This window comes from Spodoptera frugiperda, chromosome 28 (assembly GCF_023101765.2).
Source record: "Spodoptera frugiperda isolate SF20-4 chromosome 28, AGI-APGP_CSIRO_Sfru_2.0, whole genome shotgun sequence".
NCBI classification, from domain to species: domain Eukaryota; kingdom Metazoa; phylum Arthropoda; class Insecta; order Lepidoptera; family Noctuidae; genus Spodoptera; species Spodoptera frugiperda.
Genome location: NC_064239.1, coordinates 1 through 70,635, shown reverse-complemented (window position 1 = coordinate 70,635; position 70,635 = coordinate 1). Strand labels below are relative to the sequence as shown.

The window sequence follows — 70,635 nt, the reverse complement described above, 5'->3', positions numbered from 1 at the left end:
AGGTTCGTATACAATGCAAAGGTTAGGTTGCCGAAAAAGTGGTTACAGAGAGTTTTCTTAAATGTAGACACGCTGGAGTTAAAAAGATCGACATCAACTTCCTGGCAAATTGGCTTGTACACACGGCTTACCCTAACTGGTGTCCACTTCGTGCGACGTGCAACCAAGTGTATGCTGACAAAAGTGACGGCTCGGTTCGATAGTTCAACTGTATTTGAGCTTTTAAGAAATTGACTGGACATTTTGAGTACAATACCTATCTCCCTACTACCTACTTATTTTTTCTTGTGTTGTGAATGCATTTACGAATTACAAGCACACATAGACCACCAGATACACACACCCACCACCACACCCAGATAGGTAGTGTAGGGGTAGTAGGTTATCAACAATAAATAATGTTTGTTATTTGAATCATAGACAGAGTTACACAGCAGCCAGTAGCTAACTCAGTCGCTGCGCCTGGGATTGAAACTGACAATAAAAAAGGTATTAATAAAAATATAGATACTTTATTTTAGAAATGTTAATCTACACAAAACTAAAAATAGATATAATTAGTATATGATATTGTATGAGCGTGGCTCGGCGCTACAAGTACATGCCATTGACGAGGTAATCCGCGTCATGCGCGAACGGAGACTTCCCGCGCCCGCGGCGGCGGCGCATCGCGGCGCGCGCCCGGCACGTCAACATGCCCAGGATCGCCGTCAGCATGAACAGGCCTGCACACACACACACACCCGTCAGTGGCGGCGACACACCGCGCCGGCGCCCAGCGGTCGGGCACGGGGCCAGCCAGCACTCACCTAGTACGAGCAGCATCATGGCGGCGGGGGGGTGCTCGCTGAGCCCGTCGTGCTCGTCGTGCTCGCCGTGCTCGTCGGCCGGGTAGTGCACGTGCGCCGCCACAGACGACTCCTTCTTGTCGGAGTTCTCGGTGGACTTGTTCGCCTGCACCGGCTACACACAACACAGACAATGACGTATTTAGGTGCCTGTCGAATCCGCCGGGGGCGTCCACCCTCCACACTTGTTAAGGGCAGGTGGGCCCTAGTACACACTAGTGTATGCTGTTGCTGGCCCACTTCAGGCGATCACCATTGTGTACAGGGGTTATTGGTATGTAGTGGTATGTAGTACAATTGTTAGTCGTGGCGCGAAAGCGGAATGTTGTCGGTTTTTGGTGAACGGTGAACGTGACCGTGGCCTACAGCTGTGCATTGTAAAGCATGGCTCATCACAGGCCATAATGTACTGGGGCTTTTACACTTTTTTTTATCAATTATAGCGGAACCCTGGTGTTCCCCGGAGACGTGCCGGTCGCCATGAATCTACGGCGACGGTGAAAGTATTGCTACCTTGGGCGCGGGTGGCGGCGCGGGGCGGGGCGCGGGCGGTGGCTCCGTGCTCTCCTTGCTCACCAGCTCGAAGCCTTTCTTGGGGCTGTCGCGCAGCGTCTGTTGCTGACTCGAGTACACCACCGGAATCTCAGGCATCGTCTTCGGAGGAATGTACACCGGGATCTCCTGGAACCATGTTTATTATACGTGATTAGTGATATACTGATATGATTACCACTGAGTGTCGAATACAAATGTCGTTCAGTGACGTACTGACCTGGTCTGCGCGCGGCACGGGCCAGGCGCGGCGCGGGTCGGGCTCGGGCCAGTACGCGCCGCCCCACGCGCCCTCTGCGCCTGCAACACCACGCGCTCCTGATCATCGTGCATCGGTAATCAAGTTAAACTTTACAATTCCATCAACGTACTTAGATTGTTCGCACGGCATTCGAACTCACGACACTACATGTTGTACTGCATCGACTGGCACTATGCTATGTGATGGTGTGGTGAATGGTGATCGATGGTAGTGTGAGGAGTTTAGTGTAGTAGGGTATGGCTTACCGTTGGGCTGCGGCGGTGCGGGTGGCCAAGCGCGACGCGGCCAGGGTGGCTCGAACGCCGGGAACTGAGCGCCGCCCTCCGGCTCCTGCAGCAGCCCGCCCTTGTGGCTGAAGATGTGCGAGCTCGCCCCCGCCTCTACACAACCATTAGTAGGTACTATTGCTAGCGCCTTACTCGCATGCATGACGCAACCGATGCAATATGGAGACCTACGTCCTCTATGGAGATCTACGATACACTACAAAGTTTATACTTGAAGACACCTATTGCCCACGCTCATTGACTGTATTATTTACTCGATTCGCTGGGTTTTTTCAGCTCATAGTAAGCAGTCCGTATTGTGCCCAATAAGTAGATATGAGGCAAAAGAATCACTCCCAATTGGTGAACAATATAGCATTGTATAATTTGTGAACCAAAATCTACTTCACTATGAATTGTGCCGCATCCGAAGATTGGCGTATAAGAGGCTACACTTTTACTAAGTGGCGCATTGGCACTATGCTATGTGAATTTGACATACCGCTATAGCGGCGCGGCGGCTGCGCCTGCGCCAGACGATGTGGCCAACGCTCGGGCAGCGCGCCGCCCCCGGCCGGCATGCCCTCCCCGGCGGGCACTCCCTCCCCGGCCAGCACGCCCTCCCCGGCCAGTGCACTTTCCCCGGCCGCCGCGTTCTCCCCCGCCAGCGCCGATTCTGCTGCCAACCGCTCCTGCAACACCCGTGCCGTCAGCAGTCAGCTCTCACACAGCACTCACGGTGATCTCTCCAGCACTACGTACCTGGTGCAGCGGCTTGTGTGTGGTTGAAGGCGGGGCGCGGGGCGCGGGAGGCGGACAGCCGAGCTCGGGCGCTTCGTCAGAGCCGTCCGCGCACTGCGGCACGCCGTCGCACGCGTTGTACACGGCGATACACTCGCCGCCGCGCCGACACGCGAACTGGTACCGACTGCACCGCGACGCTGGAACCACGTCTCACGACAGATCAGTTCCATGAAACGGGGAGACCAGGAATCAAGATGTGATAGAGATAGAAGAGGAGTGAATCGGTATTTGTAAAAGATACCCACGTATGACACTGGACGGAGGCTCTGCTTCATGAGGCGGCGTGGGGCGTGGCGCAGAGGGCACAGGGCGCGGCGGCGGGGGCGCGGGGGCGGGGGGCGCCGTGCTGCCCGGTGTCGTGCGAGCCGTGCTGCTGCTGCCACCGCTCCTGCAGGCACACACCGTGCACACATGACACCTCTGTGACAGTTGGTGGTTTCATTTATATATAGGCATTCTAACATATTTAAGCTAAAATTATTCTCAATTTATCTGCATTCGAGATGACGGTTTACGTATCATTTTATAACAAGACACAGTTATATTATTGGTAAAATTACGTCCCATATGAAATATTCTTTTGGCATTGTTTCGCCACAAAAATTCGTTCCTATCTATACTCGCTCGACTGGAGTGATGGCTGCCGCGGCTAGATACTACGTTTATGTTGTGGTTCGTCGTGTGAGGACATTTGCAGAAAGTCCAATCCCATCCCCCGCCCAATGTCCCAATGTAACTCCTGTGAAGGGGTTTTTTTATGGGACAAGCCCGCCACAACCTCCCACACCGCTGCAACTCCTGTAAGCCAGGCTCCACAGTAGATACAACCATGAAAACACCGGAACATTGAAGCCCGGCGCGTCCCAGGGAAATAAATAACTGTCTTGAATCCCGCAACGAAATAAATCAGAAGATATTATTAGAGGAGAACAAAAGAAAAGGGTTTCCAGAAAAAACAACGAATAGTTGCAATGTACTTCTAAAACCCAACCTAAGGATATCTCTGAGGCCTTCCTATCCTATAGCATTCCGGAGTGAGTAGGTGCAGTAGTGCAGAGACCTGAGGTTGGCGAGCTCCTGCTCGTGGTGCGCGAGGCGCTCCTGGTCCTGCAGCTCGGCCAGCCGCCGGCTGATGGCCAGCACGCCGCTGCTGAAGTTGCTGTGCGCCGTGAACTTGCAGCGGAAGTCCTCGGGCGGCCCGCAGTTGAACAGGTAGCAGCTGCCGGGGCCCTGCGCACATTCGCTTACGTTTCATATTCGAGTCGCTGCAACGCTGCAAGTGTCACTGGTGAACAAACGGCAAGGAAGCTCAACATCTCAAGTTGATCAAAATATATTATTTAGGTAACTACTAGCTTCTGCTAGACTGCTAGCAGCTTTGCCCGCGTTGCCGTGGGCTAAAAACATATTATACGGATCATAATCTACCCCTGTTCCAAATTTACAAACAGACAAACTTTCGCGTTTACATTATTAGTTGGTTAGTAAGATCCCGTTGCTGCGTCCCGCCAGTCCCGCGCCATGCGTGTATCGCGGGCGCTTCAAGCTAACTTCGACCATCGGCCCTTCTGTTACAGCGTATGGTCGACTGCGGGTAACCCAACATTCGACAAGTTTATATTTGCGTTTAGTATAGTAATCTTGTCTTGGTATCGAGCCGCACAATTAATTATTTATTTATTTATTTATTAGGACAACCAGTCATATATTACATAATAATAAATTTAAATGCACAACATTGTTTTAGTGTATAGATATACTTTTTCGGGATAAAAAGTACGCAGTGTGATAACACAGCGTAGCAGCGTATTCAAGTACCTACCTATAAATTATAACAAGTTTCATTGTAATCGGACTAACAGACAAATATTTTTTCAATCACATTTTTGGGTTCGGTGTTTATCTAGTAGTACCTACTACTATTTTTTTTCAATGTATAAAATAATATACAATTCGTTATTTAATGTTGGTTAAAAGATTAGGGAATACCCTCAGTCATGCTTCTATTTAGTTGCTAGGTAGTGGGAAGTGAAGATTTTACACATTTACAAGTACTAAAAAGGTTGCCCTATGTTCAACTCTCGTCATCTGTTTCTGACTTCCACTGAAGTAGCAATTCCTAATACAGAAGTAGATGGAAAAACGCTGATGATTGAAACCAAACACAAAGTTTTTGGTTGGAAGCAGGGGGGGGGGATGTCTGGCGCACAGTTTTATATCTAAATCTGAACAAAACGCTTCTCACAAAATTACAATGGACAAAATAGAAAGTTATCCTTTTTGTAACATGATATTTACATCCAAAACTATAAAATGTAAAAACTGACAAAGAAATTATACTTAATGAAAGAAAACTAAAAATAACTAAGTAAATGGCTGCCGTCCCATTTCAAAGTCAAGGCATTTATTTCAATTAATCCTAAATAAGGCACATTTGAAACGTCAAATTGAATTGTCCGGCAGTCTGTCTGTCAGTAAAGCTAGGCGCTCGTTCCAAAGTTTAGGCCGCGGCTCCTCGTACGCGTTCCAAAGGTCCGGGACCCGGTGGTCCCGTGAATGGAAGCGAACACATGTAATAAAATAATAATAAGGATACAAAATAATCGCATCGCCGTCAACAGGGAAAGTACGAAAGTACCCAGCAGGAGGCTGGCAGAATGGCAGCATTGCCTTTGCCACGTAGTACCTATGCTTGTGTGGCTAATGTGGCAAAGCTCAACCTCTGCCCGAGGAATAACCCTCTGGTCACGAGATACGTCGACCAGGGGCTAAAGCTGTTAGAGGCTAAAGCTGTTTTAAAATTTGAGATTTGACTCTGTTATTACATTTTGAATAAATATTGTAATTTGGCTAGATAGATACATAGAGAATACAATCCCGGGATCCCGAATCTCGGGATCCCGGGATCCCGGCCGTTTTCTTGTCCCGAAAATCCCGGGACTGTACTTGGCTAATCTCGGGATTTTTAGGATTGACATTAAAGGAAAAGTTACAGCTGGAAATTGATAAGAGTATGAATTCCCCAGATCCTAAAGTACAAATACAAAATGAATCAGGGTTGGCAAATAGTATTAGACGTGAAATGAGCCTGTTCGAAAATGGAGGAACTCGTGGATATCACTTAGAAATAGCAAATAAATATCTAATGTCTATTCCTCCAACCAGCGTAGAACCTGAGCGAGCGTTTTCAGCTGCTGCTTATATTGGCAATAAACTACGAAGCAGGTTTGGAAGTGAAACGTTGGATGCTTTGATATTCCTGCGATTGTATATTCGAAATTCTAATTAGTTTTGTTGTGTTGTCTTTTAAATTTCTTGCAAAAGTATTTTGATTGTTTTGTCAATTTTCGTTTCGTACTGTATTGTGTTGTGATGTGATTTATATTGTGCAACGATATTAAAATCATTTTTTTTAAACAACTCAAGTTCTGTTTTCATTTGAGCCCAATTAGAAACCACAAAGTCTAATCCCGGGATAGCCCCGGGATCCCGGGATTCATATTTAAAATCCCGTAATCCCGGGATTGAAAAACATGCTCGGGATTGTATTCTCTATAGATACACCATGACTTACGACTGCTTAGTCGAAAACTGCCCGATTATTTCAGAAATGTCTGTGACTACCTAGTAAGTTTTTGTGAAGTAAGAGACGAAATCACCAAGGCACGTGATCACGTCCCTTACTTCACAAAGACTTACTAGGTGTTACTAGGTAGGAGTCACGTCCCGGGACTTGGTACTTATTTGGTATGGTAGGCACAAGTTGATTTGTTTTTAAAGAACATGAATATTATGTAGGTAATAAAAGTGGGAACTGGTAATGCAGAATACCTTTTCCTCATAGACGAATACGTCGCAAGCGTCGGTCTCGCAGCAGAGCCGCAAGCACTCGGAGCGCGCGCCCACGTCGAGCTCGGAGAGGTAGCGCGCGCCCATGTCGCGCGACTCCTCCGTGCGGATGATCTTGTCGCGCTGCACGTCGAAGCGCGACGCGCAGGCGGCCGGGTCCAGCTCGCGCGCCCGCACCGCGCCCAGCACCAGCGCCGCCCACCACGACCACAGTCGCAGCCGCATGCCGCACTCCACACTCCTCACTCTCTGTCGTGGAAACACTCGCGGATCTTCACTTTACGTATTCTTAGATCAAGTGTACGGGTGGCCGTGTCCCCGCCGTCCATCTATGTGGATTGTGGCTGTCCTAAGCCGGCGGTGACACCTCGCTACGTATCCGCGGCGCTGATTGCTAAATATTGTACAATTATACACGGCGGGTCCAGCCGCGGAAGTCAAAGTGAACTCACATGGAGCGCCTCCGTCGGCCTCCCGGTCGATACGTTCGCGCCTGCGCACTGCGCACAATCTTGAACCTCGCGTATGATTACGGTGAACATGTCGCGGTGTTCCGGTGTAATCCGTTATTTATTTATCTTAACCTTAAATACATCTATCTTTACAGGCACACCTAATACGATAAATGCAGTACTTATAAATTTAAAAATAAAAACCAAATATCTGTATGAACATAAAACATAACTAACATAACATAACATAACTTATTTGATTGAATGACTAAAGGATAACTCGACAAGTCGTTGAATGAAATGTTCAACGAAAGTTTAGCACGACCGTAGTAAAGTCGCTATCAGGGTGTATGGCGCACCGACCGACACCATGTTTGCAGGGAATTTACAGGTCATTAACTAGCTTTACCCATAAACCATTCGTCCTAAATGTCCCGGCAGGTGACAATGATTGTTCTTATTCAAAATTAAAAATATACCCAAAAACGTTTCCTTCAACCCAAAATAACTTTTTTGTTTGTGGGTGTAATGTTCCAAAATTGTGTTGTATTGTAGTGTGTGTGCTCTGAGTATATTCTGGTCTTTTAAATGTAAATATACATCTTTGTTTGGTTTCAAACATTTCTTGCAAGTTTGAACTGTTGTAACTTGTAACTTATAAATTGAATGAAGGGTCTATCTGTAATAAGCTAGCTAATGACCTCCCAGATCGTTGAAATGATTATGTCGGTCCAAGCGCCAAACACCCTGTATTTATGTCTGCAATCGACCTCGAACAATCATTAGTCTTCTAATCATCATTCAATGTCCCGATCTCATCTTCCAGACCTTCGCTGGTTGACATACCCTGGCCTCGTGCCGGGCGAAACCACTTCCAGTACTCGCACCACACGACCAGCACTCCACTTCACGTTAGCATATCGGACATGAGCAATATGGCAGCGGAATAGCTAGTCTTCTGCAAAGTGTTGGATCAGCTGCACATAATGTTTTTGACGCGATATGCATGGATTGAATATGGTCCGTCCAGTCCGCGTACCGTGCACCAATAGCAGTTTCAGCGTATTCACAAGTCACAACACGACACACAATAGTACCGTATGTAATTAGTTTAGTAAATACATTGGTACTCTATAAGGAGGGTACTACGAATACTAGAAAATTAATTTCGCATTTTAAGTTTTTTCTTATTACTAGGTATTGGAGAGTGACAGTGATAATGTTTTGTCTCGTAAATAAAGTGAAGGCGTGAAGGGTACAGTTATACCTAAGTAGGTATAGGCTAGGAGTTAGGAGCAGTCCCTATATATATGCACTAAGTACCTATATGTAGAGACGCGGCGGCGCGGCGGCGCGGCGCGCGGCAGTGTCGGCGCGACCCGGCCGCAGCGCGACGCTCCGCCTTCATGTCGCTGTTCTTCAAGTTCAGGAGCGGCGTGAGTACCTCTACCGTGCCACCGCGGAGCGCCCCAGAACGCCCGCTCCAGGCAGTGATTCTATCCCTCAGAAAGTGATATATTTATTGTGTAGTCGGCAGTCCCCTTGACTGCAGGAATATGTCGCCTTCGTAATATAATTAACGTGCTTAAACACATCTCATATAGTGCCTACTTACCTGTTTAATTCTGATGCGATTTACGCGCATCTAGAGGCCCATTCATTATAGCAAATAGATAAATAAGAATAAGTAGGTGTACTTAGCCAATAAACTTGATTCGTTTCATTAAAGCTAAGTTCAGCCACATGCAGCTGCATACCTGGACTGTTTCTGTTTGAAGGTGTTCTGATTAAAGTGATCGTGAAGAGCAGTAATGTGGATACAATAAATAATGCGTAAAGCTGTCGGCGCGCTGGGTGGGGTTGGGCAGTGCGGGCACGGCCGGGGCTCGGGTCCAGCTCGCGCACCTCTGCCACCTCTGCCTCGGCTGCCCACGGCACAGTTAGCGACGATGTTACAAAAATATTCATAGACATATTCTGAACTTCTACTTTGTGCACCCTTGGAATATCACGCCTGTTAGATAATATAATTGAACATTGACAAAGGGCAACTGGGCAATCCACACCTTGTTCCACTAGATTCCTGTCGAAATTTAACAATGCTACACATTAGCACAAGTTTCAGTGGTGATGTCGAAATAGTGTTGATCGTGGCAGAGTTTTCTTATACCGTGAGTGTACCGCGCGTAGCGAGTAGCGTGGGCCCGCCGCCACACCGCCGCGCCGCGCTATTCATGCCATGCAAGAGAGTTCGATCCTGGCAAGTACCTATGTGACATTTTCCGAGCAGCACATGCTTGCTATTTCTAAGATTATTTTACATATACTTTATTAGACAACACTCACTGATAATAATATTTATTGTAAGTAGATGGTGAAGGCAACCATCGCAAAACCTTGTTTATATTATAGACTAGCTTCCGCCCGCGACTCCGTCCGCGCGGATGTCGGTCTTCGCGTGGAAGTTTTATTTCTCCATTTTGAGTAACACTGACAATGACATCTTATAAATATCTATTGGACCCAAATACGGCGAGGCCCATAATAATTAAGGAGATCCCTCTATTGAGCTACTGCTGCTCGCGTTCTGTAGAATAAAACTGAAAAATACTTTTATTTACGTATTTTTCCATGATAAGAAGTATCCTATTTTATGACCAGAATAATAAGGTATAATTATACCATATACCAAGTATCATCGAAATCAAACTGTTAGTTTTCACGTGATGCCTGAACGTACAGACAGACAGACAGACAAAACAATTTTTAATCACATATTTGGGTTTGGTATCGATCTAGTAACACCCCCTGCTATTTATTCTTTCAATATTTTCAATGTACAGAATTGACCCTTCAACAGATTTCTTATAACATGAATGAATGAATGACTGAGAGTGTTCTATCGGGAGTTATACGTGTTATTGTGAGTCAACCATAAAAGATAGACATTTGCTGTCGTGGAATATTTTTTAAACAATTTTAAGGAGAACATTTCCGTCATACATGATTTCTGTGTAGCTTTAACCATTAAGGCTGCACACGCGACAGAAGCTTAAAAAATGGAGTAAGTTCTCCTGTTTTCCCAACATTTCCCTTCACTGCTCTGCTCCTATTTATCGTACCGTGATGAAAAGTATACTATAACCTGCCCAGGAGTATGAAGAACAATTGTACCAAGTTTCGTTGAAATCTGTCGAGTGGTTTTTGTTTCTATAAAGAACATACAGACATACAGACAGACAGACAAAAAACTTTTTGATTGCATTTTTAGCGTCATTATCGATCACCCCCTGATAGTTATTTTGGAAATATATTTCATGTACAGAATTGACCTCTCTACAGATTTATTATAAGTATATTTTGGAAATATATTTCATGTACAGAATTGACCTCTCTACAGATTTATTATAAGTATAGATATAGATATAGATTAGAAATCGCCAATCCACCTTGCTTGGTGGTTGGTCATCATTACTTCTCCATGTGAGACGTGCCTTTCCTCAGAAGCGGGACTATTACGGGCTGATAATACACGCAGTGTGCAGTCTTAACACCGCCGCCTGGCAGGTCCTACACTGTATGTATGTATGTAACATATAGGGGACAGGTGACGGACGGGGCCGTAATATTATATTACTCTTTGATTGTTTACAATGTTAATGTAATTGTAAATCAGTATTTAATAAGTATTATTAGTAGAACCCGGATTATTTTGTAGATATATTAGCAAGCAAAGGCAATGTTATCTGTTATTTGAACGTATTTTTTTTGCCGCGGGAAGGCCTACTTTTACATTTTAGTTTCGGATGGGAAACCAAAACTCAGATTCCATTCGTGGCCCTAGAATTGTCCAGAATATCATCAGTGTGGATCTGACAACCCAAGCCAAAACCCGAGTTTGATTTGTTATCAAACCGTCCCCTGCACGTGCACAGAACACTAAAGTTGTGCGTTTCTCCAGGAATGTGCCAAACACTTCAGTTTTGCTCTTGGAAATCATGTTATGCAATGTATGTATATTACATGTATCTCTAGGGAGCGCATACACATATGTTGACTGCGAGATTGTTTGATATTTCAGGCTTTTATTGCTTGGGGTATTCAACCCATTCATATATTTTAGCACCCAGCTCGGATTCGAAAAACAGGAGTAGGAATTTAATCAGTAAGTCTGACACTCCCTCTCGTTTCGCCCAAGGTAGAAAACGTCAATAATTACTTAATAATTATTTGTTTTTACATATATCTGTTGTAGTACAATAATTAAGTAACCACCAAGTATTGACGTGCCCTGACTCTCCCGCTCTCGCCAGCATACTGCCTCACCCAAGGCGGGAGATATCAGGATGATTTTCGCTTGCCCTAAAAGTATAAAGAATATGTAATTATGTAGGTACTTACCCATATTAACACAATTTCAAACTGTCCACAGAAGAGTACCTAGTACCTACATACCCAGGCAGTATCCTTAGGGCTAGGGCCTGTTTCACATTCACGATGTCTGGATAACCACTTTGGGCGAGACAAAGCATAAAGAACGTTGTATGAACTATCTGCCTGCCATTAAAGCTCTTAGACTACAAACAATGAAAAAAAGTTTGTTTTCATATAATAGGCGTGTGTATGCTAGTTTCCTAGTTAGATACCTGCATACCACGATGCGGAGAGCCATTGGCCATGAGTGCCAGATTAGGTATTTGCTGACTGACTGGTGTTACACTTTGGTATCGTCGACGACGACGATTCTTCGTACCTTTTCAAACACCTTTGTTTATAATATGGAGGCAGGCGAGCCATACGTAGTATCAGCTGTGCGCGGCGCGGTCGGCGGGCTCGCGCCGCGCGACCTCGCCTCGCGCCGCGCCCCGCGGGCCGCCACGCCGCCGGCCGCCGCGCGGCGCCCCGCTCGCCGTCACCTCCGCCGCTACCCGCTACCTCGCCTGTTCTCACTAGTGCCTAACGGGTGAACTCGTCTCGCTACACGCGCACGCAGTTGAGTCTAGCGCGCCACTTGAAGCTATTGTGTTTACTGTTCAGGCATTTCTATGAAATTGTCAGTTGTCCGTGAGATTGCACTGCACGTATTGCGCGGGCAGTGTGAAGTGTGTGGTGATTTCAATATTTTGTGTGCAAGTATTCGTGGGTGTGAGGTGTAGGTGGCCTGAGATCACCGTGCAAGGAACTGCGATCAACAGTGCCCGGGAGCCAGCGAGGGCAGTGACCGCGGTCGCGATCTCGGTAGGTACGGGAAGAACTAAGATCATTGTGAGCAATAGTCTTGTGCCTGCTCGGTCACTTTAAAGATCGCTCCGTACTAGTTCAGTTCGGTCAGTGAACTAGTTCACTTGTATTAGTTCTATTAGCTGTGATTCGGTCAGTACATTGCTGAACGAATAATCTACCAATTAGTTACTCTTTTGAAAGACATCATAGTTCGGTGTTTTACCTCAGAAAGAGCACAATTTTTAATAGCTGTGTGGTAGTATTATTTGCGATTGAAAATGGCGCGAAACTGAATGTCAATCGCCAGTGTCATACATATAATTCAAACTTCACCGCGACACTCACAAGTCTAGGTGATTTTATAGAGAATAAGGTAAAATAGGCCTTATGGCATTGGCATAACATTCATTACAATAACGAATTCGTCGGTCGGTAACATTATCATTCACGAACGGCTTACTCCCTAACAGATTCCTATTCCCTCTCTTGAAATGCTTTCAGTTATAAAATAGTACCCTTTGTCTCTTTCTTTCGGGTCGTTCGTATGCGTACGGAGCGGAACGCTACGCGAACTAATAGACCGACTGACCGATTAGCAATCCGTGGTCGGACACATTTCTTTTCGTACAGTTAGAAGATACGTTTCCTAATCATTCATCGTTCGCGAACTACATAAGACTAGTGAGCAACACACTCGCGCGTAACATACCTACTACTAGGTACACGAATAAATCAGAATACTACTTAACGGTGTTTTCGTACAACAAATTAAGGTTAGGCACTTGTAGCTTCGAAACAATGTGTATGTGATGTGATGCGATTTGAGTACCTATGCTGGTACTTAAGTACGTACCTATTAACCCTTTTCAATAGAACCGATACCACTAAGTCCTGGTGTTTAATAATAGGCACAGAATTACGTACTACCACATACCTACTCTATTTGTCATGACTTCATGAGTGCCGAGTGCCTAGGCTGAAGTCATTCGCCCATTATTTCTGAAAAATTAGAGTTGCTAGGTTAGTAAGTACCAACATAAGATCGCGAAGTTCGCGTCGATCTGTGAATCGCTTAAAATTAAGGAATGATGACCTCGTGATCACATCCGTGACGTCTTTCGCGTAGCTCGACGACGAGCGACGTCTGAAGCCATTTCCTAAAGTTATTATTGAATGGAATATGAAATGCGTCATTGTAACTAAATACCTACTATTAACGTATTTATTTACGGGATCAACATCAGTCACGCACTGTCCAGTAAACCAATTGAATGATCTGTCCGGAATAAACGCTGCTTAGAACCTCGGAACTGTTTACATTTCTGTGAATACCGTCAGACGAGGCGAGGGGACGGACGTCAGCTGCGGCCGCCAAGTAGATAACACATCGTATTGTAGTGATACATGTGTGGCATATCATACGTATCAGTCAGAGCTGGTGCAGCTAGTGTCGGTTTATGAAAATAGTAGGTATTTTAGCTAGGTAGGTGATAACTAAGTGGTCACAGGTCAACGATCAGTTCCCCATTTTTGGACCTTATTTAGTGACGCTTAGATACTTTCCTTGCTGAAATAACAACATCATCATGAAATAGTATAAGTGATTGTAAGGTGAGGCGGGTAGGTACCACTGTTTTAGGGTTCCGTACCTAAAGGGTAATGGAGCCATATTATTACCAAGACTTCTGTCCATCTGTGTGACACCAGGCTGCATTCTGCATATCATGAACCGTGTAGTGTGTAAAGCGATCACAGTTCGAGCTCAGGAGTCGCTGCAAGACTGGACACTTACGGGCCAAAATGAAATATTAATAGATAATAATGTGGATGCGATAACATGAGCAGATAATGATTTCTGTTGCTGCTATAAAACCAAAATACCTAAAATGAATATATGCGGTGTGTTCCTGTATAACGAACGTGGATTTAATGCCGTTTGGTTATTGCTCGAACGAATAGAATAACTAATGGCACAGAATACTTCGTCCAACTTAAATCAATTCAGTAGTACAGTTCCGGTCCGGGACTAATACAACTAAGTACACGCTAATCTCCGGAGGTTTCGGCGATTATCGTGTTCAACAAATAAACATACAAACAAACTCTTCAGCTTTATACATTATGTACTAAGTTACATGGGTATAAAGATATAGATAGATATAGTCCAAACACAAGTTTCTGTAAATCGTTGAGGTATTCTCTCAGCTAACTGTTAGCTCAATATCAGGGAGTCGATAAACATTATGCGTCCGAAATGGTTCGTGTAATATAACCCACGGCCGGTGTGTCGGTTTTTTTGCTCGAACTTGGCGGACACACTGCCGTGTGTCTAGATAATAGGGTACACCCTTTTGTTGTTGGCTGTAGCCAACTGTACAAAATGTACATTTTGTGGAATCTGTATTTAAGTTTTTTACGGTTAACCATAAAATGGGATTTGGAATTGTGGCTGGCGATGCCGGCCTCATCGCTCAAGTTGGCTCCTCGCGGACTAAATGTCGGAGCGCGCGTATCAACCACTTAGTTACTTGGCCTAATTTGATCTGATAATCCAATTAAACACGACGTATGCCTTACCAGCAGCTATACCCACGTGTAACAACACGTAACTACTAGTATCTACCAACAGTATATGATATATATGTATCTATGGTAGAAATTAAGTGCATTACAAAACTCTTACACTGGAAAAGGCATCACGGTTTGATCCAGGAACCTTAAGAATATTAAGAGAGTCATCGTGCGCGGTAACGGAGACTTAGATCTACTGACTGTATAGCAAATAACTGATGCTTTCTGTGCGCCAGATACGAAGGAACTCATTATTCTGTTCAGGAGTATAGATTCTTCCGCGAGTCATTTTGTAATAATCTTAAATTGTTATTTAAGATTTGTTGCATTTCCCGAATAACTTTTAAAGAGTTTATACCCAGAAGAAAAAAGACTATTTGCATTTGCTAGGAGCAACTCGTATGTGGATTCATGAGGATTCCATATCATATAGTAGTAATAAAGTAACACGGGATTTTATTGTAACTTTCGTGAGACATACTAAATTAATTATTATGTTGGCGGCTTACTCACGTATTTGTTTGACGCAGCATTCCGCGACAATCACCGCGCCGTGAGTCGCGGAATGCTGCTCATGAATATGAGCCTCTAGCATGCCTTGAAACTAGTCGAGTTCCTCGTCAAACAAATACGTGAGTAAGCCGATAACATAATAATTAATTAACTCGGGATTCTCGTCTACTAAGTACAAGCGTGTAGTTCATAATAAATTAATAGTTAATAGAATAATTTCATAATATGCCGGCTGTGAAAGTCCGGGGAGTTCCGGAGAACAGACCCTGGCGCACAGAAAGTCTTTAAATTGTTTAGTAAGTGTGCATCTTCCTAATGGTGAAATACTTTTTGAAATCGGTTCGTTACACAGAAATTCAGTACAAACAACAAACATTCGTACAAAAGAGCAAATGTTTAGCTACTGTATCAAATATTAGTATCGATTGATTTCCTGTAAAAATGTGAAATAATTATATACACTTTTGCAACTATTTTAATAGCAGATTAAGGGCAATCTGTGTTGAGCGTTGAGCTACAGCGGGCCCGGAGGCCGGGCGCGCGGCGCGGCGCTCGACGTACTTGCCATATCTGTTAGTGATTAATAATGATAACGTTGCGGGTATTATCATTATCACTGAATATCTTGTACATAAGAATGTGACGCGGCGGCCTGAGCTAGGCAGGCAGTGAGCCAAACATACGACGTTCTAATTATTTAGTCACAGCCTACTGTCTGATCTGACCGCAGATTCTCCAGTTGCCGTGCCTGCTACCAGAGAGTAGGTAGGTACGGCAGCGTGCGTCCAGTGTCGGGTCACAACTAGTGACCACAAGGACTGACACTGCGATATTTTTATTTGGCAGGAGTTTCTCTCGAGCTGGTGTAGTGCTCGTGGTACTACACCATCTCAACACTGTGTACCAGTGTGTTAGTGTACACCCTACACATGAACCTAAGCATTATATTGTTCAGTTCAGGCCGCCGGCCCACAGACGATGTAATTGCACTTATTAAACGAACATGTAATAAATACGTTTAAAAAATATAAGTTTAAAAACCGACTTCAAAAAAACTAAAAACAAACAAAATGTAAAAAAATAAAAAATAACCATTATTAGTAGTTACTAGTTTAAGTTTTACCCACCCACCGATAGGTTATTAGTAAAACAAAATTATTCATAGTTTAATATATACCTAAAATTGAGTTGTTTACAATTTTGTGACCATTCAGTTTTATTATTTGATATGAGCTTATGGCACCGATTTCTGACCTGTAAGTGGGTGGGTAACCCATCAGCACTATAAGTCGGCACAATCTAGAGGTCAACTCTGACGTTTGCCAGTCTATGTACCGCTACAACTATTTATGAACATCTTATGACTTAATTTAAACCAAATATTTGTTATGTTGTTGGCTGACAATATACGATAAATGAGCAAAATAGGCTGCAGCAGCATTAAGCCAAAAAGTGCATTATTCTCTTTGAGCTAATTTAAATACTCTTAACAAATACGGCATTATAACAGCCGCGCCGCATGTCTGTAACATTCCTAGACAACCTACAACGTTAGGTACAGCTCATCTGTGGTCAAGGAACATAAAACTGATCCCATCGAATTTAATACTGGATTAATTTCATTATTATTATCTTTTTCAAAATAATAAGACTTACTTTTTTAATTTTTTATTTTCGTTGAAATATTTATATTTAACCATCAGGTGACTCGTTTGCTCGTTTGCCACCTATTCTATAAAAGAATATCATAATCGTGTAATATATATTTTTGTTTTATTCAATAGGTATATTTGATATTGTGTATAATGGTGTGGATCTTTCACAAACCGTTTAGTCTTGGTGTCATTGGATCGTTGAAGCTCTACGCAGTCTCACGCTGTTTCGGAGGTTCTTGAGAGATTATTATATTTTCTAGCTCTCATTATTTAAGGTTACCTACTCGATATGACTCGGTATCGGCCATAATTACGACCGATCTAATTTACCTGCCCCTGCACGGCAACTGCCAGAACTGACTACTTAGATTGTGCGGACTATAAAAATAGTTACTTTTTATTTTTTACTTTTAACTTTCTGTTTGATTTTAATTTTTGGTCTTTGGGTTATTTAAACGTAGTTTTTTTTCTTTTTAGTATCGACCTATATGGATCCGTTTTACCACTTATAATTTAGATCGGTACAAAGTTGTAATCAATACAAATGATACCTACAAGCTCAAACATAGGGTAGTTACTGCAAACCGTTGAGAAGTTCTCTCGACAATCTGTTGGCTCCATCATCAGGTCGACTTCAGACCGTAAAAAGAGCACATTCGTGGACTACACGGCGGCGACCTGCTCCTTGATGTAAGTGTAGAAGGAGCTGGGGTTCACGGTCAGGATTATGTATTTCGGCAACATTTTCAAGTTTAAATTGATAATGTTCTATCAATTTAAAATACCGAGTCAATATGACATATGCAAGTGGCATAGTTACTGTTTCATCTAAAAACGATATTGTGCGTACGGCAGCTGCAGGCGCCCGGCAGCCTTTCAAGAAATGGGTAAATGAACGATGTGGCCGCGACATATAGAGCGCAACGCCCGTTGTATGACAGGTCCCCTGTTTCCTCCGCGGCGCGGCACTCCGGCAGACGTCTGCGGACGGAGGTCATCGCCCGTCTGTAGAGGACCTGTAGTACGTGTAATTGTTGGCTGAAACCCTTTCAACTCTCGGGCCACTACAGGTATCGATCGAGCTGCCGATGTCGCCTCCCTCCGGCGCGCGGCGGCCGCGGCTCGGTCGCGCTCGGTGCGCGCCGCCGTCCGCGAATGCACGAGTGCACGTGTGTTAGTGTTGGCTTTCCTAAACTGTTTCATGGGGTTGAGACTGTTGACACATCGAAATAGTTTAAAGCATCATTTTTTTTAAACCGTAGTAGGCAGACAGTAGTTTCGCGTACCCATACGTTTTACGTCCGTAGGTTTTTTTTTTTTTTTTTTTATTAAAACGTTGCCCCACACTAGGATTTTCTCCTGTGTCGTGGGTGCGTTTACAAACATACAAGTTCACATACACATGACACCCAGACCCGAAACAACAATTTGTGGATCACACAAAGAGTTGCTCCGTGCGGGAATCGAACCCGCTACCCGTTGCGCGGCAGCCAGTTGCCCAGCCACCGCACCAACCGTGCAGTCAAAGCAGGTTTGTATCCAATGTAAGACGTTCACAGAAGTTTAGTCGGAGTAGATGTTATCCTTATTATATCCTCTTTCCGCTCGCTCGACTCGTTAGTTCAGTTTACGTCTCATGTGGGCGTTTCTAAATTGATGAAATTTTACGTTTTTTGCAGTTCGATATTCGGTGGTATGATGATAAAACGTATACCTACTTTATATTATATATTATTTCATTGAGTAAAACTTGACGTTTTGGCTACACATTGTCTAATACACAACTTGACATATACATACACCGAATAGTTGTTCCATGCGGGGAACAAACCCACGACACTTTGTGCGACAGCCGGTTGCCCAATCACACCGTGCAGTGAAAACTAAATATGTTGATGGTTATTTTAAAAAGGAACAAGTTTTAACAAATGGTAAAAGTCAAGTTTTATCATCATACTATAATTATGTTAACCAGTCGTAAACTAAGAAACACAAAAAACATACTAAAACGATTTATTTTTCGGTTTTTTTAATAGCTGGATAAAATTTGGCATGCACTACAATTCGTAGCGCGTAGTACGTAGCTCGTGACACGTGAAAAACACGCGTGCTACGAGCTACGTGCTACGCGCTACCAGCTACGAGCTACGAACTAACTACTCGCTGTCTATGAACTACGAGCTACGCGCTACGAGCTACCTAGGGTTATAGTATTTTGTCGCTACACAAGTAAAAAATGTAGACTAATGAAGGTAGGGTTAAGGGGTAGGAGGGTAGGGTGACTCGAGTAGTGTAGCGAGTAGCCAGCGCGACTGTGGCCGCGTCGTGTCACGGAATGCTGCTCATAAATATGAGCCTCTAGCATGGCTTGAAACTTGTCGAGTGCCTCGTCAAACAGTTACGCGAGTAAGCCGAAAACTAAAATAATTAATTTAGTATTTCCCATGAAAGTTATAATATATGCATACTAACTTAACTGCACGGCGGCCGGGGAGTGGGGCAAAGTTTTATTTTTAAAGACATAATCCTTACTATGAGAGAATTTGTGATATACTAATCTATGTACTATTAAGCTTGCCATACGCAGAAGGAATGACGATCAGCATTAATCATCTCGCTTGTTCAAGGTAGAAGCAAGTTATACGGCCAGGTTTCCTCGAGATGTTTTCCTTCGCCTATTTTTATATCAGTGACGTCTAAATAATCTTACAACGTACATAATAATATAACTCGTACTTGGTACTTGCCAGGTTTCGAACCCGCACCCTCGTGCTTGAAAAACGTTGATTCTTGACCTATGGGCCGCCATGACAATTTTACTAGGTACCGTACTTAAATTACTTAATAATTAACATTTCATACTTATGACAAAAAAGGAAATTTGTTGATTTAATATTCATAGTCTGCCGCGGGCACTCCGGGGCTCCGGCACTCCGGGACTCCTTCACACAATATGTTTGCATTGGTAACATCGTGAACCTGTTGTCGACAGATGTATGTCTTTGCCGGACTTCAATGTTCCGGTGTTTTCATGGTTGTATCTACTGTAGATCCTGGCTTACAGGAGTTGCAGCGGTGTGGGAGGTTGTGGCGGGCTTGTCCCATTAAAAAAAAAAAAAAGATGTATGTCTTTCCCGCCGTAACAACCAAACGCTTTTAAAGAGTTTCCGATACAAGACATTTTTTTAATTTTGTTTAAACTCGAATGAATAACTGAACCAATGGGACGGAACCATTCCACCACCTAATCCGACGAGCACTTGGCCGGTGTTTACTTATTTCCAAGAGGCAGTAGTTTTGTGTCACGGCGCCGGCGCGCGTATCACAACACTACTGATTTTTTTTTTTTAAGTTTTCAATACAAAAATTATAGAATTCTCTTGTCTCTTAATTTAAATAAGTTTAATGTTATAGCTAAATAAGTTTAATGTTTAATGTTAAATAAGTTTAATGTTACATTAATTGTACGACAGTTCGTAACACGCATGGGAGAGGAAATATTGTGAACAACCCAGTGGCGTAGCGTAGTGGGGGCAGGGGCGGCCCGCCCGGGCGGCACTTTTTAGGGGGCGGCAAATTTTAAACAATAAATATATTTTTTTTTATAAATATTTCAACCATTTTATATTTTTTTCGCAACTAGAGATCGGAGAAAGTAGTGATAGTGGGGATGGAACCTTAAACGAGTGGTCCTGCCCCGAGAACTTCTAGACAGAGTCGAGCCTTGGTTCCTAAAAAGGCGATCGAACAAATCCGATAGCCATAACTTCCCTCTTCTCGAAAATAATGGAGTCCACTATCAACTGCCAGCTCTTGCGGTACCTAGAGGATCACCAGCTACTCAGTGACCAACAACACGGTTTTCGTAAAGGTCGGTGGGCTGGGGACCTTCTGGTTTACCTGACACACCGTTGGGCACAGGCGATCGAATCTAAGGGGGAAGCATTGGCAGTGAGCTTGGACGTGGCGAAAGCCTTCGCCCGGGTTTGGCATAAAGCGTTTCTTTCGAAGCTTTCTTCCTATGGGCTTACCGAGAAATTGTGCGAATGGGTCTACTGCTTCCTTGCAAACAGAAGCATTTAGGTCGTTGTCGACGGGGACTGCTCCGACTCTCTGTCTGTAAACGCTATCACCTACCCTGTTCCTCATCCATATCAATTATATGTTGCAAATTTGCGGCATTCATTGTAATGCGGATGACAGTACAGGTGATGCCTATTATACCGGCGCCGCGCTAACATTTCTTGAGAAAAAGTCAACGAGAACCGAAACAGACTTGTGTCTGAAATCGAGACTTCTTTGCGGAGAATCTCAGATTGAGGTGAACTTAATTTGTTCCAGTTTAACCCTACTAAGAGTGAGTTTACCGTTAAGACTGCCGTTAAACTGCCGTTGGTCGTCTCGCGTCAGTTTCAAAGTACCCCCTGACTGCCTCAGCCGGTATTGGAAATCTTCCTAAGACTTTTCTCGCCTTTGGCGAGGCGAGAGGAGTGTCAGACTCTTACCTACTGACTAAAAACCACCCCGTTTCTACTCCTGCTTTTCGAGCCGGATATTTGGGATACTTGGCATCAACATTTAGAGCGACGTCCAGTTCCGTGGCCATCTAGCGGATAAGGTTAAATTAGCCTCGAAAAAGCTTGGTGTGCTCAACAGATCAAGGCAGTATTTCACTCCAGCCCATCGCCTGCTTCTATATAAGGCGCAGGTTCGGCCCCATATGGAATACTACTCATCTGTGGGCGGGGGCACCCCAGTACCAGGTTCATCTTCTGGACCGCGTTCAGCGGCGTGCGAATCGGATTGTTGAGTGTCAGGAAATTTAAAACCGACTTAACACTTTGGCAATGCGTAGATATGTAGCTTCGTTGTGCATTTTCTATCACCTATACCACGGGGAGTGCTCTGATTTATGACTGTTCTTGCCGAAAAGGTCTCTATTATGAATCCGTATCCGACTCCAGGAAGAGACTACGGGGCCAATCCAGTTGCGGAAGGGCGTGAGACAGGGAGACGTGATATCTCCGAAACTGTTCACGAACGCACTGGAGGACGTTTTTAAGCTCTTGAACTGGAGCGGACACGGCATCAACATTAATGGCGAATACATCACTCATCTCCGTTTCGCCGATGAGATAGTCGTAATGGCAGAGTCGCTGGAAGACCTGAACACCATGCTCAGCGACCTCAATACCGTTTCCCAACAGGTGGGCCTTAAAAGGAACATGGACAAGACAAAAACCATGTCAAATGTCCATGATGCACCTGTACCGGTTATCGTTGGGAACGATATACTCGAAGTTGTAGACCACTACACATACCTGGGTCAGATCATCCAGCTAGGTAGGTCCAACTTCGAGAAAGAGGTCGCCCGAAGAATCCAACTCGCATGGGCAGCGTTTGGGAAGTTACATGAAGTCTTCTCATCAAAAATCCCGCAGTGTCTGAAGACCAGGATGTACAACCAGTGTGTGTTGCCAGTGATGACGTACGGTACCGAGACATGGTCCCTAACTGCTGGCCTTTTAGAAAGGCTCAGAGTCGCCCAGCGCGCGATGGAGAGAGCTATGCTCGGAGTATCTTTGCGCAAAATCCGAAACATGGAAATTCGCCAAAGAACAAGAGTTTCAGACATAGCTCTCAAAATATGCAGGCTGAAGTGGCAATGGGCAGGCCACGTCGTTCAGAGGACTGATGGCCGCTGGGCCAGGAAGGTGACTGAGTGGCGACCGCGGACCGGAAGACGCAGCGTGGGCAGACCTCCCACTAAGTAGACCGACGACATCGTCAGAGTGGCGGGGAGTCAATAGATGCAAGTGGCGACTTGTCGTTCTACGTGGAGGACCAAGGGGGAGGCCTTTGTTCAGCAGTGGACGTCTCTCGGCTGATGATGATGAATGTATAGTATACATTAAATTAAAATACCTAAATAAGGGGCGGCAAAATTGTCTTCCGCCCCGGGCGGCCGACACTCACGCTACGCCACTGGAACAACCTGTTATTGGTCGCGTGATGTTATTCATGTTAATTTTGCCAAGACTGGCGGTAGTGGGGGAAATTCGGAAATAGCACATCACAATCTATGAAATAGCCAATATTCACAAAAAAAAACCAAAATGGAATTGCCATTTCCCGACCAAATGACTGGACCATAAAGTGCTTGTTGTACACGTAGGTACTGACATCGAACCGCGCGAGGCCATCTGGTTTAGTGTAGCGCAGGCAGCGCGCGTGTGGCCGGGTGCGTGTGCAGTCTCATGTCGGATTTGGAGCACGATACCGAGGCAAGGCAGTCCCTTGATGCTTTGCCCACAACCCGCGCGGCCGCGGTACAACCACGTCTCACATTGCATGCCCTCGCCATTAGAGGGCAACAGATGGTAATACAGCTGGAAGTATCCAAACACCAACATATGCCGCGTAATGCCAGTTCGGACGGCGTCGCTGTGTCTGCTTACAATAGTGGTCGGCCCGCGAGCTGCAGCTAACACTTGGTCATTAACGTTTCAGAACCGCAGCAGTGCGAGCGCGGCCGCGTGCGGCATGGAGTGCGGCGTGGCGGCGGGCGGGTACCCCGCGCCCCCCGCGCACCCCGCGCACCCCGCTCTCTCGCCCACCGAGCGCTCCCCCGCCAAGTCTGGCCTGCACGTCAACTTCAGCGACAAAGGAGAGGTACCTCTACCACTACTCCGTGTACAATCTCACCAACTTCACACACATCCCGTCTGCAACAGCTAAGTCGTAGCGCTGTGTCTTACTGCGGGAGGTATTTAACTTGGATAGGTACCCATTAAGTTCAGCGAAATGTCACGGGCAAATAATAAAAAGTTAACAAAGTTTCCGAAATATCGTATTCGAATAATGGATCTAAGATCTAATATGGTCTTATATGGTATACTAGCCGGTTCCATCCGCTCGGCTCCCATTGATAATGGCCTTCCCCAATAAATGGGCTATAACTATCACCACAAATGGCAACACAAAAATAATTATCAATTCGAACCAGTAGTTCCAAAGATTAGCGCGTCCAAACACAAACTCAGTATATTACGTAAAAGAAATGTAGATAAGGTATAGATTAAACATTACACGTGCGAGAGACATGCTTCGGCAACAATAGGCTGCATCGACCGCAGGCATACCACGGCCTCGCAGACAAACCGGCGTGAAATAACGCTTCTGGTGTGTTCCGTGTGGATGAGGTTACCGGACGAGGCCTGAATAACATTGCGAGTGACCATCAAATGTCGTCCACAGGTGAAGGAGCGGCGCGAGAAGTTCCTCACGGCCAAGTATGGGAGCCACCAGATGGCGCTGATCCGCAAAAGGCTCGCCGTCGAGATGTGGCTGTACGACGAGCTGCAGAAGTTGTACGACACGCCGGTGAGTGGCTCCTCCCTCACTCACTCACTCATTCACTGACACTGTTACTGCGCTGCAACACTATTGACACTCGTGTCTACATATGTACACACATATCATTGTATACATTTACTTGCCGCCTACTGCCTGTCTATTTTTTATTATTTTTTAGGGAAAAAATTACACCTCTTGGAAATGGGCAGAGATATAAGCAGGCTATATTACCATACCTGGGTTCCTATAAAAAATATATTTAACTACTAGTAGCAGATTGAAACTTACTAACATAGAAAATTAAATTAAAGTTAAGTATGGAAATTAATTGTAATTATAAGTTTCGGTTGTGGTTACAGAAGGATGGCGCGGCGGGCGCGGCGGGGGCGGCGGGCGCGGCGGGGGCGTGCGCCCCGCAGGAGGTGGAGGTGGACATCGACGAGCTGCTGGACATGGACAGCGACGAGCTGCGCCGCCGACATCTCACGGTGCGCCACTGCCTCGCAGCCTCACGGCGCCCCTCGCTCTGTGCTCTACTACATGCTTATTATTTCTTGTTACAGACTTTACTAGCGGATGCCAAAAAACCTCAAAAAGATGTACATGTAAGTATTTACATGTCTCTAATTAGGTGGTTAAATAGAAGGACTTGCCATAGCCATGATCTCAAAGCGTAGCAGAGGAGATCTGTTAGCACACGGCGAAGTCATTGCGGTGGCCATCAGGTAGCTGTAGCTGTTGGCAACTTCGATATAGTTTCGGCAACGTTTGGTTCCCACTTGTACTACTACTACATTATACCTGACTTATTACTGTTTTTCTTTTCAGAAATTCATAAATGATTTGCTAGAAAAAGCGAAAACTCTTTAGATTATGGAACCAAATCTCATTGGGCTGACTAAGGAGTGGACTACCGTTAGCCGAAGCCCCCGGCGCACATATCAGGCAGCGCCGGCCCACGACCACGTGAGCTCGCACCGGCCGGGTGTAGCCCGCTTCTGTGTCATTGTTACATTATGTAATTCTTGTAGAATTAATATTGCCACTTGTCGGTACACAATGTCGTAACCCAAGCGCAAACACACTGGTCTGTCAGTTGGCTGTGTACCGACACTCGCGACCTCGCACCGGTTTACGACGCGTGCGGACTCGTGGCTGATAAAGTGTACCTAGACCTAATGTAGAGCACGGATTCTCTGTTTGCTGAATCTTAGCAGGCCATTGTTTTGCTACAAGAGAATAATTATGTAAGGATAGTTATGTTAGAAAGTATTGTAAAGTACGATATAAATATAGTTACAACATTATACATCGCGTAGTGCCGCGTGGCGCGCCGCGGCAGCCTGCGCGGCGACACTACGTTGGGAACTCGTTCTAATTTATGCGTAAGAATATCTTGAGTGCAATAATACTAATCTTAATGCTTGTGTGACGTACCTATTGAATATATAGCAAGGAGATTGCTTTGTGTAATTTAAACTTACGAGACTGACTCAGTGCTCTAGTGCTCGTGTAATCTGGAGGTGCGTTTGATTACCAGACAATTTTACTGAACATTTCGATGTTGAACTTCTGCCAGACTTGACTCGCGCGCTCATGCAGATCTATTGGGAAGCGCTTACAGCCCTACAACAGTTGTGAGAGCCGTCAAGTTAATTGGAATTTAGTATTAAAGTTCTAGTGAAGATACTTCACAGATTGTATGCGTCGATGTCTTAACCTACGCCTTACATGCAGCCTACTAGCAGGTAGACAAAGCTAACAAATAAAATACTACTTTATTCATATGCAATAACTGTTCACTACGTGTAAGTTAATAAGACTCCTACTGGTAGTACTCATACTGGTAGGTACACCCAACTTAACACTTCATCGTTGGAAGAATCAGCTCGAGTTGAGTAAGGCCACAGATACCTCGTGCCACAGATGTTTGAGCCCTAATTGGCACAGCGATAAAATGTCATAGATTATGATTAAAATGTTGCTTGCTCGCAATGGAGCAGACGACAACATAACTTCCTAATGATATAAATGTAATGTATGTACATAAGTATATAGGTACATTAACGTCACAACTGTATAGCGGGTACCTATTGATTGAATGGGTCAGTGAACATTAAGTATTACAGGATCGTGAAACCTAGAAATTATTGACTGGTGTTTGCTCCAACGCAGTGGCGGCGTGGCATTGGTTTGTTTCCACTCCCGGGGCAGCATACTCTTGTGCACCCCCTTTCTTTTGAAAGCGATCGATTGGAAAAATATTTAACGGATTTCTAATTTAAAACATTGTTTAGGTATATATACATAGTTTATTATGCTTTTATGTAAATTATAATTATCAGCAATACAGAAATAAATGTTGAAAAGGTCGCAAAAAATTTCGCCAACTGGAAACTTCACGAACGCCGCGAACATTAAAAATATAGTTATGTACTAGCAAATTCAAAATGTATAAAAACAACATACGAGGCCGCGATGGCATAATATACTATTATCACACACAGTTTATTTCTCTCTATCTCTTACGGTTAATGTTTACAAGAATCACTTTTATGTTTTTTATTTCAAAAATTACGTTATTTTTAAGGTATTTTCTTTAGTTCAGTATCTAGTAATCCTTATTCAAATGATTATGTTAGTTAGGCTTTGAATGCAGATTAAAATTACCCTTTGCACTCACAGTATATCAATCAGATGAATAGTTTCTGAGATATCGTCATGAGAAGAATTAGCAGCGAAACATATAAACTAAAGCTCGGCGACCAAGCTCTTCATTTGAGATGCCTACGAGTCCGTCCCTTCCGTAGTTCCGTCACATCGCTCGGCCTCCTACTTATGCCATCCCGCATTGAGAACCTCCTCCATTTTTGAAGTCCGAAGCAAGGCTCGGAACCGGTTTAAAAAATACCGGTTAATACCGGTTTATATCGGTTTTCCTCCGAACTTTTCTTAAGAACGTGAACATTAAAGAACTTTATTTTAACCTAAATTAACCGGTTTATTCGACGAGGGGCATGTCGGTACACGCGTTGAAATATTATTATTGAAATAAGCTAAACAGCGCGCGGCGTTTCTTTGATGTGCGTCGTATTAACCGGTTTTTATTGCTCTAAACCGGTTAATCCGAAAAAACCTTTATGAAAATACTGTTCCAAATACCGGTTTAAAAAAACCGGTTTCGTGAACGAAACCCAATGTAAAGGTTTTGCGTACAAGTACATAATAACGGTTTGAAAATTAAACCGGTATCCGAGCCTTGGTCCGAAGTCCACGCCGGCGAAGGCTAGTACCTACTATACTAAACTAAGCGAGTGTTGCGTGAGTTGCCCCCACCCATTTTATCGCCACTGTTCGTTTTCAACTCAATTAAGACTTGCATTGCACCTTAATATCGTACTAAGAACTTATACGTATGTATAACATAGGTAAGGCATACAGACGGGATCCGAGCAATATCGCTATGTAACTGGCTGTGAGAGCTGACGCTGTCAGTCTTGCCTCCATAGATTCCATAAGTGTTAGAATTAAGGGCCTGGGCAGCCTGGGCCCGGACCTCGGCATAGTTACGTCGGTCTACGCCACTGCCAATACAATTACATCGGTTATCGTTGCAATATTTGTAGCGGAGCTAGTAGTCTCGATGATGTTCAGTGTGGTGGTCTCCAATTGTAATTACTTTGTAATAAATAATTTTAATAAAACATTGTTGATTTTAATTAGTTACTACCTAAGTAATTCTTCTTGGTAAACATCATTGACATATATGGTAAAGGCTATTGGACTGGTCATTCAATAGTTGCACTTGCTGTTCTGATAGATTTTCAGTATCAGAACGGATGCGACGTGAGAAAATAATTTTGAACGATTGCAGTTTTATTGATGTTTGATGCACTGTCGATAAGGGGTTGTTAAAACAAATCTTGCAGTAAATATACAGAGTTGTTGCGAAGCGAACGAAGAAGCGAGATAAATAAATAGAACCAGTGGATGACGTCAGGTTTTACAGCTTTGACTATTTTACTCATCACGATAAAGGTTATTATGATCGTGGGTCGAGTGGTGGGTGACCGTGTGTCCCCTTCTCGAGAGGTGGTTCCATGAGAAGAGTAGCGGTAGCATCAGCATCAGCGCCTCATATAAGAGTAACGACAGAGAAGACTGAATTTTGTTGTTCTAGGAAATATTTAAAGGCAATAACTTGTACTAGTGATGAACGAACGTCATGTTTTAGACATTCTGCTCGAATATCTGAAAACGACCTAAGAATTCCAATAATTTTTTCTATGACTTTATTTTAATGCCATTGTTTGCATCAACTCGATCAACTTTTAGTCAGGTAAGTAAATATCAAAACTGTACCTACTCAATTTAAAATAACCAAAATAAGGAAAGAAAAGGATTTTGATTGAATCTGAGTTCACCATTAATGGAATAGTGTCAAAACAAAAGTCCCCACAGATACCATTAGTCGTCGAAAGTAATTTGGATTAAAATACATTATGTCTAATAAGAGTATAATAGTATTAAGTCTTTACAGAAACGAAAACTTTCAAGGCTTTTGGATATTTCTCGAAAATTTAAAGTCTGCGAAAAGCCTTGAAAGGAGAATCGGATCTAATTTCTTAAAGTGCCTGCCATTAAGAATAAATGTTACGAAATTGCTAGATTCAAGTACCTATCTGAGACATTATTAACTATGATGCGAAAAATTTAGTATCAAAATTTTTTTGTGGAGACTATTGTATCCTTCCGTCTCGGTTGGAAACGGGAAAGAGCGCCAGACCGTTACTGACTAAAGACCACCTCGTTCCAACTCTTGCCGGGAACTTGGTAGCTACATGACGATCTACCCTCGCCCTCGGGCAATAATTGTAGTTTTCTGATAACTATTTGTTGTTATCATTAATAAATGATTTCATCTTCCGGACCTTAACCGGTAAAACACTTAAGTACTTAAAAAGTATTTTATGGGAAAGACGACAAACCAACCACGCCCATGGACATCCGCAACACCAACACCAGAAGAGTGTTATAAATGCGTTGCCGGCCTTTTGGAGGTTAGGGATTTGATAATTGTGGATGAACAGGGGTCAGTTACCTTTACGCAATGTTGCCATTTTGAATAAAAATTAATGGCTTTTAAATATAGCCATGGCGTTCATAAATATATTTCCTCAAAAAACATGGAAACTTTCCCTGCCAAAATTTCTTGCTGGTAACACCGACGGTTGGTCAGTCTGGGGACCCGACCAGTATTAATAATTATTATAATAATATTAATTGTGACGAACGATATAACGAGGCTTACTAGACAAAATCAAGTCTACTCCAATCTGTGACTATTGGTGTCATAAAATTTCAGGCGCCACTCCATCCACCGAGTGAGAAACGAGTAGCAGGATTCTCCTACTTTACATTACATAGAAGGTGACAGGCCCGGCGCCCATTATCGGCATCGGCACGACTGAGGATTTTAGGTGGCAAATAGCAATATACATTAACATAATGACAATAAAGATAAAATTTCCATTATATATGGTCGCAATAACATAAATACCGCTTCGGTATGCTTGAGGCTGCTGTATCGGCAGCCTTATAAGAATGCTTCGGCATCCTTCGGTACGCCGCCGGCACCGAGGCACCACTCGGGGATAGCTTGCCCTGCGGGGCGAGGAGACGCCGAGGACGGTGCGGCTTGCAAAAGGATGCCTCGTTTTCCCTAAGAACTTTGCAGCATGCCAAAGCATAGTTTCCGACAGTGTGCGCTTGCATGCAGGATGTCGAAGGATCCTGTTCCTTGCCGATGCCGATAATGGGCGCCGGCCCTAAGGATGTTTGTATAGAATATAGAGCGCCATCAATAACTGGTATAGCATGGCAAAAGTAACCTCGAAGGATTCTTATATCGGTAGACAAACATTTTGTTATTCTAAACTAGATAATATTTAAAGGTAAATTCACGTGATGTTAGGGGGTTAATCCAAAATCTCACCACATATCGCTAAGGTGGAGGAAGGGGGAGGGGTGTCTATAAACACTAAAAAAACCTCACATGATAAATTGTTATGCTCAGAGATAGTACGAGTAGGTAGTTGTAGTACCTACGAGAAACGAAACGAAAGCGAGTTCGGCGATGTGGGTTTTCGTTCAACGTAAATTCTTATTACAAAGACCGGTTCGTATACGTTTTTGGCAGTCGCCAACTAGAGTCTGGCCAACGAAAGTTGACCAAAAAAGGCGGCAAGTTTAAACAATCAAGAGCTGCTAACACTGACTATAGGCTGCTTAAGCGGTCTTGATATTTTTATTATTTAAGACTAATAATACGCCATATTTACACTGCCTCGTTGGTCTAGTGATCGCTAGCGTGACTGCTGAGCAAGAAGTCCTGGGTTTGATTCCCGAGTCGGTCAGTGTTATTGGGTTTTTCCATCAGGAACTTCCCAGTAACAGTCACATGTCACAGTACAGTACATGTCCGTACAGGACCTGCCTTATATGTATATTATTGGCATCGAAAAGGTAGAATAAATACTTAGTTTATTTTATGGATTCATATTAATTAATTATGCTCCATCGTGGGCTAAAAATACAGCTTCATGCCATGTTAGTTTCCGGAATTCTTCTGAAAGTTTTCACACTTCTGAGGATAATAAATTATGTAACAATATATAAAATTTTTTTATTTATTTTATTTTTTTTATTTATAAAGCTTTTATTTCCATTAATTAGTACATTTAAGTTTAGTTAGTAATCTTATCCTATATTAAATTATATTAAATGGATCCCTTTTGGGTATAAGCCTCCTCCATTTTCTTCCACTGTTCCCTGTCAAGTCCGAGTCGCCACCAGCCTTTTATTGCCACTTCAATGATGTCATTTACCCATCTTATCTTAGGTCTTCCAACATTTCTCTTCCCTAATGGTCCTGTCCATAATGTTGTTTTGAAGTCCACCTTTTGTCTTTGTCTTTGTATCTGGTAATGTGGCCTGCCCACTGCCATTTCAACTTTAAGGCGTGCTGACGCGCGTCTGTCACTTGTGTCTTTTTCTAATTACTTCATTTCTTATTTTATCAAGTTTTTTAAATTTTAGCATACTTCTCTCCATAGCGCGTTGTGTTGTTGTGATTTTGTTTTTGATGTTGTTAGTGAAGGTCCACGTTTGGCATCCATATACTAAGCTAGGCAGAATGCATGTATCCATTACAATCTTTTTTAGAGCCATATTGTAATTGCCTTTCATAATTTCTTTTTGTGACCAAAAACTTTTCCAGGAGCAGTTTAGTCTTCTCTCTACCTCTTTTTCATTGTTGTCCTGGCTGAATGATATTTGTTTCCCAAGGTATACATATGCTTCGACATAGTCAATTTGGTTGTTGCTGTCTATCCGGATTCGTTTTTTTAGGGCCATTTGTCATCACTTTGGTTTTGCTTGTATTTAGTTGTAGTCCCACCTTATTGCTTTCTTTACTTAGGTTTTGTATCATCTGTTGTAGCTCTAAGGCTGACTTTGCAAAGATAACAATATCATCTGCGAACCTGAGGTGACTTAAATGTTTATCAGTTATCCATATACCTTGTTTACTCCAGCTGATGTTTTGGAATATATCCTCCAGGACTGCAATGAACAATTTTGGAGACAGAGGGTCTCCTTGCCTGACTCCTCTTTCTATAGATATCCTATCTCCCTTACTTTCTAGTTTCATTATGCTTGAGCTGTTTGTATATATATTTCTTAATATGGTTATATATTTTTATATATAAAAATAACTGGACTGTAAAATATTTGGTTATTGTAAGTACTTAGTCATACAATTTAAAACTATCATGAATAAAATGCAAAGAAAGGATGCTGGTCACTGCTAAAATACTAAGGCATAATTTTTAAATCGCAGCAACTTTTAAGAGTGATACGAAACGTTACTGAATCTGTCAGCCGCACCTTGTTACAGCGCACAAGGTATAATACTAGTTTTATCCTATCCAATCATGTTTTGGGAATGCTAAATTATTGCCATATCAAAAGTTTAGAAATTAACCTGTGGACAGCTTTCGTTGGCCAGACTCTATTTCACATAGACCGACTGGAAGCGACCTGAGCCGATCGGTTGCGCGATCGGAATCGGTTTGTCCTGTTATTATTTCACACCAAGCGCCTACAAGCATTATTAGTGACATAAAATACTTTTTACAAAAAAATAAACCGACTTCACTAAAAAAGTTAAAAATAACTTTAATTTCGGAAGTCGGTGTTTCTCGGTATTATTTGTTTGTTACACCGACTTCCGAAATTTAAGTTATTTTTAACTTTTACATATTATGTATATGGTGGTAGAAAAAAAATATGGTTTAGTGACAATTCTTTTCACCGGTGCACAGAGTGTTAAGGGCTAAACTCGTACTAAAAGTACTGTTCGTACGCGTAGCGGTTAGTGTGCGCAAGGCGTCCACACTATTGAAATTCTGTAGCATGAGACGTTGCGACTCAGAAAATAGTCAAGTTAGTCAACACGTTCCCTGCGACACTGTTTTTCCTCGCCGCACTACAAGCGCGACATAGACGAGGTGTTATATGCCCTGTTCCGCACTTAACGTGGTAAGTGGCTTTGACAATACGAACAGACCACGATGAATCTGGGTCGTAGTTTGTAAATAAATGCAACATTAGAAAATTAACGTATTTTTAATTATTAACAAGATTCTTGGTCGTGAATGTTACCGATAGCACACCATTCAATTAATTTAATGATTTTTTTTACTTAAACTATGATATGTTCTTAGTTTACTCAGTCTATATGTTGAAGAACACTCGCTTTAACAATAATTACATGCTAATTAGAGAGTCGTATAAAACGATCGTCGGTGGATCTCGCCGCTGCCAGCGAGCGCCTAGTGCGGGTCGGGCGCCGGCGCGTGCAGGTGTTGCAGCGCGTCCCGGAGCTCCACGAAGCAGCGCTTGAACTGCAGCCCGCAGCCGCGCGTGCGCCGGAACTCCAGCAGCGTGCAGCCGCCGCAGCGCAGCGCCGCCGCGCGCAGGCGCACGCCCGCCCCCGCGCCCCCGCCCGCGCCCAGCTCGGCCACCAGCGTGCGCGCCCCGCGCGGCGCCAGGAGTGGCCGCGGGCGGCCAGCGCGTCCCCCAGCGCGGCGAGGGCGCGCGCCTCGTCCCCGCGCAGCCACACGCGCGTCATGCGGCGGCCCACGGCGTGCTCGCCGGGCGGGTGCTCGGCGCCCAGCAGGACGTCGTCGGCGTGCGCGGGCTGCGAGTAGCTGATGAGCGCGTCCATGTCGGCCGCCGACAGCTCGTCCGGCGCGTCCGTCGCGTCACCCGCCGTCGGTTGGGAACGCCACGCGCGCTCCTCGTTCTCTGTCGATGGGATAGGTCGGGAAATCGTCTCGGTCTCGATTAAGTGAGAATTCCAAAATCCGATACGAATTGCGATTACGATCGATCGAAGACGAAGACGTAGGCTCGAGCGGACGGCAGGTTCGTAGATCGTGCGACGGTACGGTGCTTTGGTAATCTAGCTTTATGAGCTTTTTTCACGTCACGGAGCTAAATCGCCAAAGAGCCGAACCGCGCGTCAGTCGATTTCGTCGCGTAGTCCTTCCCGAGGCTGCGAGAGCGGCGCGCGCCGTGCTGAGGCACGAGGCGGCTCCGAGAGCGGCCACTCAGAGTCACCTAGTACCTGACACGGGCACACTCACTCAGAGTCACCTAGTACCTGACTGTCACCTAGTACCTGGACGCAGTGACTCACCCGGCCACAGCCGCGCGCGCGCCCAGGCGGCGGCCTTCAGCGCGGACAGGCCCGCGCGCCGGCTGGCGTCGGGCGCCAGCGCGCGCCGTACTAGCGCCAGCGCCGCCGCGCTCAGCTTGCGCCAGGGGCCGGGCGGCGCCGCGCCCGCGCCCGCCTCCCACCACGCGCTCCAGGCCGCGAATCGCGCGTCAGACGAGCACGCGCGCTCCCACGGCAATTCTTCGAACATACAAATAATCAAGTCGCGATGGAGCTCGTCACTAACAATGATGGATTCATTTACAATTAACATCGAAATCGGAAGCGGCTCACCGGACGACGACGAACAGCCCGCTGCGTATACCGCGACTCGTAACTTCGGTACCATAACTTTAGGGTTTGCGTGACACGCCTACAGCTAGGATACCAAAGAGACGAGCCGCGGCGTGTGGAGACTCCGGCCGGACGTGTAGCTGCGGACGAGTACTCACCGCCGGCCAGCATGGCGAGCAACACGAGCGCGGCGGCCCACAGGTCGGCGGGCGGCGCGCGGTAGGGCCGCGCGGCCGCGCCCAGTACCTCGGGCGCCGCGTACGGCACGGTGCCGCACACCCGCGTCAGGAGTCGCTCGCGCGTTCCGTGCCTGCCATCAATTTCTACATTCTACTCTCACTAGTACAGACGGTTTCCAAACGCAGTGTTGTCTTAAATTTTTAAAATAACACAGCGAGAGGAGTATCAATATAACTTTTAGTTTAACAACTATTTGGGTCACGCAGTCTCTGAAGACGACACCAGATGATCGGTAAAGTTTTTTTTTTTAAGTTAAAGTCAAAATTATTTATTTCAAATAGACCAGGAAGGCACTTTTGAACGTCAAAGCAAATATTATACAATGTGATAGGGTTCGGACTTCTAACCCGTTAAGGCTGAGTACTACATCTAATTTTATGGACAAAAGTCGGGAGTCGAAGGGGTCGAATCCCTTCCCCCTTAAAATTATGGCTATTTTAATATTTTTCTTACTTTATGTGATATCAAAGGTTGTATGCGTCGTAGAAACAAAAAAAACGACAAGCGGTAGCTAATAACCTTGGCTAACTAATTCATTACTTTTTTCATATGTTTGATAATGTTTTGGTGAGAAAAAAAATAATTTCTGAATAATCTTTACCGAAAAAATCGCTATTTTTCAATATTTTCAATTGGGGTTTCAAACCCCCATATTACTTTTTTGTCGATAAAATTAGATGTAGTACTCAGCCTTAACGGGTTAGAAGTCCCACACCTATCACATTGTATAATAGTTACAACAGATATCGAAAAAAAAAATGTGTTATGTACCTGCCTACTGACTAAAACTACATCATCCTATGTCAGTCTGTCTTTGAGCACCTGTTTCTTACATAATGTGACGATAAATGTATTTACCGTATTGTTTTCTCAAGTGTTCTAAATTAAAAACAAAAATATTTTTTATTAATAAGTAACTAGTTCGTCAAAAACTAAATCCTCTCGGAAACTTGGAGCAGTCGGCTCTCTGGTTTGCTTTGACGTTCAAGGGTGCCTTCCTGGTCTATTTGAAATAAATAATTTTGACTTTGATTTTAGCTCAGAACTAAGGCTCCATGTTACTAAAGCACTATTCAAGATAACGTAAGATAAAATACAACGAACATGTAAAGATTTGTAGCCACAGAAGTGAGGAGACGCACAGATGTACTTCTAGGGAGACGACACATAATGTACTTATAAATTACTAGCAATCCCGGCGAACTCCGTTTCGCCACCATATTGCCTGAGTTTTCTTTGCTATAAAACCTCATGGAGCCCGAGACCTTTCCAACGAATGCAAAACCGTGGAAATCGGTTCGTGCATTATAGCGTCAGGAAGGAAATCCCGACTTATTTTTATATAATTTAGATTAGAAGTACCATGCATAATGTTCTTAATGAAACAACTATTGCACACTTATGTCCATCCATCAAAGGAGTAATAAAAAACTAAGTAGAAAAGCTGATTTTTCATTCTAACTTTTGTGAGACACATTGAATTCAAGGACGTTTAAAAAAGGCGCACGTAATATCACTGAGAAATGATTGAAACAGTAAATTGACGGCGGTGTATCTATGTGTGCATGTATAATAGCTGACCACGTTACCAGACATTAAGAAAATAACCCAAATTATAAGTACACAAGGTTTAATTCAACTTATATTCAACCGTGGCACTAAATACAAACATAAGGAAGGTAGTCTTGCATTGTTATGGTTTGTTGAAATAGATTTAAAAAAATTAAATAAACAATAATACAATAAAACGATTATTTCTATTACCAATAGCTCTATTTAATCTTATTATAATAACTAGGTCCCTTTTTATCACGGCACTACATACTTCCACGCGGTTTCACCCGTTCTGCTTAGACCTTAATGGTAGTAGCGTGATGTTAAAGACAATATTTATTGATTAAGGAAAATTGACTATCCAACACAAAAATAATTATTTAAATCGAACCAGTACTTCCTGAGATTAGCGCGTTCAAACACACACAACTCTTCTGCTCAATATGTATAATAAGTACAAGTATATTAGTATAGATTTCAAACTATCAGTCCTAGGAAATTTGTATACATTATATTATTCGTTTTATAAATTATACTTTGTCTCCTATAACATAACCCAAATTCAGGTAAAATTAAAATGTTTAACTTACAACACCGTAATAATTGTACGATGTGTAATGACAGGCCATGTCAAGAGAGTGAGGTCCTTCGTGTCAATGTGTGTCATGTGTGTGAGTGTGAGCCGTCAGGAGGTATCAGTAGTTGCTTCAAGTGACCACAACCGTCTTTTTTACAACGCCCTTGATTATATTCATTATATTTTATCGTCAGGGTTTGTCGTATTAAGCTTTTCATAACTGTGAGCTTCTAGGGCAAGTTGAAAGTAGTCGAGTTGCCTCAGTAACGTGAGTACGCCGTAAATATTTAGCTGTACTCAATAACTATTGACATAGTCTACATCTACAATATGAGCAAAAATACTATTCCCCACCTGAACAGTGTCGCCATGCCAAAATCAGAGATCTTCAGTTGGTCGCGGGCATCCAGTAGCAAATTCTCAGGTTTGATGTCACGGTGCGCCACCCCGCGGCCGTGCAGGTACTCCAGGCCGGCCAGCAGCTGCAGCCAGTAGCGCCGCGCCGCCTCCTCGCACATGCCCACGTCCGGCTCTACGCACACAACAGTCAGAGCGGCCGCCGCGCCCCGCGCCCCCGCCTCTAGCGCGCGCCTCACCGATCCGGTCGAACAGCTCGCCGCCCGCCGCGTACTCCAGGAACAGGTAGTGCAGGCCTTGGTGCGTGCGCTCGCCCAGGCAGCGCAGCACGTGCGGGTGGCGCAGGGCGCGGTGCAGCGCGGCCTCGCGCGCCTGCACGGGCGCGGCCCCGTCGGCCTGCGCCCCGTCCGCCTGGCCGTGGCCGCGCGCCACCTTCAGCGCCACGGCGGCGCCGCTGCGCGCGTGCACCAGTAGCCGCACTCTGCAAGCGGCGCGTGTATGTGTAGCGAGCGGCGGAGCACGAGCTCGGCGGAGACCTGCGGCCGGCGGAGGCGGCGCGCGGCGGCACTGACCGCGCGAGGTGGATAAACTTTCAAGGATGCGTCGAGCCGCCATGACTCGCTTGTCGTGTTTTTTTATATCCAAATTGCAGTGTCGATCTAGTTCCGTGTTCGCAGAAGAACTAAGCTCCGAGACACTAGTTAAGTTAGACATTTATTACAGCGCAAATTCGTATTGAAATTAAAATCCGATGCGCTATTTTATTTTGGTTGAGTATAATTCAACGATTGGCTACTTTAATCAATATGACTTGAAATCAGGTATCAACTATTTTGTAGCTAGTAAGTTAGTTAACCACCAAACGCATCCTTCTAATATTATAAATCCTACTAATATAGTAAATGCGAAAGTTTGTGAGGATGTATGTAGGAAAGGATATCTGTGTTAGTTAGCAATAAATACTTGAATACCCTTTCACATAAAAACTACTGGGATGATTCGGATGGAATTTGATACTATAGTCTATTTAGTCCAATAAAGTAAATATTAGTCTGGAATAACTTATCGAGGAAATACCTAATTGGGGAACGCGGAAGACGCCGCTGGTAGAAGCTAGTTCTAGCAATACCTTATAGTATAATATATAGTATCCAAAGTATATGGTCTGTAACACCTACTTCATAGCTAAACCTCTGGACCGTGACAGTATGATCTAAATTTCGTAATTGATTTAGTCACAAGGCCCTCTAATGTTCAGGTAAAGGTGCACAATGTAGGTACACAACTTGTAATGCCTCCAATTGTATGTCTAAGATTATACCTTTTTATTTACTGTTTTATTTATTTTCGTCTTTTTGTAGTACATTTTTAAATAATCTGTTTTAATTTTGGGATGTTCATTTGTTAGTGTTATAAGAAATAAATTATTTATTTAAGAATGTCATATGTAATACACATAATGCAAGCGCAGACAATTCCAGTTTACTGAAGCTGGGATCGTACAAATGTCAACAGTTTAGTTAAGTAATTGTGTATTATAAGCAGAACAATATCAAGCAGGGACAGAGGACTAACTAATGTTCCTTGACTGCTCTAATATCAAGGAGTCGAGTTCAAAAACCGCTATTGAGCGCTTACACTGTTGTTTTAGTCAACTTCACCCAGCTGATTTGATTTTGGTAATGTATTTGATACTTATTGTATTGTTTTACATAAACGAAGATACAACAAAGGCACACTTTTGGTCGGTAAATGTCATGGTGGCCTGGAGTCAAGTACCAATGTGATTTTTTTTCTGAGTTAAGTGTACTTTCTAAAATTATTTAGACAAGACTGACAAACCGTGAAGGAAAACATCGTGAGGAAATCTGGGCTCATAATTTCTAATTATAAGGTCTAAAACCACCAACTCGCATTGAGCAAGCATGGTGATTAAAGCTCAAACCTTCTCCATACAAAAAGAAGCCTTTGTTCAGCAGTCGCTACTTATAGGCTGTTGATGATGATTACACTTTCAGTATGTGGGTATCCTTAGGTTCAGTGTATAATTGTCACATCAATTGATATTCTTTAGTAGTGGAGTAAACCAGTAGAACAAAAAAGCACAATCTGACATCCGTTTGATCTAATGCAATTTGGTTATCTACTATCAATGTACTTACATGATGATAATTATAATGTTACAAATATTGACAACAGAGGGTGGATTCACATGGAGGGTGCTGGCAACCTTTGGTGGCCATTAGATCAGATAGTTGTCACAGAGAAATTAAATTATAGTTTGTATTCAAATATGGACCAGCATAGTGTATGCTAACAGATGCTCTAGCTCTAAATACCCAATCTTAAAAATTAGATTTAAAACTAATATTTAAAAAGAACAGATTTTTGTCTGACTGGACCTTCACTAACTAGGTATTATTATAATGGAATAGAAATTACAAAAAGGAGAACTTCTAGTAATATGTTCCAATTGCTCTGTCTGCACACCCAAAGTTATAAAGAGGAGCACCGGTATGTTACACATGTAAGACAGCATCTTTACAAAGTATACATAGCTTAACTATATTTCATTTGTTGTTATTTAGTAATCACTGCTATCCTACTCAATTATCATACCAAGGAGGTAAGAAGTGATTTATTCAACCAAATAATGGGAAACATTTAGTATGTTGAGGTCAGCAGGTGTCTTTTGTTCTACTTGGTGCAATTTACCACCACTGCATACTAGTTATAGTATTACTTACTCGCCATATGCACCTTCTCCCAACACTTGGGCGACTAACCAGCCCTCGACAAATTCAGAGCCGGCAGCCATCGCCCCGCCTCTCACTGTCACCTGCAACATCAACGCACTGTTAGCACCTTTCAGGATCTTACCTTCGTCATCTTCATAGCTCTTAACACTATACACGAGTTAATGAAACCAATGACACTAAACTTACTGTACGCCTGTCGCAGGCACAAAACTCAACGTTACCGCCGAACACGACCACGCCGCCGGGTTGCGGCTTTATATTATCCGTCAGCAATAGATCCAAATTCTTGAAAATATGTCACTGTACTTAAGTATTTTAAAGTTTTATTATATTTGATGATAAAAATTCTCAGTATATGCATCAATCTAACGATTAATACGGACTAAATGGCGGAAGGCACGTGGAGATGAGTGAACAAAGCGAGAGCCGAACGGCGCCGTCGCCTCGCTTGTCTGTCGAAAATTTGCCACACAATGCGATAACGGTATTGGTACTTGAGAAATCGCAAATATTGCACTACTTTAAATAATTTGCTAATAATCATGACGATAATAAAAACCAAATATTAAATTTGAGAAATCAATATCTGCTATAAACACTAACCTTCCAGAAACGATCAATGGATCACACCATTTTGCCATTTTCTTTTCTTCAACGCCCGTCGCCCGACTCGCCAGTCTACCGTTCAACCAATCGCCATTCGCTCTGCGATTGTCGCTGATTCGCTGAATGATAACCGACAACGAAACTGTGAAATACATGGAAATACCTACTATACTGTGTGAATGTAAAACGATGTCGAGACATGACTTCATTCAGTTTTTTTTAGCAATTAGCAATATTTATTATTTGATATATCTAACTTAAATTCGTATTTAATGGTAATAATACTTTTTTATTTATTAAAAATTTACCTCTAAAATTACATTTTTAAATACTAGGTACCTAACTATAAATTAAAAATAAGATAATGTTTTAAAATATTAAAATAGGTGCCGACCAGCAGCGGGAGCATAGACCAAGCTACCGGTGTTTAGGGGTCTCTAGCAGTGCCGGCGTTAGGGGGGGGCGACATGGGCCGATGGCCCAGGGCGACAAAGTCTGGGGGGCGCCAATAAAATGAAAAACTACTACTAACACTTGATATTGCTTCCCTCAAGTGGGCGCCACAATATTTTCGCCCGGGGTGACAGTGGCCCCTACGCCGGCACTGGTCTCTAGTGACAGGAACCTCCTCACAATGCCCGCCGTGCCCAGGAGAACTGCCCTCTGCATCAGGCCCTTGATCCATCCGCCTAACGCCAGTCTCCTGGGATAGTTGTTGAGGCTTTTAGGAATCAGCCCATTGGCTGACACGACTATTGGCGAAGTGGTAGGCGAATCCGCACTCCACATTTCGACCACCTCGTCAAGATATTTTATTTGTTTATCGATCTTGGATTTCATCGTGCGGTGCGCTAGTCTATCTAGCACCAATATAGATCTATCAAATATCTATCAGGTTTACTGAACAATGTGATATGGTCATTTTCTAAAACTGGATGGGGCACATACCTGTTTTACACTTACCTCAGACTATACAAGTTGGTAGTTTAAAGTTACTGATGGATAATAGAAGCTACCTGATTATGTATGTATGTGCAAATATCCGCTATTATCCAAACGACCACAACCAAAAATATTATGTCTAATGAATTCACCAGGACATGACCAACACAAGGCAACCCCTGGAGGACACGGTGGAGCATACAGTGGTGGTTTGCCCTGAATGGACTAAGCACCGCCGTGTTCTTAGGGATCTGATCGGCGACGGCAACTATTCACGTCCGGCTCTAGTTCAGGCCATAGTGCGGAGCGAAGGAGAATGGGACGCCGCCTCCTCCTTCTGCGAAGCAGTACTGCTAGATCATACCCTCACATGAGGGTACGATCCTTCACAAGCCCCAGCCTCCGCAGGAGACACTCCGAGCGTCGGGAATAGTGTAATTATCTCCGGACACCGTAAGTATGGGTCTGCAGACGGCGAGCAAGGTTACCTCGCCGCCTGACCAAAACCAGCCCCGTACGTATGATGCGTCACATTCCGTGCGCGCCTTAAAGAGCCAGACCACCATAGATGGGGACTAGTAGGGCTACTGCTCGATCCGAGGTTGCGCACAACGAAACAGATTACCGGGGCTCCGGCTCAAAGCAGGAAAGGAACAGGGTGGTTTTAAGTAAAAGAGTCTGACACTTTCTCTTGCCTGAACCAAAGTGGGAGAAGTCATTGGATGATTTTCCTCCCCCAAGAAAAAAAAACTATGTTAACCGTTCTATCCTTAATAATATTATAATATGTCCGGTAGTGATTCGTAAGGATAACTTTGTCCGTAGTAGCACAGGCAAATTCTTTAATTTTTATTAATATTTATTTCTATACTTTTTTGTATCTCCGGTAAGCCGGGAGTCAGCGCGGGAATCCCGATGGCCTTATCGTACGGGCCTAAGACAAGTGTTCACCAGTGTAGGGTTTTAGTTGTGAGGTTGGAAGAAACTTTCTTGATATTTAATACTTCTTAATAATACCTAGACAGTGGCCAAACGCCTACCTTATTGGGTATTGTTATGGTACGGTTTTTACCACGCAACAAATACAAAGAAGAGATGTAGACTTAACTGGATTTGAGTTCATACATGCAGTTACACTGCATTGCAGCATCTTACTTGTTACTATAGAATTTAGAGGCGATTTTTCGGATAAATATTGGGTACTTATCCGTTTTTACTCGAGTATTTATTCATTTTGAGTATTTATTCAAAAAATCGCACATCTCTAATCCTCACTGATTTTTCCCCTATAAAGGCCTTCAGCACAAAAACAACACGAATTCCACGAGAATTTTCAGAAAGACATCGCGAAATTCAACAACGAACGACGAAACATTTTGACAGATAACTTACCACTGTTTATAAGCTGTATTTTGTAATGGCGGATTGGCCGCAATGGCGAGGTACCTACATCTTAAATTCTGCCCATAGACAATCATTTCCCATCTATAGACATCGATATCGATCAATGTCAAAATCAGAAGAAAACATTAAACATAATGAATAAATACCCCCTCTAAACGGCGCAAAGGCCTGGTGTTTAATGCTTAGAAATAATGGCATGCTAAGAAAAACGCGCCACACCACGACCCTAACTCATTAAGCCAATAATAAACGTCCCCAATTGTGTAATGTATTTACTCGGCGACGGGGACCCGACCGCGTCTGACCAATTTTAACAATAATAATGTCAGGCCAACTTCTATACACACGATACAATTTAGGCAGTCGGGCCTGACCAAATTGGGACGTGTATTAAGTATACTATGAATAAAACAACCACTTTAAAAAAAAAACGTATGACATTGACTTAAACCCTTAACTCATTTTCCAGTTTGGTTGAACCCACCCGCCCAACCACGACCAAATTTACATATTTCGTATACTGGAAGTAGTAATTTTATATTTAAGTGTTACAAATTTGTCCTCAAACCGCCATTCCAGAGTCATTTAAAGGTTACTTAACATATCCCTTAGCAATTGTTTTCTGAACAAAATCGGTACTTAGAAAGAGTTTAAGTAATCATTAAATGTCTCTGAGTATGGTAGTAAATGGGTACAAATAAGGTTTTTTTTATCCTGTCGCTAATAAAATGGGGAAAAATGAGCCTGGTGAGATAACCAAAATAGCGGTGTGTCCTTGTCTAGTAAGCATGCCAGTATAAATAAACAAAAACGATTTTGGTAGTATGCAGTTATTTTTTATTGTTATTGACAGATAAAATACATCCAAAACTTTATTTAATAATTGTATTGGTGACGAATGCAATAGATGTAAAACAATAATGAGAAATTAGTAGATATTAGTAAATTGTTCACCTCCTTACATGGTAACATTGTCTTTAAAGGCAACATTCAATAAAAAGCAATATGTCTGCCTGATAACAGTACGGGAACCATAAACCAGCGGATACGAAACGGGATACTAAGAAAAAAGATAGATTTTAAAAAATAAACTTAATGTAGCTGTTACGGTAAATCTGATTAATTGAAAATTATTAATAATAACCACATGTTTTGGAAAATGTGAATAATCAATCGAAATTTATTACTTTTAGTAGTAATTATTAATAATTCGTAACACATATTGGTGAAAGTAATAAAATAAATATGAACCCAATGTTTTTTGACCAGCAGTTATATATTTATAATATTAAACACAGTCTTACGATTATATTAATTAGAATTCACACAAACAAGGCTACTTGTACTTGCTTTAAAACGAAAGGACAACAAATTCACATATTCTGAACTAGAATTGAATAGTGCCCTTCTAGGGCACATTTATCTGGGCTCTTCGGTCGTCGGGGATCGCGAAACGATCTCCGTCGTAAGTGCGGGTCTGCGGACGGCGAGCAAGGGTAGCTCGCCGCCTGACCAGATCCAGACCCGTGCGTGCGGCGCGTCGCGTTCTGCGCGCGCCTCAAAGAGCCATCAGACCGCCACAGATGGGGCCCAGTAAGGCCGATGCCTGATCCGGAGCTGCGGACTACCTAGCAGGATTACCGGGGCTCCGGGTCGAAAAGCAGGAGTAGGAACGGGGTTTTTACCCGACTGCGCCAGAAGGAGGGTTATGTTTTTCGAGTGTATGTATGTATGTATATATGTATGTATGTATGTATGTATGTATGTATGTATGTATGTATGTATGTATAATTGTTTGGCTATGCACAAAATCGGATTTTTGGCGCCAAATTCGAATATTTCTCACTCTCTAGCCTAAACGGCTTGACGGATTTTGACTTGAGAGGTGTCGTTACTGGATATATGAAAATTAAAAAAAAAACTGGCGGATTTTTGGCGCCAAATTCGAATATTTCTCACTCTCTAGCCTAAACGGCTTGACGGATTTTGACTTGAGAACAAAATGGCGGATTTTTGGCGCCAAATTCGAATATTGGTCACTCTCTAGCCTGAACGACTCGATGGATTTCCGCTTTATAGGGGTCGTTTGATTCGTATTTACTGTCAGAGTGACACTAGATATATCAAAATAAAAAAATAATAAAACTTAAAATAAATAAATAAAAAAAGTAATTTAAAAAACTAAAAAACCCGACTGCGTTTCTTTATAATATTAAAATGAAAAAACCCTAAAACAAGAAAGTAATCGTAAAATTTAAGCAGTCGGGACCCATTCTAGAAAGCAAGCCGTATGTGCCCTCACAAAGTCTTTATATTTAGAATGGGTCCCGACTGCTTAAATTTTACGATTACTTTCTTGTTTTAGGGTTTTTTCATTTTAATATTATAAAGAAACGCAGTCGGGTTTTTTAGTTTTTTATTTTTAGTCAGTAAATGTCTGGCACTCCCTTTCGCCTCGCCAAAAACATCTCCAACACATTTATCACAAAATTAACGATAAAATTCTTTTAAAAATGAAATCTACCATCAAACTTATGCAAGAAAGTCTTTCGTGGTATATAAAATTGTAACAAAAATAAAATTAAACAATTATTGTTTCATTAACAAAATCAACACGAATCCTAAACACAATCATCAACAAACATAATATTTGGTTTGCCTGTAAATCTTCTGTGGCACCTATTAATGCAACAAATTAAATTTTTAAAAGTATGATCTAAGAACTCAACAAATATTTGTTGTGCAAGTACAATATATTCCCGTTTAAATTGAAATAAAAATAACATTTTGGCCACTTATTACATTTATCACTACTAGGGTAAAATTATTATTAATAATAACCGACAAATGTGATTAATTTATCACTTTTACCTCGAGTTTCGGTAATTATTAATAATAATAGATAATTATTAATAATTTTCAATTATTCACTCTTACCGTAACATAATTATTTACTACAAGTCAATGTAATAAGATATCCGCGAATATAGTAGTTTATGGATACCCTGTTAGAAAAGGATACCCCTCTACATTCGGACTTCTCTTTCGGCTTGTTTGTCTGACTTAGATATTGTTCTGTCTAGTTTTATACGAGTTTATGGTTTTTAATTCCGAGTTTCCTAATGAAAGTTGGACAAAACTTCAAACTTCAAATTATGTTGATACTTTGATAGCTGTCGGTTGACGGGTTTATATTGATAGTACCTTATAAAGACTTGAAACTTCGTTGAATAAATTGTTGTCTAATTACGTATGTGCGTATGAGTCATACTTGAATCTTGCAGTATTTTTTCATTGGGATTGCAGTGTATTTTTATTGAAAATCATCATCTAATATGGTATGGACACAAATACGCATTAACTACTTATTTTTTTGTCAACGTAACAAAGTTGCGTCGTCACGAAATTATTATCTTCTCGATAAAATTAACATTTTTCGAATTTGTTACAGGCTGGTTATTCAGAAGACCAACTGTTAGGTGAGTAATTTATCTATGAAGCGAGCTCAGAGCTCATAGAACTTGTTGAACAGACATTGGCTCCATTACAAAATGCACAGTGACTGAAGAACAGCATGAAGATTAAAATAAAACCGTGATGCAGTTTTGTGGCGTTCGCGACCCGAGCGTTGACTGTGACTCATGTCACGTCAATCAACGTCTGTGCCGAAAGCGGTGGTCGTTACAAGCGCCCTAGTTTCCTTATATGGTTTGTATTTTAAAGCGATCCAGGTGTGTCGCCTGGGCCGTCGGCCTCGCTCGGCTCGCAGTAGGTCGCGCTTAGTACGTCGCCGCACTCCCTTGCAACATGTTCATGTACGAGCCTCCCACCAAACTTAAGCTCACCTCCGTCGAAGGTACGCCCTGTACGCAGCTTCATCAGCCGCCGTGTGCCACGCCCTTGTGTTGCTCACTTTGTATTGATTGTTTTTTTACCTAGTTAAAAAGACCCACTTGCATATTTGGTACAGTATATAATTAAAATATAATTTTATATTTTTTAGAATTTCAGGAAGCATTCCAGCTGTTTGATTCCCGTGGTGACGGCAAGATTCATGTAGCCCAGATTGGAGATGCCCTGAGAGCTCTCGGCCAGAATCCCACCGAGTCGGATGTCAAGAAGTGCACATTACACTTGAAGCCAGATGAGAGAATATCATTTGAAGTGTTCCTCCCTATCTATCAGGTAAGATTTTGAATATATTTATTTATGAAACAATGCTAATTGTGATGTAAATATATAACATTATCAATAACTAGGAAAACAGGATAAATATAAGTCATCAGGTATGGAGCTTGTGTCGACATATTGTATAATGTAATGAAGTAAACAGTATAGTGGAACACATCAACCTCATGACTAACTTTACATAATATGTATAATCAAACTAACTAGCTACTTGCTGCTCGGTTCCTATAGATCCTAGTGATGAGCTATCCAACACAAATGATTGTGCAACTTGAATCAGTAGTTCTGGAGATTAGAGATTAGGAGAGAGTTCAAACAAACAATATCTTCAGCTTTATAAATTAATTCGAATTTACATTCAGAGTAATTTTATTATAATTATATTACTTACATTTCATTAATATAATCCATTATAAATATTGTCCTATACATTAAAACTCTTTAAAAATACGGTATTATAACAGCCGCGCTGCATGTCTGTAACATTCCTGAACAACCTACAACATTACAACCCTTCTGCGGTCAAGAAACGTAAAGCTGATCTCACAGAATATAATACTTGATTAATTTCATTATTTAGTTTGTTTGAAAATTTCAATTTTTTTATTTTCGTTTTCGTTGAAATATTTAGTTGTATAATGCTTCTGTGGAGGAGTACTAATGTAGTTTCATTTAAATTATATGAGTGATCTCCATACTGTATTAGGATCATAAATATATATTCCTTTTCTTTATATTATTGATTTCAATCTATATGTATGTTATATTTATAGGTACTTTATATTATACTTTATACTAATGTATAAAGCTGAAGAGTGCATGTTAGGTTGAAAATTAGATAAATACGCAGGTAACTCACGTCGCTCTTTACGCCAACGCCTGAACCACTGAACTGATTTAAACAATTATTTTTGTGATGAATGGTCGTTTTATCGAGGCTATCGAACATCACGCTACGATCAACAGGAGCCGAGCAGAGCGAGTGAAACCGCACAGAGTAGCTAGTTACACTTAAACATAAATGCATTAGTATTTATAGTGCAAGCAGTCCTTTTCCATAGGAGACGGGCACTATAGTGTAATAGGTTCTCAATCTCATGTCTCATTGTTGGAGAGCCAACTAAAGCAAAATAAATAATGAATAGGAGTTACTAGTGGCGTGATACATGCTCGTGTCTGACTGTGTGCATTGTACGCAGGCTATCTCAAAGGCTCGCAGTGGCGACACCGCCAACGACTTCATCGAGGGCTTGCGCCACTTCGACAAAGACGGCAACGGCTTCATTTCCTCGGCCGAGCTCCGGCACCTGCTCTCCACGCTCGGCGAGAAGCTCAGCGATGACGAGGTCAGGACCAAACTATTTGTGTACTCATTCATATTTATAACGGTACAACGGGGTGAATACATGTCACAACATTTTCCCTACATTTATTCACCCCGTTTCACGGTACTGAAAAATTAATAGTTAAAAAAAATCGAAAAGCACACTTTTATAAGTCCAAGTAAAATTAATAATAGATCGTTCAAGCTGCCGCTATTTCTGGCCTTTTTTTGAAGTGTAAACTAAGTATGTGGTTTAATATTTGATTGTAAAACCGCGGGGAACTGGAAAAAGGACTTCCTTTAAAAAAATGTAATACTCAATATATTTACATTTATATACATATTCGTTTCAAGTAGGCGAATGGGGAATGGGCTCGCATCCTCTCCATCTCGACCAGTTGAAACGCGCTCCAAGTCCATTACAACACCATTCTATAGAGCCCAAACACGACGATACGATCCCTCATGGGATCCCAATTCACATTTCCCGGCTATTCCTATCTACCCATCCCTTCCTTCCTAGTCCGCAGCTCCAGATCATCCTCACTTGTATTTGCGTACCTAAGTCGTTGTCAGACAATCTCGCAGCGAGTTACCTTCTAGAATAGCTAGCATGTGGCGATGCGTCATGTTGCAGGTGGAGCAGCTGCTGCAGGGGCAGGAGGACTCGCAGGGCAACATCAACTACGAGAACTTCGTGCATCTCATCATGCAAGGCTGAGTCTTCCACCGTACTCTAGTGAGTAGCGGCCTCCACGGTACTAGGAGGTCGACGCGGCGCATTTATAGTGGTTGCTAGCACCACTTTATAAACTTACGATTCCGTATAATTATGTATTCCCAATCGATTATATTCCAAAATTAATCATAATTTAACATTAATTATTGTATAAATAAATAACTATAATAAAGAAATATTTGTCATTACTACTTTATTACTTTTTTATTTTAGTAGCCTGGAAATAAATGGAATTAAGAGCCAGTGCCCACACCGTGGCAATCGTGGCATTCTGCCGACTGCTGCACAAGTTGCTACCTTGATTTTACTAACAATCATAATTCCTCGATACAAAGTGACACATAAGTGCGGCAACCCGTGTTATGAAACACCATGAAACCCAAAACATGGAATTAAACGCCTGGAATGTAATAAAGTATATATTACAACATGAATTCTAAAGTTTCTGAAATAATATTCAAAATAACTTAAAAAGTGATAATCGGTCGCTTCGTGTTTAGTACGAGGGCTGCTACATAATAATATAAGGAATGGAATATTTCTACTGTTCCTAGGTGGAGTTTTAACTTAAAAGTAAGCGTCCACGGGCCCGCATGTTACATCTTACTTTGTGTGGTATAAAGCTGTACAAACCATGTGGGCCATGGAAAGGCTAGGGGGAATTACTGATCATAAACAATACAAAAACACAGAAAAAGTTGAAACAGCAACATTACGTGTTGATTATTTATTTATTTTTTAAATTATTTTCTTGTTTTGCTTGCAAAATCATGTAACGGTGAATTTAAACTGTTTTTTGCGGAGGACGAGAAGATGCAGCCAATAATAGCGGAGAACGAAACACTGACACGTGAAGTTGAGATGGTAAACCAAAACATCCGATCCGACACCAGCGCCGGGACAACGACATCGTGCTGCATGGAGTCGGACAACTAGAACATAACATTGAACATGATACGTCTTGATTTAAATGCTTTAGTAACGAAAACAATCACGGAAAGCATGTGTGACTGGAAGATAGCGGAATACACAAAATACAACGTTTCGGGAACTCACAGTCACACCCTTAGCTTACCAGTATTTACAATTAAAGATTCCCTGTTCTTGCCGATTAGGGATTGCAATCCGGTACACCCTTCAATCCGGCCGGATTCATGTTGCTTTAACTTTGCTGACAATGTAAAAAAAATTGCGAAATTGACGCAGTCGTTGAGCCCAAAAAGAGTTTTCCTAGACAACCTACGACATTACTTCCACATCTCTTCTGTGGTCAACTTACATTATTGAGATGTTCACACAGAATTTTATACTTGATTTATTAATTTTGTTTGAAAATTACGTGTTTAAATAGAGTATTAGTTAGGTATTTGTAGTTTCATTTAACACATATGAGTGATCTCCATATTATATAATAATGAGTAAGTAGTCAACTCGGACCACATGCCTACGGCCCATTTGGGACGAGTTGGGGAAATTAAAAATAAATTAAATTTTTAGTGGTCAACTCGTCCCACTTTTTTTTTGTATGGATCTTTTAACTTTATCAATGTTTGGTACAGTTAGCAACACAAGATTAAAAATATTTTTTTATAGTTTTTTTCTTTACTTTCGTTTTGTTCATAGATTATTTCATATTACAAAATCCTTACGAAGTAAGAACCTCATTTTTTAGTGTCGGTTAAATAATTTATTAGCTCAATTTTTTTTAACAATCGCACAAATTCATGTTTTATTCAAAATTACTAAGAATAGTAAACATGTGTGGCTTAAACAATGGTCATGGCGGTCACTAATGAAGTAAATGATAACATAGATAGAATGAAGTTCTTAGAAAATCTTTTGTTTTCAACAAAGTAATAGAACTTTATTATTTTCACACTAACCCTTTTGCTACTGACTGTACCTTATCTCATTGTGGTAGTGACGTGGGACGAGTTGACCACTAAAAATATTATTTTATTTTAATTTCCCCAACTCGTCCCAAATGGGCCGTAGGCATGTGGTCCGAGTTGACTACTTACTCATAATAATTTGTCTCAAAGATTACAAACAACAGTGAGTTATTTACGGTTTAAATTAAATCAAACCCGTTTGTAAAAACTAAATCAAATGTAAATGAACATCATATTCATCATAATTATATGCTTTTATACTCCATACTAAAATAGTCAAAATCAGCAGCTTAGGTATGGATGCTACACCTATGCATTTATCACAGATCACTTTTCTTGATGTAAATACGCTCTTTTGCCCGGTTTTAGAGAGAGAAAGACTGCCTCGTTGGCCGAGTGGTTGCAAGTGCGACTGCCGGGTTCGATTCCCGGGTCGGGCGAAGTATCACTGGGCTTTTTTCGGTTTTTCGAAAATTTCTCAGTACTAGCACGGAGTCTGGAAATGTGCCCAGTATATGGCAATAGACTCACCACCTATTACATGGGATTTAGGTTACAACATAAATTGTGAAAAGTGGGTGTACACAGTGGCATTAGGTGTCATAATGTGCACCTATGCCTACCCCTTCGGGGATTAAAGGCGTGACGATATGCATGCAATTAAAGAGAGAATATACGTCAAATTTAACTTGGGTATTAATAAAGTTACCGGATCCGATGATATTGCCGGATCCGGTAGGCAACAAAATCGTACCGGATCCGCGGGATCGGATTGCAATCCCTGTTGCCGATTACACGAAACCAATGGTAACGTAAATAACTCCTACTCTCTATAGACAATTAGTCGGAGAAACGCGAAGATAGCACGGGTGCTGTGTTGTACCTATACATATGTAGTCACGTCGTGACGCGACATGTACTGCGCAAGTCTCTATCGTTCTGGAATGAGTGAATAATACAAACGAGCCAGTGGCTAGTCTAAGACACTAAACTCTAAACGTAGTCGAGCGGGAATTAGCCACGTTTCCTGCTTGTGAGCGCGCGCGCCTTTGTTCGGCGCTTGTGCGGTCGCGGGAGGCGCAGGTGCGGCGCGAGGTCGCGGCGCGGACGTTACTCACGCCTGAGGTTATCTCCATTAGCTGGCGCGAGGCGAGCGCTCAGTCAGCATGTGGGTCCTGCGCGCGCTGGCCGCGCTGGCCGCGTCCGTGGCCGCCTCCCTGCTGCCGCTCGACGCCGAGCAGCTGCACGCCAGCGTCGGCGGGTTCGCGGTCATGAACTGTCACCTCGACTTCCCCTTCGGCAACGAGATTCCTTACCACTTGCAATGGGATAAAGATGTGAGTACCAGCTACGTGTTTTATCGCTCCTCCACTACTAGGGCTAACTCTCCCCTCATGCAAGTACTTGCCTACCTACACGATAACCTACTTAGGGATATAATTAGACTGGCTTGCTAGATGGCAGCACTGGCGACATCTAAGAAGCGGTAATATTATCTGAGACGTCAAAATATTAGCTACGTATTATTATCATAATAGAATAGGTTTGTGGTTTGTATAATGATTAGCTTCATCAGCTACTCCCGCGCGGCTATTCCCGCTGCTTAGCTCCTACTGCTCGAGGCTTTTAGCCTATAAACCTTCCTCGATAAATGTACTACCCGACACAACAACAATTATTAAATTCGAACCAGTGGTTCCGGAGATTAGCGTGTTCAAACAAACAAGCACATAAGTACTGGATCAATTCTGATGACATTCTAGTTACTGCCGTACAATATACCTTGGAAAATCTATTATAAACCCAAATTACCTATGCCAGAAGTAAATATTCTACGCGGACGAAGTAGCGGGAAAATATAGACCCAATAAAAAGTGTAAGACCACAGTAAGACTAGCTACTCCCGCGCGGTTACACTCGCTCTACTCGGCTCCAATTGATCTTAGCGTGTTGTTTTATAGCTTACTTCGATAGATTCTATATCCACCACAAAAATTATTATTCAATTCGGACCAGTAGTTTCAGAGACTAACGCGTTCAAACAAACAAACAATAGAAGTTTACTTTAGTTTAAATTGCCAAGTGATGTTATAACAGCAAGTACTTTGCTTTTAATACGGAAAAAATATACTACTGAAACTACAAATGAGAACCTCCTTCTTATTTGTAGTGGGTTGAAAATACTTTTATTGTATAAAATAATATTAACACGAAATCCGCATCAAAACTGTCATTCGAGATAGCGGCCGAACCACACACAGAACGCCTACCCATTAGGTAGCAATAAAACAAATCGGTTCTGTTGCCAGACAAACATAGGTACTTATCAACTGAGAACCTCGTTTGTTGTTGTATCGTTAATTATTACATAATAAATATATAAGTTTAATAAAGACCGCCTCAGTTCAGCCACCGGTCGTCCAGCGCCACATCCTCCCATACCGCTGCACCTCCTGTAAGCCAGAATCTACAGTATATACAACGATGAAAACACCAGAACATTGAAGTCCGGCGCGTCCCAGGGACATCAACGACTGTCTTGGATCCCGCAACGAAATAAATCAGAAGATATTATGTACTAGAGGAGAACAAAAGAAAAAGATAGTTTCCACTTCCCTCGGTGAATTTAATGCGGGAGACAAAATGACTTAAGCATTCCCCAGTCGCCCAGCACCACGGAAATTTTACTTATAACTAAGTGGGTCCTATGTGTGAGCTGGTATATTTGTTTCCAATAATAAGTATGGCAAAAACGCGTAAACGCACGGAAATTTGTTCTAGACTATGAGATTATTTTTTTAAAACATTGCCTCCCATTAGGATTTTCTCCTGTGTCGTGGGTGCGTTTACAAACATACAAGTACACATACACATGACACCCGGACCCGGAACAAGAATCTGTGGATTCGAACAAGAATCCGCGACACGTTACACGGCAGCCAGTTGCCTAGCCACCGCTCCAACTGTACAGTCCTGATGAAACAAATAAATTATCTAACATAATGTTACACTTAGATTGCCAGAGACCACACTCCCAGAGTATGTGACGGGCGGATTGCTTATGTTGCAACTTTACTCCGCTGTCGAACATTGGCAACATGGTGAATCAACGAGTTTAAATGAGAACAATTTGCTTTTAAAGTTGCCATGGCCAGTAAGAAATTGGGCAACACAGTGATCCACCTCCAACCATGTCCTCTTCAGTCGCTCATGCACGGATGGAAAGAACTGATAGAGGTGGCGGCCCTTGGTAGAAGATTCCCATCTGCACTGCCATTCAGTTGGAACTTCATCCCAGACGTCCGTTAATCGCGGGACGATCTCCGGCCACCGTAAGTGCGGGCCTGCGGACGGCGAGCAAGGGTAGCTCGCCGCCCGAACAGAACCAGACCCGTGCGTGCGGCGCGTCGCGATCCGCGCGCGCGCTCAAAGAGCCATCAGACCACCACAGATGGGGCCCAGTAGGACTGATGCCTGATCCGGAGCTGTGGACTACCTAGCGGGTTTACCGGGGCTCGGCTCGAAAAGCAGGAGAAGGAACGGGGTGGTTTCTCAATTCTCAATTCTCAATTCTTTTTGTCAGTAAGAGTCTGACAGTCCCTCTCGCCTCGCCCAAGGCGGGAGAAGTCATTGGATGATTTTCCCCCCTCAAAAAAAAAAAAGACTTCCGTTAATGGCGTAATCAATGTAGCAATTTTGTTTCATTTAAGAAATTTGCGGAAAAGTTAGGTCTCGCATTATAGTACATGGCAGCACGTCGCTGCACCTCAAGATCGACTGGAAGTAGTCCCGCGAGCACAGGTGAAATGTGTTTACCGGCACTGGAAGACACTGAATCCAGTTAGCATTCCTGCCCAGTGACGGCACAGGCGGTCGACTCTTGCGTCCCGAGAGTCCCACCCGAGGCATTAGACATGGATATCGCCACAGTCGGCAACGGTCACCACCTATCTGCATAGCTAGCAGGGTGAGCGTTGGACTCGCTGTTATAGCAGCGGTCAGTTCCCTCTGTGAGAGCAAATGTAGAAATAGTATGTGTACTATAGTATATGTACTTATGCTATAAGTATAACATATATAGATATTACGTCGGAATGAGTAATTAGCATAATATCTGGTCATACAGACTGACTTACATATACTCCCGCGCTGTATCCCGCGACGCGTGATGATGGCTGACGTAATAGTGCATAATATGTCGCAGTAAGACAGATGAAGATTCAGTACTATCTCACTAGAAACGTACAAATGTACCACGGTTCAAGCAGAACACAAGATGTTACAACTATATACTGGATACTACAAATGATGGACAAGTGGAATACGGGGTTTACTTACGGCAGCCTGCGTCGAGTTGCTGACGTTTGGGACAAATGCTAATAATGGCCAACAACGCTACGCGGGGTGTGAAGTGACCTAACGAATGACGTGACGGTAGCTACCCGCCGACCATGCCGGGTTGCACTTTTTTATTTGATTCTACATATAATAACATAATTATTCGATTTGATTATACGGTATGGAGATCACTCATGTGATTTAAATGAAACTACATTAGTACTCGTCCACAGAAGCACAAACTAAATATTTCAACGAAAACCAAAAAGAAAAAAATGGAAATTTTCAAACAAACTAAATAATAAAATTAATCAAGTATTAATTTCTGCGTAAACATCTCCATGTTCCTTGACCACAGAACAGCTGTACCTAATGTTGTAGGTTATCTAGGAATGTTACAGATATGCGGCGCGGCTGTTATAATGCCGTATTTGTTAAGAGTGTTCAAATTAGCTCAAAGAGAATAAATTTTTGTCTTAATCCTGGGCCTATTTTGCTCATTTTTCGTATATTGTCAGCCAATATGATATCAAACATGTGGTTTAAATTAAATCATAAAAGGTTTCCGCATACGGTATTTGGTACATTTATAACTACGAGTATGTAATCCACCTGCTTGTTTCTTACTCTATCCAAGTCTTCTAAGATATCATATAAATATAATAAATACTAAATAGCCAGTCATTGTGGCTGCCGTGTAGTGGGCTGTCTGCGTGGTTCTGTGTCAGCCGACCTGTACGGGTGACATAGTTCTATTACCCCTCGACGCAACGAGGAGGAATTGTTTGTTGGCCAACATCGGGGCTGCTTGCAATGTGTACAGAAAGTGCCGAAGGTTGTGACTTGTGGTAACAGCACAGTGTGACGTCGCCCCGACAGGAGTTACCCTTGTAACTGGCGCCACCATGGGCATACTTGAATAGGCGACAACTGGTGTATGGATGTTGCGAATAGATGTTCATATTAAACAGTGCGACACGACAGAGGCAGAACATGTTTCACGGCGACGCACGGGGCGCGGCGCATTGTGCGGCTCTGCTTATAATCGCTGCCGTTTGTTGGGAACACAATCGAGTTGCCAGCACGCGCGGCGCACCCAGTACACGGCGCACAATGGCCGCTAGCCCAGCCTGCAGCCTGCAGCCTGCCAGCCTCTCTACTTTTTACTGAGCAGCTTCAGGGCCGGGCTCGTGCTCCCCGCTATACATGTGTACCGTACCGCAACCCCGGCGGAGTGAGCAGTGTCCTGCGCGATATCAGTGCATCGCTGCTGTATAGCCGCGGCCCTCGGCAAATGGCCCCGTCGCCGGACTACACGGCTTATACTTACTTATTTATTCATCCTCGCATAATCGTCATCTGGCGGCGGGTACTTCACCGTTACGGTTAACTAGCTTAATGAAGCTACTTATCTACTCGTCCGCGTCGGTAATTGGGCTCATTCGTCCACGCCACCGAATAAGGCATAGTACAATGTACTTGTTTGTTGCTGCGTTACCCTCGAAGGTGGCGGCCGCCGTCGCTGCGAGGATGCGCTGTGTTCGCACGAGAATGTCTGTATTAGGGACGCAACATCGCCCTTCTCCGCGAAGGAGTTCGTGGGACGCGCGGCGCACTCGGCTGACACTTGCGCCCGCACGCTGGACGTGCTAAATGCGCGTGGGAGTCTAATTGTGTAGGTACTTACATGACGGCAGCACTCGACCCGCGCCCCGCCCCCCGCGGCCCGCGCCCCCGCTGCTCCTCGCTCGTGACCCTGCCGAGTTATAGGTTCGCGAGCGAGGCACGTGGCGCTCTCCAACATTTCGTCGTGCTCTTGATTGATGTCTGCGCAGTGCATATGTCGCGCGCCCGTACGTAGAGGCCGCTGCTAATGCGGTAACTACCTGCCGACATACATTGGCTCGGACCGACGACATGGGATAAGCGTGTGACATGTATTTTAAATGCGTTTTGAACCGCGCGCGGGCCCACGCGCGCTACTCTAGGATTTTCTTCGGTGTCGTGGTCGTGCGCTCACAAACATACAATCAGTTACAGTCACCACACAATTAGGGTTGCCAGATGGTCGGGATTTCCGGGATTGTCCCGAAATTGGTATGCTCTCTCGTGTCCACTAATTTTATTCTACTGTCTCGGAATGAAAAAATTAAGTTTTTTTTCACAAAAATGCAATACTATGGCTGCAAAAGTCAAACCAAACGTTGTAACGTGCTCGCAAGTCGCGCTGCGTGAGTTGAGGGGCGGAAAGGGTGAGTTTTTGGTACCTATTTAATTCGTACTTTTACACTTTAGTTTCGGATGAGAAACCAAAACTCAGATTCCGTTCTTAGCCCTATAAATGTGTGCGGGCCTGCGGACGGCGAGCAAGGGTAGCTCACCGCCCGAACAGAACTAGACCCGTGCGTGAGGCGCGTCGCGTTCCGCGCGCGCCTCAAAGAGCCATCAGACCACCACAGATGGGGCCCAGTAGGGCTGATGCCTGATCCGGAGCTGCGGACTACCTAGCGGGTTTACCGGGGCTCCGGCTCGAAAAGCAGGAGAAGGAACGGGGTGGTTTTTAGTCAGTAAGAGTCTGACACTCCTTCTCGCCTCGCCCAAGGCGGAAGAAGTCATAGAATGATTTTCCCCCCTAAAAAAAGCCCTATAAATGTCCAGGAAATTATCAGTCTGGATCTGACAACCCCACCACACATCCACACAGCTGACCACAACACTGTACCTATAAAGAGTTGTTTTGCGCAAGAGTCGGTTCCTCGATACTTTGTGCACTTGTACAGCACGCAAAGATGTATGATTTTTTTTTCACATAGGCCATTTTCTCCCACGGGAGTATAAGTTGCAGGCATTTGGTTGAATCTGTTTTAGACTGAATGACTAGGGCGTTATTTGAATTTAATTTCATTGAGTGCCTAGCCCGAACTTTGTTTGAATAGACATCACTCAACCTCCAACTACATAGTTAGCTGCTTGCAACATAGCCCTTTGAACAGAGATGACATACAACGCAGATAGCAATGAGTTGACATGTTGTTGTAGTTCCAATTATCGCAGCAACACTGTAGCGGTGTCTATATGATGTGTCGCAGGGCGAGAGCATATTCTCGTGGTACAGCGGCGAGGGCGCGGCGCGCGTGGCGGACCGCTGGGGCGGGCGCGTGCGGCGCGTGCAGGGCGGCGCGCTGGGCCGCGGCTCCATCAACGTGAGCGCCGTGCGCGAGACCGACGCCGGCCTCTACCGCTGCCGCGTCACCTTCCCCAACCGCACGCCGCCCGCGCGCAACAACGGCACCTTCTACTACCTCACAGTCGACGGTCGGTCCCACACACACACACACACACACACACACACTTGTTGCCATTGTATCCCAGGGTGGTTCGACAGGATGTGCAGGCCTCATCTAGATATAGGTACACTACTTCATATGATGTGTAAAAGCAGTGTTTGGTAGCCAATTTACAAAAATAAAGTCATTATTAGACAAAACAAATAAATTGGTTCTACTTCATATGTATACAGGGTGTCCCTGAAGTTGACGTCCAATAGGCACCAGATGATCGGCAAGGTTCTAACTGTTACCAGAAAAATATAAAAAAAAATCTATGTCCTACAGTAGCACGCACTATTCAGAATAATGTAACGAAGACTACAGACGAAAAAATAAAGATTTGTAGCAACAAGAGTCAAAAGACTGGCACAGGGTGTACTTTTTCGTGGATAACACATAAGTCACTGTAATTTAAAAACTGTAGGACATAGATTTTTTTTTATATTTTTCTGATCACAGTTAGAGCCTTGCCGATCATCTGGTACCTATTGGACGGCGACTTCAGGGACACCCTGTATTTACAATGTTCCTTAAGCAAGGAACAAGCAAGTTTCGAAATAGTCGGCAGATAGTCACTACAGCTGAACGTTTCGAGTCCCATTAGGTCTCATGTAGTAATTATTATCTACTTATATCTAGGCTGTTCACACGACTCCGTGCTATTATAGGTAACTATATACTTCATAAACATTATTAAAACCTAGAAAAGGTGTGGCATCGAAGTGGCCATAGGTGTAGACGTAAGAGTACACTGTTCATTTCAGGAGGTAATCTGATAGTAACGCCGCCTATGAACGTGACGGTGCTGGAGGGCGAGCGCGCCGAGCTCGAGTGCCTGCCCAAGAGCCCGGAGTCGGCGGTGGAGTGGTTCAAGGACGGCACGCCGCTGGGCGAGCTGCCCGAGCTGGCGCTGCGCTCGGAGCGGCCCGCCAACGGCTCGCTCGTGCTGCGCCGCGCCGCCTCCACCGACCCCGGCGAGTACGAGTGCCGCGTGCACGACCCCGACTACCCCGACCTGCAGAGCGCCAGCGCCTTCCTCGACGTGCAGTGTGAGTGCACACACGCACACACACACACACACACACACGCACACACACGCTCCCAACTTCATCTGGCATATAACCCACTTTATTTCATACTAGCGACCCGCCCCAGCTTCGCATGGGTGCCATGGTAATAAATTATGCATGTACCTATTATACATATAAACCTTCCTTTTGAATCACTTTATCTATTTATAGCTTTTGCCCGCGACTTCGTACGCGTGGTTGGTGGTCAAAATTAAAACGCCTTCTACCCTTTTTATTCGCTATAAAATAAAAAGTAGCCTATGTTCTTTCGTTCCCCATTAAGTCTCTAAATACAAAGTTTCACTGTTACAACTTTAAAAATGACGAATTTCCATATGATCATTCACTGTTACAACTTTAAAAATGACGAATTTCCATATGATCATTCATCCCCTATTTTTACTTACAATAAAAAGTAGCCACTCTCCCCTTTGTTACAGCTTTAAAAATGGCGAATTTCCATATGACCATTCATCCCCTAGTTTTACCCACTCTCCTATTTTTTTTGCAATAAAAAGTTGTAACAAAGTCTATGTTGTTCTCCAGGGTCTATTCTATCTCTATCTACTGGTTTAGGCGTAACGACGTAAGCGTAATAGACAGACAGACAGAGTTACTTTCGCATTAATGAGCCGCGCGGGTACCTTACTCATAGATCTAAACACCCCTCTCCCGCACACACACCCCTGGCCTTGGCGACGTCCACTTCGCAACGGGCCGTGCGGCAGAAATCGTAATATTTTAATTTGACCACAACTTCAAAACCAAACGTCCAATTTTAATAATTCAAAGACCAAATATTATCAACATAAACTGTACTTATTGATGAAATAATTTATTTTGATAAGGATTAATAGCATGAGTAAAATAAACGCGTTTAAATGTAGTCCAAAAAAATTCAAGATTTTTAAATAAAAATGTGGTTGTTGTGCCTCACTCGACATAGATAGGTATAGTGTGTCGCGGACTTTTTTGTAGATATTTATAAGATCTACAATTAATTATAACATTTTATGGTTCTATCTTTTGTAGTTTAGGCAGCGTACGCAAAATAAGTAACTTCTTTGGTTGATTTTGTTCAGTTTGTGTCCGAAAAATCCAAATATCTCACGGAACCCTATTTTTTTCCTAATTAAAATATAGCCTATGTTACTCGTGGATAATGTAGCTTTCGAATGGTGAAAGAATTTTTAAAATCGGTCCAGTAGTTTTTGAGCCTATTCGTTACAACCAACCAAACAAACAAACAAAGTTTTCCTCTTTATAATATTAGTGTAGATGTAGATGTAGATTTCGACACCAGCAATTTATACTACGCTAACTCGAAATTTGGAAAAAACTTTTTTTATGCCAAGTTGCTTAAAATGTGTGTTTACACACGTCATAAAAAAATTGAGAAGAAATATGCAAAAATAAGAAAGTTACAAATCTTATAAAACGCTAAGTAAAGGTACTTTTTGAAATCACTCGATTTATATTACGCCAACTATTATTAGCGGAGTGTGCGCGGGGATCACTTTGGTCAAAATCCGTGCAACACTGCACTAACTCATAGTTAGCGTATTTTATTGCGAATGGTGAAAGAATTTTTAAAGTAAATACGGTCCAGTAGTTGTTTGAGCCTATTCGTTACAACCAACCAAACAAACAAACAAAGTTTTCCTCTTTATAATATTAGTGTAGATGTAGATGTAGATTTATAATATTAGTGTAGATTAAGGCATCGAAATTATTTCCCAGATCCCAGTTAATATTATTACACATACTTTCGTTTGGCCTCTCTCTTCACCATTTTTTTTAAAGGACATCGGCAAATCTTGGCGTCGATAAACAAAAATTAAATAATGTGGGTTTTTTAAGGTGAATATTAGTATTTAGGTCTGTAGCAACATTTGTTCCCGCCGGTCTATTGGGACACCAGTGTAGTGAACCTTACAGAATGTACACTATATTCCTCAGTTGCATCGGAGATCAGGAATTTTAAAGCAATACTAGGAATGCAAGTCAATTGAGAATATTTTATTTATTAATAGATAATAACTACTGCGCTGGGTAAATAAAATAGGTAGGTACCAGAACATCACTAAAGTGTTTCCCATATAGTGTACGAGTAGACCCGGTGTTCTTGCATTGTTGGAGATAGCGCTAGTACGGTACCGCTTGTGTTTCAGACAAAGCCAAAGTAGTGTACGCCCCGAAAGAACGGTTCCTGCCGTACGGCAAGCCCGCCAGCCTGGACTGCCACTTCAGCGCCAACCCGCCGCTCACCAACCTGCGCTGGGAGAAGGACGGCTTCCTGTTCGACCCCTACAACGTGCCCGGCGTCTTCTACAGCAGGAACGGGAGTCTACTGTTCAACCAGGTCCTTATTTACTACACCCACTGGTCATGCTTCACTGCCTACGTACGGTGCGTTATGTTCGAGCACGGTCGAGCTTAGCTTTCATGCGATCGGCAACAAGATATGGCAGACAGATTTTACTTTGGTTTATTGGGACTTATTGCCCTCATTCACTGAACGCATATTTGTAAAAAATGTAATTAAAAAAACTAAAAACCCCGCCTGGTTTCCCATTCTAAATATGAAGACTTAGTGAGGGCACATACGGCTGGCTTTCTAGAATGGGTCCCGACTGCTTCAATTTTACGATGACTTTCTTGTTTTAGGAATTTTTCATTTTCATATTATTAAAGAAATGCAGTCGGTTTTTTTAGTTTTTAAAATTACCTTTTTTATTTTTATTTAGTTTTATTATTTTTATATTTTGATATATCTAGTGTCACTCTCACAGTAAATACAAATCAAACTACCCCTATCAAGCTGAAATCCATCCGTTCAGGCTAGAGAGTGGGCAATATTCGAATTTGGCGACAAAAATCCGCCATTTTGTTTTTTTAATATTTTGATCAAAATCCATCAAGGCGTTTAGGCTGCAGAGCGTGCCAAACAATTATACATACATACTCTCGAAAAACATAACCCTCCTTCTGGCGCAGTCGGGTAAAAAAATGCCCTAGGACAAACCGGTTTTGTAAAGTGCAGGGCACCTGCGAACATCAAATTCTAATCGTTCGTCAAATTCTAGAAATAGCTGTTTTATGTTATGCGCCAGTTAACGAGCAGACGGATCATGTGATGCCCGAAACACCAAAGGCGTTACAAGTGCGTTGCCGGCCTTTTGGGGGTTAGGAATTTAAGCGTTGTTCCCCAACAACGCTTAAATTTTAATCGGGGATGGGATGATTGGGAAGGGCCGTAATTGGACAATACAAAGCAAGCGCTGTGTTTCATTCAAAGCTCAAGAATTCGACGAACCAACGCGAACATTATGCTTCGCTGATTTCTCAAAGGTTTGACTTTGAAATGGTCATTCATCTCTGGCTGAGCTGAGGAACGCTTTTCATAGGTGGACGAGTCGCACGAAGGCGAATACTCGTGCACGCCGTACAACTCGCTGGGCTCGGCGGGCCCGTCGCCGGGCGTGCGCGTGCGCGTGCAGAGGCCGCCCGCGCTGGCGGCGCGCCCGCAGCCGCTGTACGTGGCGCGGCTGGGCGCCACGCTCACGCTGCCCTGCGCCGCCGCCGCGCGCCACCGCGACCAGCCGCTCGTGCACTGGGCCCGGGTGAGTGCCGCCTGCCTGCTTCCAATGTACCGCGTGCCAGTGCGGCGAATCACGTTACGTATATCGCTTCTTGCAGAAGGACGGCAGCGAGCTGCCTGCGGGCCGGCACAACCTGGACGACGGGAACCTGACCATCGTAGACGTGACGGAAGACGACCGCGGCGTGTACGTGTGCACCGTCAGCAACGAGGCCGCCACCGTCGACGTCGAGACGGAGCTGCTGGTCGAGAACATGCCTCCGCGGGCTCCCTACAACCTCACCGTCAGGCCAGCTACCGACTCTCTTCATCTGTCCTGGGTGCCTGGTGAATATACTTCCAGCCAGCTTGATTAAAATAAAATATCATGGCGTACACACACATATTTCTAAGCGTAGGTGATCTAGTGATTGATTCACACCGTTCTTCATCCCCAGGTTTGAAGTTACAGATTTAATTTATAACTCTTGACTATTAAGGTTTTCACTACTTACAGGACATAACGGGCTCGAGGTGGACTATAACGTGTGGTATCGTGAACGAACTGTGAGCGAATGGCGTACTATGAAGATTTTGACGAGAGGCGTCACCGAGGCTACGCTGGTAGGACTGCGGCCTGGCACGGAGTACGAGCTGCGTGTGCTGTCTCAGGACCTGATTGGCGATGGACTTTTTAGTAAACCAGTGTTTGCGAGAACACTCGGTAGGATACCTTTATAAACTAATTTAAAGATCCCATAAGGATTCTTCTTGTGGATGCAATAACGTATTAGTTGCTGTGTGTAGGTTCTTCGGATGAGGAAGGCATAGAAGCTGAGCAGGTCGCGTATGCTGCCGCTACTACCGAGGAGGCGGAGCTGGGCGCGTCCGGCGAGAGCGCCGACGTGGGCGACCTGGAGGTCACCGTGCGGCTTATCGATGAGGGCGCGCTGGTGCGCTGGCGGCGCGACCCGAGCGACGCCACGCGCTGCACCCTGCGCTGGTACGAGGGCGCGCCGCCCGGCGAGCGCCTGCTGGCCACCGGCCACACGCTGCACGACTACATGCTCGGTACGCCGCGCCCCTACCCGCGCTCCTCGCACTCGCGCTCGGCACTCGCACTCACCGCACGCTTGTCCACAGTGAGCGGCGCCGAGGAGGGAGCGCACTACTGGGCCAGAGTGCAGTGTGCGAGCGGCGCCAGCGGCGGCGCGGCGCTGCGCGTGCCCGAGTACGCGCGGCTGCGCGGCGTGGCGGCGGGCTGCGCGGCGGCGGCGCTGCTGCTGGCGGCGCTGGCGGCGGCGCTGCTGGCGGCGCGGCGCAGGCTGTGCGCGCGCTCGCCCCCGCCGGCGCGCGCCGACAAGCGGCTGCGCTGACGACGACCGCGGGTCGCGCCGGTGTTAGTGCGATACGTGCATCACGTGACATTTCGTGCCGTGTTTGGGTGTTTGCTAGAAGTTGATGTTATTATTTATTAAAGCATGCGTGAAGAGAGTGGAACCTTATCCTTATTTAATGTTTCTAGATTTATGATTGAGTTGAACAATGAATAAATGGAAAAACGAGTTTTTATTATTATTACTATCCCTGTGGTTCATTCAAATCGCTATTACCTACACTATTACACAAAAATGATTGACTACCTACGGCAAATCTTATTAAAAATAGAAGCATAAGACGAGGCCGAACCCAAGGCCAAGAGATTTCGAAGAAGCTCGATAGTACCTAATTGAAGACATTCGATAGATTTCGAGGAAGGGCAATATTTTTCGAAGAAGCTTGACCGTAATCGCATATCTACACTATAATATTATAAAGAGGAAAACTTTGTTTGTTTGGTTGTAATGAATAGGCTCAAAAACTACTGGACCGATTTTAAAAAATCTATCACCATTCGAAAGCTACATTATTCACGAGTAACATAGGCTATATTTTATTTTGGAAAAAATAGGGTTCCCTAAGATATTTGGATTTTTCGGACACAAACTGAAAAAAATCAATCAAAGAAGTTAGTTATTTTGCGTACGCTGCCTAAACTACAAAAGATGGAACCATAAAATGCTGTAATTAATTGTAGATCTTATAAATATCTACAAAAAAGTCCGCAACACACTATACCTATCTATGTCGAGTGAGGCACAACAACCACATTTTTATTTAAAAATCTTGAATTTTTTTGGACTACATTTAAACGCGTTTATTTTACTCATGCTATTAATCCTTATCAAAATAAATTATTTCATCAATAAGTACAGTTTATGTTGATAATATTTGGTCTTTGGATGATTAAAATTGGACATTGGGATTTCCGTCAAAGTTTCAAGCTCCGAGCGCTCACAGCGGCTCGCTAGCCAAAATGTGAGAGCATCGCGCTGAACGTGCGCAACTTCTCGCTGATTTAAGGCAGCATATCTCTGAAACGAGGTTTAGGGAGACTAGCGCTCAGCGTTAGCAGCGTCTAGCAACAGAAACTCAGCGAGCGACTACAGTCGTATTGTATATAGAGAATCATTAAATTAAATAGGTACCAACTTGCACGTACGTACGTTCGTTCGTTCGTTGGTACGTATTTGACGTATTTGAAGCAGATTATAATTGACTGATATGTGACATAAATTATTTAATGACAACATCATACCATTTCAACCTGAAGGTGCGTAAAAGGCGACTAAGGGACTAACCTTGAATTTCAAAAGAATTTCGGTAATCTTCGAAACTACTGATCCGATTCCAAAAATTATTTTACTAATAGGAAGCTACAATAGCGCCGAACGTTAAAACAAGATTTTTTCCGCGGACGAAGTCGCGGGCAGAAGCTAGTTGATTTAATATTTTGCAATTCTCGAATGCGAATGTCTGCCGACAATATTGGCGAATGCGAACATTGACTTTAAAATTTAAAATTTGACTAGAAGTCTACTTTACTTCTACTTAGTCTACTTTACTTTACTACTTTACTTTTAATCGGATCTTGTTCTTGTTCAACAAGGGTGTCAAATAAGGACGTGGATGTGTATGGAGATGGGGACTTGGATTTGGATTTGGATTTGGAACAGGTTTTTTTTTTTTTTTAAATAAACAAACAATCCGCAGACATGACGTCCGCGCCCTTTTTCATGCATTTATTAGAAATATAATTGCGTTGGTTACAATATTATTGTGTTCGGCTCTTTTTCTTAAAATTAAACTTATGAATCTACGTGAGTCCATTTTTTTTATTCTTTTTTTTTATTATTATTATTTTTTTTATTTTTTTTTTTACTTAATCTTAATTCATGCTTATACCACCACTAAAACTACCACTTCTTAATTCTAGAGGACAATGTCTGCGTGGCAGAGTGTGTCGCTCAGATCCTCGAATGAGTGTGATCGACAGACTCTGTGGCGCAGTTACAATTTAATTTTACACTAAAGAGGAGGAGAAAGGATGTCAGGTTGTTTGCCTTTTTACCAGGGACTAAGCTAGCTTTAGCAGAGGTTCTATGAATATGAATATGTTCGCTGGCGTCCCGATGTTGCATGGCCGTTTTAAAAAAAAAAAGGTTAGGTCAGGTCAGGTTAGGTCAGGTTAGGTCAGGTTAGGTCAGGTTAGGTCAGGTTAGGTCAGGTTAGGTCAGGTTAGGTCAGGTTAGGTCAGGTTAGGTCAGGTTAGGTCAGGTTAGGTCAGGTTAGGTCAGGTTAGGTCAGGTTAGGTCAGGTTAGGTCAGGTTAGGTCAGGTTAGGTCAGGTTAGGTCAGGTTAGGTCAGGTTAGGTCAGGTTAGGTCAGGTTAGGTCAGGTTAGGTCAGGTTAGGTCAGGTTAGGTCAGGTTAGGTCAGGTTAGGTCAGGTTAGGTCAGGTTAGGTCAGGTTAGGTCAGGTTAGGTCAGGTTAGGTCAGGTTAGGTCAGGTTAGGTCAGGTTAGGTCAGGTTAGGTCAGGTTAGGTCAGGTTAGGTCAGGTTAGGTCAGGTTAGGTCAGGTTAGGTCAGGTTAGGTCAGGTTAGGTCAGGTTAGGTCAGGTTAGGTCAGGTTAGGTCAGGTTAGGTCAGGTTAGGTCAGGTTAGGTCAGGTTAGGTCAGGTTAGGTCAGGTTAGGTCAGGTTAGGTCAGGTTAGGTCAGGTTAGGTCAGGTTAGGTCAGGTTAGGTCAGGTTAGGTCAGGTTAGGTCAGGTTAGGTCAGGTTAGGTCAGGTTAGGTCAGGTTAGGTCAGGTTAGGTCAGGTTAGGTCAGGTTAGGTCAGGTTAGGTCAGGTTAGGTCAGGTTAGGTCAGGTTAGGTCAGGTTAGGTCAGGTTAGGTCAGGTTAGGTCAGGTTAGGTCAGGTTAGGTCAGGTTAGGCCAGGCCAGGCCAGGCCAGGCCAGGCCAGGCCAGGCCAGGCCAGGCCAGGCCAGGCCAGGCCAGGCCAGGCCAGGCCAGGCCAGGCCAGGCCAGGCCAGGCCAGGCCAGGCCAGGCCAGGCCAGGCCAGGCCAGGCCAGGCCAGGCCAGGCCAGGCCAGGCCAGGCCAGGCCAGGCCAGGCCAGGCCAGGCCAGGCCAGGCCAGGCCAGGCCAGGCCAGGCCAGGCCAGGCCAGGCCAGGCCAGGCCAGGCCAGGCCAGGCCAGGCCAGGCCAGGCCAGGCCAGGCCAGGCCAGGCCAGGCCAGGCCAGGCCAGGCCAGGCCAGGCCAGGCCAGGCCAGGCCAGGCCAGGCCAGGCCAGGCCAGGCCAGGCCAGGCCAGGCCAGGCCAGGCCAGGCCAGGCCAGGCCAGGCCAGGCCAGGCCAGGCCAGGCCAGGCCAGGCCAGGCCAGGCCAGGCCAGGCCAGGCCAGGCCAGGCCAGGCCAGGCCAGGCCAGGCCAGGCCAGGCCAGGCCAGGCCAGGCCAGGCCAGGCCAGGCCAGGCCAGGCCAGGCCAGGCCAGGCCAGGCCAGGCCAGGCCAGGCCAGGCCAGGCCAGGCCAGGCCAGGCCAGGCCAGGCCAGGCCAGGCCAGGCCAGGCCAGGCCAGGCCAGGCCAGGCCAGGCCAGGCCAGGCCAGGCCAGGCCAGGCCAGGCCAGGCCAGGCCAGGCCAGGCCAGGCCAGGCCAGGCCAGGCCAGGCCAGGCCAGGCCAGGCCAGGCCAGGCCAGGCCAGGCCAGGCCAGGCCAGGCCAGGCCAGGCCAGGCCAGGCCAGGCCAGGCCAGGCCAGGCCAGGCCAGGCCAGGCCAGGCCAGGCCAGGCCAGGCCAGGCCAGGCCAGGCCAGGCCAGGCCAGGCCAGGCCAGGCCAGGCCAGGCCAGGCCAGGCCAGGCCAGGCCAGGCCAGGCCAGGCCAGGCCAGGCCAGGCCAGGCCAGGCCAGGCCAGGCCAGGCCAGGCCAGGCCAGGCCAGGCCAGGCCAGGCCAGGCCAGGCCAGGCCAGGCCAGGCCAGGCCAGGCCAGGCCAGGCCAGGCCAGGCCAGGCCAGGCCAGGCCAGGCCAGGCCAGGCCAGGCCAGGCCAGGCCAGGCCAGGCCAGGCCAGGCCAGGCCAGGCCAGGCCAGGCCAGGCCAGGCCAGGCCAGGCCAGGCCAGGCCAGGCCAGGCCAGGCCAGGCCAGGCCAGGCCAGGCCAGGCCAGGCCAGGCCAGGCCAGGCCAGGCCAGGCCAGGCCAGGCCAGGCCAGGCCAGGCCAGGCCAGGCCAGGCCAGGCCAGGCCAGGCCAGGCCAGGCCAGGCCAGGCCAGGCCAGGCCAGGCCAGGCCAGGCCAGGCCAGGCCAGGCCAGGCCAGGCCAGGCCAGGCCAGGCCAGGCCAGGCCAGGCCAGGCCAGGCCAGGCCAGGCCAGGCCAGGCCAGGCCAGGCCAGGCCAGGCCAGGCCAGGCCAGGCCAGGCCAGGCCAGGCCAGGCCAGGCCAGGCCAGGCCAGGCCAGGCCAGGCCAGGCCAGGCCAGGCCAGGCCAGGCCAGGCCAGGCCAGGCCAGGCCAGGCCAGGCCAGGCCAGGCCAGGCCAGGCCAGGCCAGGCCAGGCCAGGCCAGGCCAGGCCAGGCCAGGCCAGGCCAGGCCAGGCCAGGCCAGGCCAGGCCAGGCCAGGCCAGGCCAGGCCAGGCCAGGCCAGGCCAGGCCAGGCCAGGCCAGGCCAGGCCAGGCCAGGCCAGGCCAGGCCAGGCCAGGCCAGGCCAGGCCAGGCCAGGCCAGGCCAGGCCAGGCCAGGCCAGGCCAGGCCAGGCCAGGCCAGGCCAGGCCAGGCCAGGCCAGGCCAGGCCAGGCCAGGCCAGGCCAGGCCAGGCCAGGCCAGGCCAGGCCAGGCCAGGCCAGGCCAGGCCAGGCCAGGCCAGGCCAGGCCAGGCCAGGCCAGGCCAGGCCAGGCCAGGCCAGGCCAGGCCAGGCCAGGCCAGGCCAGGCCAGGCCAGGCCAGGCCAGGCCAGGCCAGGCCAGGCCAGGCCAGGCCAGGCCAGGCCAGGCCAGGCCAGGCCAGGCCAGGCCAGGCCAGGCCAGGCCAGGCCAGGCCAGGCCAGGCCAGGCCAGGCCAGGCCAGGCCAGGCCAGGCCAGGCCAGGCCAGGCCAGGCCAGGCCAGGCCAGGCCAGGCCAGGCCAGGCCAGGCCAGGCCAGGCCAGGCCAGGCCAGGCCAGGCCAGGCCAGGCCAGGCCAGGCCAGGCCAGGCCAGGCCAGGCCAGGCCAGGCCAGGCCAGGCCAGGCCAGGCCAGGCCAGGCCAGGCCAGGCCAGGCCAGGCCAGGCCAGGCCAGGCCAGGCCAGGCCAGGCCAGGCCAGGCCAGGCCAGGCCAGGCCAGGCCAGGCCAGGCCAGGCCAGGCCAGGCCAGGCCAGGCCAGGCCAGGCCAGGCCAGGCCAGGCCAGGCCAGGCCAGGCCAGGCCAGGCCAGGCCAGGCCAGGCCAGGCCAGGCCAGGCCAGGCCAGGCCAGGCCAGGCCAGGCCAGGCCAGGCCAGGCCAGGCCAGGCCAGGCCAGGCCAGGCCAGGCCAGGCCAGGCCAGGCCAGGCCAGGCCAGGCCAGGCCAGGCCAGGCCAGGCCAGGCCAGGCCAGGCCAGGCCAGGCCAGGCCAGGCCAGGCCAGGCCAGGCCAGGCCAGGCCAGGCCAGGCCAGGCCAGGCCAGGCCAGGCCAGGCCAGGCCAGGCCAGGCCAGGCCAGGCCAGGCCAGGCCAGGCCAGGCCAGGCCAGGCCAGGCCAGGCCAGGCCAGGCCAGGCCAGGCCAGGCCAGGCCAGGCCAGGCCAGGCCAGGCCAGGCCAGGCCAGGCCAGGCCAGGCCAGGCCAGGCCAGGCCAGGCCAGGCCAGGCCAGGCCAGGCCAGGCCAGGCCAGGCCAGGCCAGGCCAGGCCAGGCCAGGCCAGGCCAGGCCAGGCCAGGCCAGGCCAGGCCAGGCCAGGCCAGGCCAGGCCAGGGCCAGGCCAGGC

General features: G+C 44.9%; 5 protein-coding genes across 9 annotated transcripts; 3 read left to right on the top strand and 2 right to left on the bottom strand.

Moving 5' to 3' along the window:
- Positions 1-492: 492 nt before the first annotated feature.
- Positions 493-7,164, bottom strand: LOC126912675 (uncharacterized). Its single transcript, XM_050705943.1, has 10 exons — positions 6,564-7,164; positions 3,793-3,962; positions 2,978-3,120; positions 2,691-2,869; positions 2,431-2,620; positions 1,908-2,042; positions 1,621-1,700; positions 1,362-1,529; positions 810-963; positions 493-725 (listed from the first exon to the last, which is right to left on the bottom strand). Exons 1-10 carry the CDS (start codon positions 6,804-6,806, stop codon positions 592-594), a joined length of 1,596 nt encoding a protein of 531 aa, XP_050561900.1. The 5' UTR covers positions 6,807-7,164; the 3' UTR covers positions 493-591.
- Positions 7,165-8,331: 1,167 nt separating this feature from the next.
- On the top strand, positions 8,332-28,057 carry LOC126912681 (protein phosphatase 1 regulatory subunit 14B). 4 transcript variants are annotated; one of them, XM_050705962.1, is made up of 7 exons: positions 11,986-12,271; positions 23,171-23,375; positions 23,506-23,667; positions 24,253-24,378; positions 24,711-24,839; positions 24,915-24,956; positions 25,180-28,057. In XM_050705962.1, exons 2-7 carry the CDS (start codon positions 23,253-23,255, stop codon positions 25,219-25,221), a joined length of 624 nt encoding a protein of 207 aa, XP_050561919.1. In that variant the 5' UTR covers positions 11,986-12,271; positions 23,171-23,252; the 3' UTR covers positions 25,222-28,057. The 4 variants fall into 4 exon arrangements, with proteins under 4 accessions (XP_050561920.1, XP_050561919.1, XP_050561922.1 ...); XM_050705963.1 differs by lacking the exons at positions 11,986-12,271; positions 23,171-23,375 and adding an exon at positions 8,332-8,469; XM_050705965.1 differs by lacking the exon at positions 23,171-23,375 and having other exon boundaries at positions 11,991-12,275.
- Positions 28,058-33,020: 4,963 nt separating this feature from the next.
- On the bottom strand, positions 33,021-40,680 carry LOC126912677 (serine/threonine-protein kinase grp). Its single transcript, XM_050705945.1, is given in 8 exon segments — positions 33,021-33,451; positions 33,454-33,720; positions 34,115-34,333; positions 34,585-34,736; positions 37,152-37,329; positions 37,394-37,635; positions 39,902-39,993; positions 40,517-40,680. Coding segments are annotated over 7 exon segments (1,335 nt in total). The 5' UTR covers positions 39,973-39,993; positions 40,517-40,680; the 3' UTR covers positions 33,021-33,245.
- A 5,224-nt stretch (positions 40,681-45,904) lies between these two features.
- On the top strand, positions 45,905-49,312 carry LOC126912641 (myosin-2 essential light chain). Of its 2 annotated transcripts, XM_050705693.1 has the most exons (5): positions 45,905-46,203; positions 46,317-46,344; positions 46,869-47,050; positions 48,253-48,399; positions 49,015-49,312. In XM_050705693.1, the coding sequence occupies exons 1-5, from the start codon at positions 46,201-46,203 to the stop codon at positions 49,096-49,098; spliced, it is 444 nt and encodes a 147-aa protein (XP_050561650.1). In that variant the 5' UTR covers positions 45,905-46,200; the 3' UTR covers positions 49,099-49,312. The 2 variants fall into 2 exon arrangements, with proteins under 2 accessions (XP_050561650.1, XP_050561649.1); XM_050705692.1 differs by lacking the exons at positions 45,905-46,203; positions 46,317-46,344 and adding an exon at positions 46,526-46,721.
- Positions 49,313-52,017: 2,705 nt separating this feature from the next.
- LOC126912640 (protein borderless) lies at positions 52,018-64,891 on the top strand. The gene is made up of 9 exons (XM_050705691.1): positions 52,018-52,345; positions 58,436-58,661; positions 59,440-59,724; positions 61,917-62,107; positions 63,153-63,368; positions 63,445-63,673; positions 63,843-64,049; positions 64,133-64,396; positions 64,469-64,891. The coding sequence occupies exons 1-9, from the start codon at positions 52,175-52,177 to the stop codon at positions 64,699-64,701; spliced, it is 2,022 nt and encodes a 673-aa protein (XP_050561648.1). The 5' UTR covers positions 52,018-52,174; the 3' UTR covers positions 64,702-64,891.
- The last annotated feature ends 5,744 nt before the right edge of the window (positions 64,892-70,635 follow it).

Coding starts and splice junctions, on each gene's coding strand:
- LOC126912675 (XM_050705943.1), bottom strand. CDS start 6,806: ATGCGGCTGCGACTGTGGTCGTGGTGGGCGGCGCTGGTGCTGGGCGCG. Junction 1,530..1,620: donor CCGTGCCGCGCGCAGACCAG/GTCAGTACGTCA, acceptor ACATGGTTCCAG/GAGATCCCGGTGTACATTCC. Junction 726..809: donor CATGATGCTGCTCGTACTAG/GTGAGTGCTGGC, acceptor GTGTGTGTGCAG/GCCTGTTCATGCTGACGGCG.
- LOC126912681 (XM_050705962.1), top strand. CDS start 23,253: ATGTCGGATTTGGAGCACGATACCGAGGCAAGGCAGTCCCTTGATGCT. Junction 23,376..23,505: donor CCATTAGAGGGCAACAGATG/GTAATACAGCTG, acceptor TTAACGTTTCAG/AACCGCAGCAGTGCGAGCGC. Junction 24,957..25,179: donor AACCTCAAAAAGATGTACAT/GTAAGTATTTAC, acceptor TTTTCTTTTCAG/AAATTCATAAATGATTTGCT.
- LOC126912641 (XM_050705692.1), top strand. CDS start 46,673: ATGTTCATGTACGAGCCTCCCACCAAACTTAAGCTCACCTCCGTCGAA. Junction 46,722..46,868: donor TAAGCTCACCTCCGTCGAAG/GTACGCCCTGTA, acceptor TATATTTTTTAG/AATTTCAGGAAGCATTCCAG. Junction 47,051..48,252: donor TGTTCCTCCCTATCTATCAG/GTAAGATTTTGA, acceptor CATTGTACGCAG/GCTATCTCAAAGGCTCGCAG.
- LOC126912640 (XM_050705691.1), top strand. CDS start 52,175: ATGTGGGTCCTGCGCGCGCTGGCCGCGCTGGCCGCGTCCGTGGCCGCC. Junction 64,050..64,132: donor AGTGTTTGCGAGAACACTCG/GTAGGATACCTT, acceptor TGCTGTGTGTAG/GTTCTTCGGATGAGGAAGGC. Junction 64,397..64,468: donor GCTGCACGACTACATGCTCG/GTACGCCGCGCC, acceptor GCTTGTCCACAG/TGAGCGGCGCCGAGGAGGGA.